Consider the following 72089-nt stretch of genomic DNA (forward strand, 5'->3'; position numbering starts at 1 on the left):
CTCCTCAAAATTCCATAACTCTGTTTGGATTGAAGAGGTGCCGCCGGAAGTTGAGTCTTTCATTGATGCTGATGTAATTGCCTCTATGGCGACTTGAGTTCTTTTTAATGAATTACCGAGTTTCAAAAAAAAAAAAACTAATCTCTCTTGTAAAATATTTATACCCATTTTAGTCATTACACACTCAAAAGCAATTATAATAAAAGATATCCAAACAAAATTCTCTTATTAGAATCACGTTCTTGTAACTGTATCCAAACATAAATCACGTCACTCAAATTCACGTTTACTAGATCTAATTCTGCCAGATCCAATTCTACTAACGCTGATCCAAACACACACTTCACAAGTCACGACCATATTGTCTATGTAAACTTCTATAATGAGAGCTATTTAGTGCTTGTTTGTATTTTCTGTCACGTTCACCTCAACGCCAACTCCACTCCATGGTTGCTTTCACGTTCATGGCCTAAGAAAGCCGCATCCCACATTCCAAAGCTGTTGAATCCACGTTTGGTGAGAAACCCAAACATAGCCTTAGACTGCATATACTTGGAGCATTAAACTTTGCCAAGTAGCATTTGCGATCTATAACCCGACAGATACCATTTTAAAATAGCAATTAAATTGGTAAATCATAAAAGCAGCTTTTCCCCTTTCATTGGATACATGATATGGCTTTGATTATAGTCCTAACAAGCCTTCTTTAAAACTTGAAATTTTATAACCTGATGCATCATCAACCATTTGTATTAGGCAAAGGAAACTATTTGGTTTTATAACTTGAATATTTGGGCAAGATTTGCTAAGTAATAACTGGAAAAATTAAACTATTTGGGACCAACTTTTCAGTTTTCAATAGCCAATTTTGCAAGGTGCCATTTTGGCCATCAGGCACCAAATTCTAATTTAGTAGTATACCATAGTTACTCTAGCATGTTAGCATGAAACAAGAGTGATCCAAATCCTCAACCTGATCAAGAGCTATACCTACCCTGTTTTGTGAACAATCCACCCCTAATTGTGGATCAAGTTGCACAAATGCTTTCATCAATTCTTCTTTCTACCCTGGACAGTGCATTTTGCTTCAACAATTGTTAATATGCAATTTCTTCAAGAAAAAAAATCAGAACTTGAGACCATAAAATTAGAAGAGAATTTGATTGAAAAATAGCAAGTCACTTACAATTTCATCTTTAAACTTGTTATAATGATAAGTATTTTCCATCAAACAATTACAATTTGTACATTCACACACACAACATACAAATTCCAAACCCTTCATAAGATTCATTTTATAAGTATATAAAATAACTATGAAGAAAACAAAAATTGAAACATAAAACAAAATGGAAACAAACAAGTAATAAGGAGATGAAAAAATTCTCAATGGAGTGGCATGTGGAATTGTTGTGACAAGGTGCGTATGTTAGCAACAATGGCCAAGCTGTTGCTAACGTACTCACTTGATTTCTTCATCATATTCTTCACCTCTTCAACCACCACAGACCCAACCTCCTCCAACCCATCAAGGCAAGTCTGCTGATCCGTCACCGCCGCGCTCACCCACGTCTGAATATCGCTGATCTTCGCATCCGTCAGCGTCACACCGCCGGGAACCACCGCCATCGCTGACAGCGAGTCGTTGAGTCGACTCAGCGCGTCGTCTACTTGGTCCTTGCAATCGGCAACCCCCTGGCCGTTAGAACTTGAGGCCTTGACTCCGAGCGAGGAGGCGACGGAGGCGAGCTCGTCCACGGAGGCGCGGAGGGAGAGGGTGAGGATGGATTGTGGGTCGGTGGGGTGGTCGTTGGAGGAGGAGACGGCGGCGATGCAGGAGTCCGGGAAGCGAGTGACGTTGCAGACGGTGCGGATGGAGTCGGCTGAGTTGAGAGGTTGTTGTTGTTTGTGCGGTGGCTTGGTGGTGGTGGTGGTGTGGTGGAGGAGGGTGGCGAGGGTGAAAGCCAAGGCGAGAGTGAAGAAGAGGATGGCGAGGATGGAGATTATGGCGGTGGAAGCTTTACGGTGGTGGTGTTGATTGCGTTGTTGTTGGTCTTCGAGGTTGTGGTGGTGGTGGTGGTGGTGGTTGTGTTTTTCTTCCTCCACTTTGCCATAACCTTTCAAAACCTTGACTGTGTCCATTTTTTTCTTCTTTGTCTCTTTGGGATTTTGTGGAGTTTCTTCTTATTTATTTCAACAAAATTGGGGGAGCCAATTGGGGGTTTCATATTCACATATTGTGTGTTTCAAAAAAAAATATATATATATATTCACATATTGCCCATAGGAAAAATAAGATGGTAACTCAACCATGTCAATAGTTCTTGAATTTTCTTTATGGTGTGATTGGTTCAACAATGGATAAACGAGGGGTAAGGAAGCAGGGATCCGTTTAACACGGGTAAGCAAAAATCTTACCCAAAGGTGGGTCACTTAATTTACTGGATTTTGTAGGTAATGTTTGATTTTACAATTAAAAATCTGAATATAAAATAAAAGGGGTAAGTATGGTATTTTGCATGGGTCGGTTGGATCCGGGTAGGTTTCCTTGAATTTAGCCTCTCTCTTCTCCATTATCATCCAAAGTAAAATGTTAGGGTTCATTTCAAACTGAGAGGCGACGTGATTTCGGGGGTCTCGTGATCGATCGAAAGGGAGAGACAGGTTGAGTAAGGGTTTGACCTACGAGATTAAAAGGAGAAAGAAGGGATCCAGAAAGAAGACCCAATTTTGTGGTAAGCATTTTCTGTTATGATACATGATTTGAGCGAAGTAGATCTTCCATCTTGTGTTTTTAGACATCAATTGATTCCTGACCTGCATGTTGTGTTTTAACTTAGTGAAGCTACCACTGTCCGGCGTCGCTTAAGAGAAATTAGGATGGCCATCATCGACGAAGTAGAAATAGAGGTATGTGGTGTCAATGGAATATACGGTGTCAGCGATATTGTTGCGGGCCAGATCCCCCGTTTGAGTAAGAAATAAATGTTGAAAGTTTGTTGATGGCAATTTTGCAGGGAGCTGGAATAGAAACAGACACACATGATCGAAGTTTTGATAATGGAGATTTTGACAATGGAGATTCAGATTCAGAGGAAGGTTTTGATGATGATGATCATGAGGGTGGGACTGATTCAGAACATGATGGGGATGACTCCGGTGAGTCAGAGGACAATGAATATGGTTCACAATCAGAGCATGATGATAATGATGGTCATGGTTCGAATGATGAGGAATCCCATACTTCAGTTGTGGATCCTGCTAATACAATTGGTATAGATGGACCGGAGGACATGGGTAATGTTGATTTCAGGAATCTGAGTAGGGAAGATTTAATGAAGTATCACTTTGTAGATCGTGAAGTTGCTTTCACATTTTACAATTGGTATGCAAGGTTGAGAGGATTTTCAGCTCGTAAAAGCAGGCTATTGTGTAATAAAAAAGGTGTTCCGATTCAGCAGACACTTGTTTGTTATAGGCAAGGGCTGAAGGAGAAGAGAACTGTGGATGTTAATAGACTGAGACGCCGATCAAGGAAGAACGTGAGGTGTGGGTGTCAGGCCTTATGTCGTGTTCACATTGATTAATACAGTGCTCGTTGGTATGTGATTTATATTAACGATTCTCACAATCACTCATTAGTCAATGATAAGCATGTCGGTTTATTACCTTGCCATAGGGGGATGGATGATGGAGATATTATGTAGATGAATAAAATGAGGAAAGCGGGTATTGGGAATTCTAAGATTTATGGTACATTTGCTACTGAAATGGGTGGATATGATCGAGTACCATTCTTCAAAGAGGATATGCATAATGAAGTACAAAGGGAGAGGCGCAAACGCCCTAGGGATGCAAAGGGTGTTCTTGCTCACTTTCGGCAGCTTAAAAAAAGTGATCCGTCTTTGTATTGGAAGCATCTTGCGAATGATGATGGTAGGTTGTTGCATTTGTTTTGGGCAGATGGCCACAGTCAAAGCGATTACTCAGTATTCGGGGATGTGCTCGCATTTGATGCAACCTACAAAAAGAACAAGTACAAATGTCCTTTTGTTGTCTTTTCTGGGGTGAATCACCATAATCAAATTATTATATTTGCTAGTGCTGATGTGTATAATGAGAAGGAAGACACATATGTATGACTGCTTCAACAATTATTAACTGCAATGAAGGTAAAATGCCATTATCTGTCATCACTGATGGTGACCCAGCCATGCGAAATGCAATAGGTAAGGTGTTACCAGCAGCTCACCACAGGCTATGTGGATGGCATCTATTACGGAATGTCACAAGCAATGTGCACAACCTGTTGTTTACTTCCTTGTTTGGAAAATGCACGTTTGGTGATTATGACATTGGTCAATTTCAGAGGAAGTGGGATGAAATGGTTGAAAAGTGTGGTGTTGAAGAACACATTTGGGTTAAAGATTTGTATGATAGGAGGCAAATGTGGGCAACAACACATATTCGTGGCAATTTCTTTGCTGGTTTTAGGACTACTTCTCCTGTAGAAGGGTTGCATGCTAATGTTGGAAGGTTCATAAACTTCAACAATAACCTTGTGGAATTCGTACAACATTATCAAAGGTGTATTGATTTGATGAGATTCAAGGAAGTTCGCGCAGACTTTGAGTCTTCACATGGTGAACATCCATTGGAAACACCTCTTAGATTAATAGAGAGGTCAGCTTCAAAGATATCCACAAATATCTTTTTCAAAGTTCGTACTGTGTTAAGAAAGGCATTAACTACTCGGGTGGTTGTTTTGAAACAGACATCAATGTGCACAATTTATTCTATCTCCAAGTATCGCTGTAGTGATTATCGTTGGCTTGTTGTTGTTAGTTCATCAATGAGTGAAATAAAGTGTTCTTGCTTGAGGATGGAGTCCAATGGTATTCCATGTGAACATTTACTTGCTGTGATTGCGTTTTTAGATATGGACGAAATACCCAAGTGTTTGGTATTGGATAGATGGACAAAAGATGCAAAAGTGTCACGTGAGGGTCTGCAAAATGGTGTTGTAGATTCATTGACTGCATGTCGATATGAGGCGTTAAGGGAAAGGTGCAGGCGCATGTGTAAGTTGGCAAGCAGGTCCTTAGCACAGTTTGAGGAGACCAATTCCCTTATAATGTCTCATTCGCATAAACTTGAATTACTTGACAATGGCGGGGTAAACCAGGATGAGAATAATGTTGATGAATGCCTTGATGGGGATGTCAGAGACCCTGAAATGGTGAGGAGTAAGGGTTTTCGAAGGATGCTTCACAAAGGGGTGGTAGAGCCAAGCGTGCTGTACACTGTGGTCGTTGTGGATGCGTAGACCACAACAGATTGACATGCGATTCAATGAGAGACAATGTAAGTTATTAGCTTACGATATTGTTGCAATTCATATTTGAATTTTAGCTTACGATATTTTTTCTATTTTTCTATGCAGACATTAACTAGGGATGACGAATGACAACATCTTGATGCAGACAAGAACACTTGATTTCGACTTGTTTGATTAGTTTCTGGTTCTATGGTTCCCATTCCCTTCCTTCATTTTTATTGAGTTGTAATAGATTTCGACTTGTTTGATTAGTGTGTGGTAGCATGATTTGTTTGTGGAATATTTGTGGTTCTGTGGTTGTAGTATGATTTGTTTGTGGAATGTTTATTTGTATGTGGAATGTTTGTGGTTGTAGCATGATTTGGGCCCAAGATTTGTTTGTGGAATGTTTCAGGTACTAGCATGATTGACTTGTAATTAAGTAATATAGCACAACATATTGATAGATCGTAGATCATAGGTCATATATAATGACCAAGTCATCCCAAGTCATGGATGTAGCCATATAATTACATATGGTTGATGTTCATAAAATTAAAAGTCATAGTAAAACCAAAAGGCCACAGCAGTCGACAATCTTCAAATTACTACAAAGTAATACATATTTCCTACACAAAACAAAACCCATAAAACACCATATGGATCACCTCAATATGCATGATTGTGGGCATAGTAATACCAAAAGGCCACAATCTTAAACTAACTACAACGAGGTTCCATGCACTACAACATGCTGACACATGTTTTAAGATATAGCAGCCAACATAGTCTCCCAGTGTTCACGTGTTTTTTTGTCAAGTGCTTCTTGCATTCCATTGTGTTCCCCAGCAATTAAGTCCACTGCCAGCTTCATCCGAGGAATGCTATCTTCATCCTTTTGCTGGAAACACAAAACAGACATGTTAACTACTGAGATAGTAAGTCAAACCCTAATCGCTAGCTTGAACCGGTGGAATGAGAAAGTAAGTCAAACCCTAATCGCTAGCTTGATACGGTGGAATGAGATAGTTAGTCAAACCCTAATCGCTAACTTGAACCGGTGGAATTAAAAAGTACGTCAAACCTTAATCCCTAGCTTGATACGGTGGAGCGAGAAACTAAGTCAAACCCTAATCGCTAGCTGCAACCGATGGAATGAGAAAGTAAGTCAAACCTTAATCGCTAGCTTGATACGGTGGAATGAGATAGTAAGTCAAACCCTAATCGCTAGCTTGAACCGGTGGAATGAGAAAGTAAGTCAAACCCTAATCGCTAGCTTGATACGGTGGAATGAGATAGTAAGTCAAACCCTAATCGCTAACTTGAACCGGTGGAATTAAAAAGTACGTCAAACCTTAATCCCTAGCTTGATACGGTGGAACGAGAAACTAAGTCAAACCCTAATCGCTAGCTTCAACCGGTGGAATGAGAAAGTAAGTCAAACCCTAATCGCTAGCTTGATACAGTGGAATGAGAAACTAAGTCAAACCTTAATCGCTAGCTTGATACGGTGAAATCAGATAGTAAATCAAACCCTAATCGCTAACTTCAACATGTGGAATGAGAAAGTAAGTCAAACCTTAATCGCTAGCTTGATACGGTGGAACGAGAAACTAAGTCTAACCCTAATCGCTAGCTTGAATCGGTGGAATGAGAAAGTAAGTCAAACCTTAATCGCTAGCTTGATACGGTGGAATCAGATAGTAAGTCAAACCCTAATCGCTAACTTGAACAGTTGGAATGAGAAAATAAGTCAAACCTTAATCGCTAGCTTCACACTGTGGAACAAGAAACTAAGTCAAACCCTAATCTCTAGCTTGAACCGGTGGAATGAAAAAGTAAGTCAAACCTTAATCGCAAGCTTGATACAGTGGAATCAGATAGTAAGTCATACCTTAATCGCTAGCTTGATACGGTGGAATCAGAAAGTGGAACGAAGACTTCACCTTAATCGCTAACTTAATCCGGTGGATTGAGAATGTCCAAATAGGTCAACCCTACGTTAGGTTATTTTTTGTGATACTTTTTTTAGGACCACAAAAATCAATTTTTTTTTTTAATGAAGGTCAATACAAACATGGATCCACATAAAATTTTCAAAAAATTAAAGGCCCAACCCAACAATTAACCCACTTCAAAATCACTATTCGCGGTTAATACTAAAACAACCCAGATCATGAACACCATCCAATTAAGGATCGGATCGGATCATCGAATCTAGCATCAAATCCACCAATAATGTCGCCTTCAACACGATCCAATTGTGGATCCGATCATCAAATCCACCAATAATGGCTTCTTTACCAATCAAATCTAGCATCAAATCCACCAATAATGTCGCCTTCAACACGGTTAAATGGTTCTCTGTTGCGGATTACATACAAACATTTCGACCCATCCCTATTATTGAATGCTTGCAAATTTAAAATCCTTTGCAGCTAATTCGACTACTCATTGCTGCTAAAGTCACAACAAAATCAAATAATTGGGGGTACCGAAAGACACCATCTAAACACTGATCCGACAATAAAACTCGACCTCCCTGTAAATGAACCCGCATCCGCTTATAAGAACATGACAAAAATACCCCTGGTCCAAACTTATCATCCCAAAAATATCTTTTCCATACAACTACTTGGTGTACTGATTACAAGTTACCTTTAAACACATATCCAAAGGCTGACGTCATGGTTCACAGGTAAAATACGTCATCAAACTAAGTGACCCACCTTTGGGTAAGATTTGTTCTTACCCGTGTTAAACGAATCTAGGAAGCAGAAATTTTAATTCTCAAAATCTTTAACTAAGAGGATGAAAATGAAAATTCCTCTTTCACCACGAAATTTTAAATCAAAAAATGAAAATTTGAAAAAAGGAAACGTGAAAGATGACATAAGCGCTTATTCATAAGCTATTTTAAAATATTTATTGAAATAAATCGAAAATAAGCTATATATAAGCATAAGCTCTTTTTCATAAGCTATCCTGAATAGCTTATGAAAATAAGCTCAAAACAGCTTATTTGCATAAGCTCTCCCTAACACTGAAATAAGAGCTTATGCTACCAGATAAGCTCAAATAAGCTCTTCCAAACAGGGCCTAAGATTAGTATGTTATCTATCAAAGTTTTTTATTTAGGCCTTATCTAATCATTTTATAAGTCTGATATAAACCTATTTCTTTTTAAGGTCGTGGAGGAGAGGTTGAGGCCTATTTCTAAACAGGTTAATTCCTAAACAGACCAACATATCGAAATAGGCTCAAACAAGTTAATGATAAATTATTAAAAAAAAGGTGGGGTCACAAATTTATCATCTTTTTTTTACATCGGAAAGATAAATTGTTCCCTTCAGGATCGATCCTTGACCAACCATCCTCAACATATATGTTCCCTAACTCTTACCATCCATTCTAAGAGCAAGCAAGCTATATTAATATTATATATTTTTTACTTAATACATAATATATTAAATTAATTAAAATTAAAATTTATATTACTAAGCAAATCGGCTTACCGGGCCTAATCGGATTTTAAAAAGGCCTAGACCCGATGTACTTAATTAAATAGGATGTTTGGAAATCCTTAACTTGTCAGTTTTATTAAATAAGTTAGGCAGACCATAAACTGGTCCGGCATAGGTCCCTGTCGGCAGCCTGATCTACTTTCATCCTTACTTACCAGAAAGAATGGTGAGAAGAAGGGGTGATGGTAGGGATGTCAAAATTATCAACACTCGCGAATACTCGTGAATAAAAACTTGTTATGGGTTACCCGCACTCAAGGATACACACATTTATTTAATGAATATTTACATTATCGATTTATTAATGGAGCTGGTACAGATATTGCGGTATCCTTACTCATGAATACTCACTCGATATTTAAAATACTAAAATGTCAATATATATAGCAAGAGATATACACGAAGTCTAATCTCTAATGACTTTGAACAATGATAATGGTAACAAGAAGTTCTTAGATCCAAAAAAGAGAAGAAAAGAAGTATTTGCCTTCACACATAGGCTGAGTCTAGAATTTAATTTTAATTTAATTTCTAATATTATTTTCATTTGAACAAATACTTGTGAGTCGACATATGTCTATGGGTATCCATAGATAGTCACATATCTTTTAAAATTCGTTTAAAACCTACTTAATTGATATCCATATGGGTATGAAGCAGATTCATGTGGCGGAGTGAGTGGTGAATATATACTACCCAAGTCCACCCGTTGATATCCCTAAGGTCGGAGAGGAGGAAAAGAACGAAAGAGGGAAAATGGGAAGATTAAATTTGAAGACAAATTTTATTGACTAAAACAAATGTGAAAAGTTGATGTAAAACCTACACAAACTGTTTCGGATAAAAAATTAACCACATAATATTACATCAAAGGTCCTTATTTACATCCAAAATAATTGTTAGTCTAAAAAGTACAAAAAAAATTATGGACCATTTTTGTAATTCTGGTTCTCGCACAGGACAGATGTTCTAGGCGATGCTGGGACAACCGGTTCGACAACTGACTAACAGTAACAAAACCAGCAAAATAATAAAGAAGAACACAGAGGATTGGTAACCCAGTTCGGTGAAACTTCAACTACGTCTGGAGGGTTTGCACCCAAAGAAAGGAAATCCAATATCTCAAGATTCAGGAATTACAGACACTCATGAACACCACAGTTCATAGTTCACTTCCTAATCTACCCAGTGTATTTCTACTTAGTATCTCAACCTAAGTATGAGAGTCCCTCTCCCTTTCTCTCAATCACTGCCACAGTGATTGGTAACAAACAATCAACAATCAGAGTTTGAAGAATCAAACAACACATAACACAACTTTGCTTTATAGAATCAGGGAGCAAAGTTTGTTCACAAGTAACAAGGACAAAGAACAATGAAACAATCCTAAAAGCACTTGATCTCTCTCTATTAGCTTCGGTGGTCTTCAAGCTTTAGGTCTTCATCCTTTTATACACTTCAGCAGCGGCAGCATGGGCTCTAGGGTTAGCATGGGCTGAAGTAACAGATTGCAACAACAACAATTCAAAACGCAATCATGATAGATCTTGTTATGTATTGCACAAGAAAAGCTAGAAACCAATCTTTTAACAAAGATTGTTTCAACAATTAACAATGCACAAATAAAATCCTTCTGGTACAGCTACTTGATCCTCAAGTAACTACAAAAACATATCTTCATAAAATCTTCAAGTGCCCACAACTAAAACTTAAGCTGAGGACTGATGCCCTAGCTTCGCAGAATCAGATGTCACGACATCTGCTTCGACAATCGGTTGTTTTGACAAAATGCAAGACAACATGTAACAACAATTTTAGATTCAAGTGTGTAAATTAGAGACTAAAATCATACTTAACTAGAAAATCTGACATTGTTGAATAATTTGGACTTTTCTTTCAACAATCCCTATGGTGAGGTTCCCACAGGAGGGGTCTTTAATAATGTCACTGCATTTTCACTCCTAGGAAATAAGGATGTGGGGGTGTTCCGTGCTAGAACATAGAGAGGGAAGGTAGTACCCAAAGTATGAGGAAGGTAATGAGAATGCTTAGAGAGAGAAGCTCTAACTGCTTAGAGAGAGAAAATGTAACTGAATTTCAATGCTCTTATTATTCCGAATGAGCTAAGAGTCCCTTACAATTGGTATTTCCCTCCTATTTATAGAGGTGGCGTTGCGCTTTGGCGCCTTTATCCTGCATAAATGGGCCAGTTGGGCCTCGGGAAGGGCGGCCCAATGTTATGGCGCATTCCCTGCTTAAGGTCAAGTCTCCTGGGCGAGGGACCCAGGGGTCTCGCCCAGTCCACAAGACACCGAGCTCGAAGCATGAGAGCTAAGTGTGTCTTTACGCAAGAAATCAAGGCGACGTCCCTAAGAATACTGATTAAGACCTAAAAAACCCTAAGAATCTGGAAGTGAAAAACAATGGCCAACATGGCCTGATAAATAAAGCCTTTACAATCAACACTTTGGATCTCCAGCCATGCCCTCCTCTTCCGGGCGATCCAAGTCCACAAGCAGGCTTGTGGCGAAGGCTTCTAGTCCGCCCACCTCAACATAGTTATGCACGTGCCTTGAATCGTGATACTCTGCTGCGTGTTGTGTCCATCCTACGCGTTAAGCCTTGAAGTGACGCCGGGGTTAGTGAATCCACAAAATCTCAACCGCTACCTTTGACATGTCCCTTCCAGTCACATCACTTCTTTGACAATTTGAATTTCAACCAATCGGCAGCAACCGTTGCAGCTTTTCATTTAATGCGTCTTTCTCACTCCCTAGAATTTCGGAACCGCAATCATGTCATTTCCTGACGTCATGGGGCACAACCTCTCTTTTTCCTCCACATCCCTCGGTAACCGTCCACAACTTCTTCCTACACGTTTCCTCCACACGTCGCTCCCCGCTTATAACAGCATTGTCCCACTCATTCCTTCTGTTCCTTTGCGACTTACGAATCTTTGCTCCTTTACTCTCGCGCGAACTTGTCCAGTGTCAGAATTACCTTTGTTCCTTGCAACCCCTATGCCATGACTTCGAAGCGTCAGACTAAAAATCCCAAACGTAATGTCGTCGCGGCCACCCCTCTACGGTGTGTTCCTCCCGTTCCCCCGCCCCCTCCAGGAGGCGTCCCTCTTGAAGAAAAAGAAGTCATTGCCTTCCGAACGAGGACTTGGGAATCTTTAAGTGCTCCCGCCGTGAGGGCCTTGCCCGCCGGGACAATACCTAACCAACGGTCAAGTTTGGAAAAGGAGTCGTCCATTTGGGAGATTTCCTCAGAATTCGGCGGACTTTGTCATGAGAAACCTCTTGACGAGCTTCTATGTGTCCGTGCCTGCTTACCCCTTGAACGCCCTTGGCTCCGCCCTCAAGACGCCTCCATGGGTGATCCTCACTTCTTTTATGTGTATGGGTATATGTTCACAAGTTTGAAGATTAAATTTCTTTTTTCCCCTTTTATCTGCTCTGTTCTTCACAATATCAATGTGGCTCATAGTCAACTTCATCCCAACAGTTGGGCCTTCCTCCGATGTTTCGAGATTCTCTGCGACGCGATTCACCAGGAACCTGAACCTTCGACCTTCTTTTATTGCTATCGCGTATCTGACCAGCCCTCCCCACAACGTAACTGGGTTTCCCTAGAAGCCAGACCTGATCGTCAGCGCTTCAACCCCATCTGGCCTAGTATCTCCATCGATTTAGCTCGGAAATTCTTCAGGGTTGTGGTGTCCCACGAATACCCTGAGGTTTTTACACACAACGTAACTGGGTTTCCTTTCTACTAGACTCAGGGCGCGCGCCAAATAGTTGACCCGTCTGAAGACTCCTTCACTCCTGAACACAAAGCTGTCATCGACTTTCTGGCTCGTCTTGCCGTTTCAGACTGTTCTCGAGTGATTGGTAAATCTTCCTCTTTTACCCTTCTCGCTCTTCCTATTTTCGGCCGACTTACCCCCCACTTTTTTTTGTATATTTTTAGGACAAACTCACCGCGCCGAAGGGGAGCTTTTGGCGGCTTTTAAGAAGAAGAATAACGTCTCCTTTCCCCCTCGAATAAATTTGAAAGGCGACAAGGCATCTCTGTTGAGAATTCAGGCGGGCGGCAAATGGCCCCTTGGCGAGGAGGATCTTCGCCCTTCCCCAAGATGATTAAACTCCGGCGAGCCTTCAGGGGCCATTCTAGCCCAACACGGTCTTGTCGATGGCTCACTTTCTCGTCCAACGATTATCTCGTCGCCGCTTGGTCCAAACCTGACGTCTTCCGCCAACGCCCCTCCTCTACCTGTTCATACTTCCACTCTCTCCTCAGGGTCTGTGAGTCGGGGATTCCCGTGTTCTCTAACTTTGACATCAGCTCAAATGGCGCGAATGGATGAAGTTGTTAAGCAGCGTGATTTGGATAATGTCTCTGAAGGGGCTGTGGCGGGAGTGCTCCACGCGATCCACTGCTATAGGCGCTCCGCCCAGGATGCTGACGAATTACGATCCGAAGTGGCGCGCCTCCGCGCTCTTAATTCTCAACTTGCTGAGGATCGCATAGTGCTTGCCGCTCAACTGACCGCCAAGGAAAACTCCTTTTCCAAAGAACTAGCCGAGCAATCCGCTCGCGCTGAAGTTAGCTTAGAGTTCCGCGACAGGAGGATTTCTGAATTGGAGAAAACTCTCGCAGAGTTGCGGCAGGAGGCGCAGCTAGAATCAAGCACGAAAAGCAGACCAAATAGCTTTGATGGAGGCCAACCTTGACAACCTTCGATCTGACCTGGCGAAGAAAGACGACCTTCTATCCTCCGCGAAGACTCAAGCTCATCTTGAGGCGAAGGCCTTAGAAGAAATATTGAGGTCAGAGGCTGCCGTTGCTGCTGTTTCCGAACGTGGCCGAGGCTTTTTCCTCCCTCTGATTGACCTCAGCCAGATGGGAGCATTCAAGAGGGTGACTCCCACAGGATTGGTCGGGCCCGACGATCCTCCAGGCTTCGTCGCCGAGTGCTTCTTGACAAAAGAACACGTGGAGCCAACTCCACCTGTTAGGAGTCCTTAGATTATCTTTGCCATCTTTGTACTAAGGGTCTCCCCTTTTTAAAACTGAATTTCCTTCTTTTTAATGAGAACCCCAAGTTTTTACTGCTTTTGCTATGAGTTTCAATTGTACGCCTCCCGCCAGGGAATGAACCATGCGAAACGTTCCCCTTGGGGAATTTCCAAACGTCTGCCCAAGTGCCCCTTTTCCACGTTCCAACGGTTTACCGTTGACCACCGGCCACGAACGTTCAAGCCTTTATTGAAAGTCGCTCTTTTCCTAAGAAAAACTCCTCGAGAAATTGCTCCAGCAATAACTCTCGGAGAATGAACTGGGCTTATAAACATGAACCAAAACGCAACAATCTTTACATTTCGTCTGCTTTCCAAAACATCAAGAAAATGGCTTCCCATACTGCTTGTCTGGAAGAGCTCAGGAAGAAAGCCTTTGACGAAGACCTCTTCATCAACGTCAAGCATCCGGAAGATCCCAACGTCTACGACCTGACCAACAAACTGTTGGGAATGGATCTGAGTCCTGAGATGGACGCTATCCTCCGGGATTTTCTCTGCTTCGTGGAGGAAATTCAAGAGCTCTGCCGGCGGGAGCTGGATCTGCTAGAGGAGAAAGGAACGGTGATAACAGCTCTGGAGACGGTGGAAGAAGGTCCTGAGCAGCAGGAGCTGAGCCGGAAACTCTGCAACTTAGAGTACAGGCAACACCGGTTGGAGCTTGAGAGGACAGAGCAGCGCAAAGAATGTAGGAAAACGAGGAGAGACCCCCCCTTTTAAATGTATTAAGCCAAGTATTTGACTAAAAGTTCTGTTTCCCGAATTGTTCTGACGTGCACTATTATGAACATATGAGCAAACAAATAATCGAGTTAGTAAATCGCCCCAATATAAACAAATGAATGACGGAATAAATGAATAATTAATATGAGCGAAGGATAGTTAAGCGGGCGAGGCGGGCGGCCCGCCACTTATCTTCGCCTTTGTTCGTCGCCGTTTAGCACGTGTTTTCAGTGCTAGCCTCCCAGTTTTGCGTGAGTAATTTTTCGAGAGTGTGCTACGTGTAACTAGGACTTTCGCTCGGTATTTTACCAAGGCTTTTGTTCGCACCAATATTTCCCGTAAGAGCAGATGCGGCCCCTCCAGCCTTATTAGGTGGGGACTTACAGTTTCTCGGGGCCCAATGGCCATATGAGTTTACCCGAGACTTTTGGCCTAGTTAAAAATGCTTCCCGCGTTTCGGGAAGACTCGACTCGCCCATATCTCAGGGAGGTTCTTTGGATGAAGAGCTTATTCGCGCACACCGCCAACGGGTAGCGGCGGGAAGCTCATCCGCACACGTCGCTTGCAGGGACTACGGTCAGCGTCGGACTTTTCGGAGCGATCCCTAGACATCAAGGTCGTATTGGGATCGCCACCATCAGGGAAATTTTCCCTCCAGACTGCCGTCTCATTTCGATAGTTAGGAGTATTGCTAAGAATATCCTTTTGTATTTGATTTGTTTAAATTTTACATCAAGGGATGCCTCGTTAAAAAACTCCCGTGTCAGAGAAAAAAAGTGCATCTTTATTTTGGTCCTTGCTTTTCAATCAAAGTATTACTCCTAGCATCCTGTCTTCCTCGCCCTCTTTGCCTTCCCTGCCGTGGCGAGGGATCTGTCCATGCCCTTCCTCGCGATTGGCGGGCCGAGCTGACTTCGTTGGTCTTCTGTCCCCATCTCTTTGTTGCTCGGCCTCCCTCTTGTTACCCCTTCCTTGTGCTCTTTCCTTTCCTTCATTCCTGGTCTGGCAATGAGTTTCTCCCTTTCCTGCCTTCCGAGGGGCCAAGCGAATGCAGGCGGCTCCCCACAAACAGTTCCTCTCTTCCCCCAATTGAAGAGGTCAACGTTCTCTTCTACGAGTTCACTCAAGCGTTGTTCTTGGTCCTTGGTGAGTCTGGGCTCGATTGCCAGTATTCCTCTACTGGTAGCGTTCATGTCCCCGTCTTCGTCATACCACTCATTACATTTTTTGAACGTAGAGCTTGCCTCCTCTTATCCTTTCATCGCCGTCGCTCTGGCTTTGCGCTCCCAAACGCTCCTGTTCGCCTTCGCCGCCTTCAGACGTCCCAATCTCGTGGCACCTGTGTCCATCGCCAGCTCCTTTTCTGCCATACAGGTTGAGGCAATGGCTATGGCACTTCCTCGCCCCTTTTGGTCTACTGCCAGTTTTCCTATCCTCCCGCAAAGTAGGGGATATTTTACCGCAAGGTGGGCCGTAGATATCACTGCATGGAGGCGATTTAAGGCACCTCGCCCTATGATGACGTTATAAGCTGCCGCAACTTGTAGGACCAGATATTTTACCCTCAAGAGCTCGGCGTCCTCGCCTACTCCGAAAACTGTATCCAACTCTACGTAGCCACGTACCTGAACTTGTTTCCCGGAGAAACCTACCAAACTTCCCGCGTATGGCCTTAAATCCTTGTCCGTCAACCCCATCTGTCTGAATGCGTCCTCATAGATTATATCCGCCGAGCTGCCCTGGTCTAAAAGCACCCTCTGTACATTGAAACCTCTTATTCTTATCATTACCACTACCGAATCGTCCGTATGGGGCTTGATTCCCTCGAAATCTCCGGTCGATATCACTATGTCTGGATGTAGGCACCCAAATGGTTCTGGATATACCTGTACTGATGTTGTCCCCCCCACTGTCTCCCGGCTCGCCGCCGATACGTCATTGCAAACTTCAAAACCTCCAGTGATTGTGTTCGTTTCTTCAACCGTTCCTTTGCCCTCGCCGTTGTCAGCTTCTTCAAATTTATGTCTCTTCGCCGCTTGCGGACGTCTCGCCCCGATCGACCGTCTGATTTGACCCTTCAGCATGAAACAGTCGGTGGTGTTATGGACCTCTAAGTTGTCTTATTCACACCCGCCTCACTTCTGGGGTCCTTTCTGCGCTCGCCGACTCTATTCATGTCTTCAATTTCTGCCTCGAGAAGTAACTTTGCTAGCTTCTTGTTTGAGCATCCTCGCGACCTCATTCACTGGCATACCTTCGCTTCTCGGCGCGAGCACCAGTGTGTCCTATTCCCCATTCTCGAGCGGAGTAATTTCCCTTTTTTCTTCTTTGTGAATCGGCCAGCTTGTCCGGACCCGTGCTCGCGACTCGTGTCCTTGTCCTGTACCTTTTCCCTTGCCAGAGTTACCTTTATTATTCGCTCGCCCTTCCTCTTGTGTGCTTCAATTTCCTCTTTTAAGATATAGTACTGCGCTCGGGCGCGGACTTCCATCATTGAGCATGCCAGCTCCCTACTCAGCTCGCAATAAAATTCTCCCCGGGCCAAACCGCCTTTGAAAGCGCACACGCACACGCGTGGCTGCAATTCCTCGAATCTCGCGGATATGGCACAATATCGTTTCACATATTGTTCCAAGTTTTCTTGTTCCTCCTGTAGAGTATCAAACAGATCCTCGACCGCCCTTGAAGAGAAATGGTCAAGGAATTCTGATTTGAAATCACGGAACTTAGCTATGGATCCTGGAGGCAGATTCGTGAACCATTCCTTTGCCGCGTCTCGAAACGTTGATGGAAACATCCTGCATTTCACAGCGTCGGAAACCGCGTACTACGCCATCTTCGCCTCAAAACTAGACAAATGATTCTTTGGACTGGTTTGTTCGTCGTACGCCTCCAACACGAGGCTCGTCATGTCGTCCGGTATAGTCACCTCTCGTACTGCCGCCGAGAAAGGCTTGGTACCGGCCGTAGCCGCAGCTTCCTTCTCCTCATGATTCCACTGTCGGAGGTGATAGTAACTCAACTGCTCCTGTAAACACTCATTTTGCATCTTCAAGTCGCCACTTAACGCTCGACGTGCTTCTGCACGGCGATGTCTATCCAACCTCGCGGTGTGCGGGGAAAAAATGTAACTTCGCTCTGGTTCCTTGCCTCGTCGTCGGCGAGAGGGCTCCATCAAGCTCTGTCACCGAACCGAGAATTCCACCACTTGCCTCTGAATCGCACTAGTTTTCACAGAGACTTGAACTTCTCGAAATCAAATTGCGAATTGCGCGGGAATCAGATCACGATCCATCAAGAAAAACTGGAGAGAAATCGCATAGAAAAACGAGCTTCACTCCACCAAATCACGATCCACGTGGTCCGGGAATCGAAATCTACCGGTCCCCACAGGCGGCGCCAAATGTTCCGTGCTAGAACATAGAGAGGGAAGGTAGTACCCAAAGTATGAGGAAGGTGATTAGAATGCTTAGAGAGAGAAGCTCTAACCGCTTAGAGAGATAAAATGTAACTGAATTTCAATGCTCTTATTATTCCGAATGAGCTAAGAGTCCCTTATAATTGGTATTTCCCTCCTATTTATAGAGGTGGCGTTGGGCTTTGGTGCCTTTATCCTGCAAAAATGAGCCAGTTAGGCCTCGGGAAAGGCGGCCCAATGTTATGGCGTGTTCCCTGCTTAAGGTCAAGTCTCCTGGGCGAGGGACCCAGAGGTCTCGCCCAGTCCAGGGGGGATACCTCAACTAAAGCTCCACACAAGAGGTATCTTAAAAAGAAAGTTACCCTCATCATTGTAAGTGGCGGGGTTTTGATGTTTTTCATTTTACTTATCAGTGTCTATCATCTCAAGAAAGCTCCCAAAAGGCAATCTTCTCTACCATCTCTTCGACATAGGTTCTTGAAGGTTTCTTATGGAGAGCTACATGAAGCAACCAATGGATTTTCTTCATCCAATTTATTAGGCACTGGAAGCTTAATTTGGTTCTATATACAAAGGATCTTTTCTCCATTTTGAAAGACCCGTTGCAATAAAGGTACTGAATCTCGAAACAACCAGTGCATCAAAGAGCTTCACGGAAGAATGCAAGTCTCTGGGAAAGCTGAAGCACTGGATTAATCTTCTCAATATCCTCACTTGTTGTTCAAGCACTGATTATAAAGGTGATGATTTCAAGGCTATTGTTTTTTAGTTCATGCCTAATGGGAGCCTAGAAAGCATGTTGCATGTTGGTCAATTCGCAAGTGTACGAATACCTCCGGGTTTTAAAATATCAAACCACAGGGATTGTGAGTGAGAATTGTTGATTTAAGCCTAAAGTTTGCAAGTTCTTAAAACAGTAAAATTCAGAAATTGGTTTTGGTTGATTGTGACAAAGGTTTTGCAAAAGAGCAATGTTGAAAATGATGTAAATAACAATTGATGGAAAATTGCTTTGGGTTGTTGATCATCTAATCCACTTTAGTTCACCTATCCTATGCATGTGAAACCTTGATTTATCTCTTGTTGTTATAGCCTATGTATTTACTAGTTGATTCCTCACAAAAGTAATTCTCTCAAACTGAAAGATAAGCCCAATTCCTTGTGTACTTAAACATTCATAAGAGGTAAATAAGCATGTATATTCAGGCCAACAAAACCCCACCCTTACTCTATGCCTAGAAGCAAGTATAGAAGGATCTACTTCAATTCATGTCCCTAAATCATAACAAACTTCCATTTGATTATAATCTAGCCTATAGCAAAGGTGCACCAAAGCTAAGCATGCAATAAGGAATTAAAATACAAGATTGAATCAAGAACTCATGCATAGAGATAGGATTTAACAAACTAAAATTTCATAGAATCTCTTAACCCAAAGCAAAAAAGGAAACTAGCCACTCATGGCTAGAGAATTCATGCAGAAAATGTAATGAAAACCTGAGAAAAATACAAGTTGGAAGCCTCCCTTGGCCCCAAAGTTCTCCTTAGCTCTCAAACTTGATCCAAAAATGAGTAACAATGTCTAACTCCCAAAGAAAATGGCTTAAAACCTTATTTATAGGCAAAATAAACGAGACTGGGCGCTCAGGCGCCAATTCAGAGCGCCTGAGCGTCAATTGCATGTTGAAAAACATGCTTCTGGACCTAATTGGCGCCTAGGCGCCAATTCCCAGCGCCTAGGCGCTCAAGCTCGCCTTGAGCAGCCTTTTCAGCTTCTGTAACTCCTCTTTAATCCCTCTTTTAAGTCTTCCTTCAATTCCATGCTTCTTGGCTTTCTTTCTTCTTCAGTTTTTGATCTGCATACTCAGCCACAAAGACAAGGAAAAATCTAGAAGCTCAAAGAGCTCATTAGCACAAGAGGTCCTTCATAAAACAAAAGAAAATCATGCAAGTCCTAAACTTAACTTAAAATGCAAGAAAACTCCCTATAAAACTACAAAATTACCAAAACAAAACAAAGACTCAAGAAAAGATAAAAATGCATGAGAATGCATGAAACACTACATGAGACTCAACAAAAAGACTCAAAACAAACAAAGAAATGACCCTAAAAACACTACAAAAATAGGGTCATCACACCACTATACTCAACGGCAGCTCGCCCTCGAGCGTAAATAACACTCGCTTGCCCTCAAGCGCAAGAAATGCTCCCCAAACAAGTGCTCACAACAAGGAATACTTCACAAACAAAACAGGGGACCAAGTAATCACAGTTGGTTCCAAGAGAAAGACCCGACAACCTACTTCATGCATCTTTTGAAAAGAGAAGAGTGTAGAGCCCATTCATGAGAAGCATATAGATCTAAAAATCCTAAGATGAGCTGTTTATTTAGTGCACTGAGCACACAAGCAAGTTCATAGGTCCTGAATGTCATTCACTCAATAGCAACAATGATCAAACATGCAAAAATTCAAAGAGACTTTCATAAGGGTTGAAACATTGGCTAGGTAAATCATGATGGTGGTTGGTCCCTAAGGAAAAACTAGGCTTCAAAGCACATTGAGTGTGGTCCTCCTCTAATAACCCCGGAGCTTTTCATAACAAACATTTTTCACAAGCCTCTTGCACCCCCTTTTTCAAACTTTTTTTTTCTCTTTTTTTTTTCAACTCCAACTTTTGTTTAGGAGTTCTTTTTCTTTCTTTTTTCATAACTTTAAATTTGGGGCAAGAGACTATTTCACAATTTTTCAGCTCCACTCAAATGAAACAAGGACCAACACTCCCCAATATTCCAACCAAACATCCGTCCCAAACTTTTGGCTACAAAAAGATTCTCCAATTAAGCTCAAATGGGACAACTAAAGGTAATGTTCAACCAACAAACTCAGAATCTCAAGAAATCCTACAAGTCTCAAGAATAAAGCAAGAATCACAAAGCATGCTATGAGTGAAAGTAATGCAGAACCAAGAATTGCAAGTGAGTCAGGATCCTCTAGAGAATTTTTATGGTGAAGGGTCAAAGATAGACCCTTAATGGACTCACCTCGACTCCTTTCTCAAGAAACACTCGGAAGACCGAAGTCTCCTCCTCTCTTCCCCAAACATGCAATCACTCATCCCCAAAAACAGCAACAAGTATTCACAAAAGCATTTTTAAAACAGCACAAGTAGGGAAGCAAAACTATAGCTAAAAGCATGTGAGTATAGGGAAGTAAAAGACCCAAAAACAAAAAGCTAATTAACAATGTATGATAAAAAGAAAAACAAAGTCTATAAATTGAAAAATATGCTAAAGATGCATGACCTAAACTAAGAGTAGGAATACCTCAACAAAGTCACTCCATGGGGTCATGGTCACCCCTTCCATCGCCATAATCCGGATGGACACCGGCATCATGCATTAAGCTCAAGTCTATCATCCCCTGCTCCAAGGTATTAAAATCCATGGGCCCATTGTACCTGGGGTCTGATGTGCTAACTCCTCTCCAATGGAGGTCAAGATCCCTGTGTAGGCGATCTTGCCTCAAAAACATTCGCCCGAAAGCGGCATCCATCCAAGCAGGAGAAGGGTCAGCACGTGGTGGAGTAACCACCTCATTTACCACCTCAACATTTTCTTCTTCCTCCTCTTCTTCTTCCTCTTCTTCTTCATCTTCTTCCGCTGGCTCCTCAGGATCCTCTTCCTCTTCCTCCTCTTGAGGCATTCTTGTCGTCCATTCTTTATAAAGTTGAGTGATCCTCTCCTTACTAAGTAGAGGTGCCACAGGCAACCTCTTCTCAATAACATGGACTGGCCTCCTAGCTCTGTCCCTCACTGCATGAATCAAAGAGCAAATCAAGTGAGGAAAGATGGGCCGATGCTTGTCTTTACTCCCGTTGTAGAGGGAATAAATCCGACCAGCAATGATGGTAGCCACATCCATAGGATGGCCTCTCACAATGTAGTAGATGGCAACCATTGTAACCTCTCTAACTTCAGATTTGTTAGAGCTAGGAATGAGGGAATCCTGCAAAAATTCAGCCCAAACTCTAGCCAGCGGTGTCATATCCTTCCTCCGCACAAAAATGATCTCATCATCAACTGCTTCCCAGTCCCGCCCAGGCCTAACAATCACTGCCTTCATGTCCTCCAAGATCTCCGGTGATTTATCCTCTAAGAGCTCATGATAGGTGGCCTTCTCGGGGAAAAGTTCCTTCTCTTAGTCCTCCGTGAGGAGACCAAGATGCCTGCGAATGACTGCTGGATTGTAGTCAATCACATCTCCCCTGAACCAAGATGAATTCACCGGTGGCCTAGACCTGTCCTCTTGATTGTCACAGTAGGTGTTCGCGTAGAACACCCTAACCATGACCTCACAAGCAAACGGAATGGGGTTGACCCAATTCTTCCACCTCCTAATCTCCATGGCTTCTTGCATGCCCAAGAGGTCCCTTCTTCCCTCCCGATAAAGAACTCCCCGCTCCTTCACACACTCCTTATGTGCTAGGTGAGATCGATAAAACTCCTCCTTTTTCAATGAAAGGAAGCGGGAGCGATCAAAGCTCTGGGAGGTGGAGGAAGAAGCTGCAGCTCTTGCGTTGGTTCTTGATCTTTTTGCAGGCATCTGCAAAGTTGTTAGCACATACACAAGCCACAGACGTTAGAAATGTTAGTTCGAAAATAAAAAGAAATGAAAGGAGAAACTTTGTACAAAAACAAGAATAAAACAACCTAAGAGCACCCAACAAGTCTCTTAGTGATTTTGGCAAAGCGAGAAAGATTACCACATAAGCACTTGCCAAAAATCGACTAAGAGAACCCATTGAGGCATTCTAACAAACACCTTATAAGCAAAAGCTAAACTAAACTAATCCACAAAATCCTAACTACCCATTCCTCACAAATTCACAACCCTTTTCTAATTAAGCACAAAACCAACCCATAATGAACAAATACAACCCAAACCCAACTTGCACTAGCATAAATCCACTCACCCATACCCAAAAGAAGCATGCATTGCAAAACTCATGAACTATGATGAAGGGAAGTGGAAAATGGAACTTACCTTGACTTGAGAGTGAGTGGGTGCAAGTGGAATAGACTTGATGCAATGCAGAACTTTGAAGCAAAAGGAAGAGCCAAAGTGTGTGCAAGTGAGAAATGAGAAGTAGAAATGGGGTTTGGAGAGAGTTGGGTGCGTTTATATGAGAGAAATAAGAGTTAAGAGTGGGAAAATGAAAGGTTGGGGTTTTAAAACCCAAAATGTGGGCAAAAATACGAACAGGAGCGCTCAGGCGCTCAAACCAGTTCCAGAGGCAGTGCCTCTGCCACTAATTGGCGCCTAGGCGCTCATGAATTGACGCCTAGGCACTCAGCCCAGTTTTTTCACAAAATTTTTTACTTTTTTACTTTTTTTTTTTTAATTAAACACCTAAAATACTACAAAATTAAAAGATAGAAAATAACAAAATTAAAAGAATGGGTTGTCTCCCATTTAGCCCTAGGTTATAGTCCTAGGTGGACTCTCCTTCCCATGGTGTTAGGAAGGAAATTCCTTTCCATTGATTAACTTACCACAAGTGCAAGGAAGAAACCTTGCACAAAACCTCTGGAGTAAATCCTCCCATGAGGCAATGTCCTCTTGCTCATCAAACCAAGCTCTAGCCTCCCTCGTCAAAGAATGAGGGAAGAGTTTAATCTTCACTTCATCACTTGAAACACCCTCAATCTTAGCAAGGGTGCTAGCTTGGGTAAACTTCACCATGTGAGCATGTAAGTTCTCGTACTTGGACCCCCCCATACTTGTTACCACTAACAAGCTTGATGAGAGCCGGATGGAACTCATCAATTTGGGCATTAACTTCGGGGGTCTCTTCTGAAACCTTTGACCTGCTTCTAATCACATCACAGACAAAGTCATTGTCATGGTTAGTCTCAATCATAGGATTAAAAACAGAAAACCGTACCTTTTCCTTACCAACACGGAGAATGAGGTGACCCTTGTCAACATCAATCTTAGCTCTACCAGTAGCTAAGAAAGGTCGACCAAGGATGAGAGGAATCTTCTCATCCTTCTCCATATCAAGCACAACAAAATCCACAGGGAACACATACTTGTCTACCCTCACCATGACATCCTCCACAATCCCATATGGAGTCTTGAGGGATCGATCCGCCATTTGCAAGGATAGCATGGTTGGGGTAACCTCTCCTAGGTTCAGCCTCTCAAACATGGTGAGCGGCATCAAATTGATACTCTCTCCAAGGTCGCACAAGGCTTCCACATCCGCCATGCCTTCAATTTCCACCGGAATAGTAAAACTTCCGGGGTCTCTTCTTTTCTTTGGCATCTTCCGCTGCAAAATGGCGCTACATTCCTCCGTCATTAACACCGTCTCATCTACTCCCTTCAACCTTCTTCTCTTATGCAAAATATCCTTCATAAACTTAGCATATATAGGCATTTTTTCCAAAGCATCGGCAAAAGGAATACTAATGTGGAGCTTCTTGAAAACATCAACAAATTTTAAAAACTTTTTATCTAAGCTCTTCTTAGCCAATGCTTTAGGGAACGGAACCTTGCTAGTTTCAGGACTAAGATCAACTTCCTCTCTCACCTTAATAGGAACAACTACTTCTCCTCCCACTATCTCCTCTCTCTTTTCTCCCTCTGTTTTTTTCTTCAATTCATTCATCACTCGCCCACTTCTAGTGGCTACAACAGAGGCATTTTCTTGCTTAGGATTGGGGATAGTGTCGGAGGGAAATTTACTTTGAGGTCTCTCGGCTATTTGCTTAGCCAGCTGGCCAAATTGATTCTCAAGATTCTTGATAGCCGCCTCTCGATTATTGTAATTATTCTCCGTCCGGTTGATGAAAGTTTCCACCAACTCTTCTAAGCTTTTCTTTGAACCACTACCTTCACCTTCTCCTCGCTCTTGAGGTTGTCTTGAGCTTTGGCCTTGGAAACCTTGGCTAGGAAATTGCCTTTGAAAACCATTTCCTTGCCCACTACCACCTTGCCTCCAAGAGAAATTAGGGTGATTTCTCCATCCTGGATTGTAAGTATTTGAAAATGGGTCATTCCGAGCTTGACCCATGGCCTTCACTTCCTCCTCCGGTCTAGTCTTTGTGCATTCTTCGCTGTCATGTGGCCCTCCACAAGTCACACACTCCAATTTGGCAACTCGACCACCAATCTTGGTAGTCTTCATTTGATTTTGAATCTCAATCGTTTGCTTGGAGAGTTGCTTGTTGGAGGCCATAAGTTGATCATAAGCTTGAACCTCAAGGACTCCTCTTCGGGCTTGGCGATCATTACTAGAGTTCATGGCTCTTATAGCCATTTTTTCAATCAACTCGTACCTCACTTGTGGAAGTAGGGCATCGAACTCACCGTTTGAAGCCGCATCCAAGCCAAACCTCGAAGAGTATTGGAGACCATCATAGAATTTTGCTACTTGTTCAGCTTGGGTGAGGTTGTGTTGAGGACACCTCCTCAAGAGATTTTTGAACCTTTCCCAAGCTTCATAAAGATTCTCATCGGTGGATTGAGCAAAAGTCATGATGTCATTCTTGAGCTTTCTCAAAAGGGCTCTTGGAACAAACCTTGTGGTGAACTTCTCAGCCAAGTCCTCCCAAGATGTAATGCTACCTTGGGGTTGTGAGTTCAGCCACTCCTCAGCAGTATCCCTCAATGAAAAGGGGAATAAACTCAAGCGGATGGTGTCCGCTGAAACATTCTGAACTCTGTAGGTGTTGCAATTGCGGATAAACCGCTCCATGTGTGCATGAGGATCTTCAAGAGCACCTCCACCATACTGATTTTGGCTCACCAAATTAATGAATGCCGGCCTCAGCTCAAAATTTCCCGTGCCATCGGGGGAAACTATGCTGCCCGGATAATCGTAGCTCATGGCAGCCGAGGTGAGGTCTCTAAGAGAACGATTGGCGTTCTCCAATTCTTGCTCTTGAAGTCTTTGAGCAATAGCCTCATTCACTCTTTCTTCAATGTGGGCTTGCATCTCCTCCTTCGTCATATGGGCAGCCATGGCGGCTATCTCAGCAGCTCTTTGTTGAGCTCGCCGACGACGGAGGGTGCGTTCTGGCTCCGGATCAAACAGCAGTGGATCTGAACCAAGTCTACTGTGCATAAACTGAAATCAAAAAAACAGAGAAAAGGTTAGTAACACCTATTCAATGCAATGCTTAGTAAAACAAACAAACAAACTCTTTAACTTAAACCGAAAACCACAAACAATCCCCGGCAACGGCACCAAAAACTTGTTGGTCAATTCGCAAGTGTACGAATACCTCCGGGTTTTAAAATATCAAACCACAGGGATTGTGAGTGAGAATTGTTGATTTAAGCCTAAAGTTTGCAAGTTCTTAAAACAGTAAAATTCAGAAATTGGTTTTGGTTGATTGTGACAAAGGTTTTGCAAAAGAGCAATGTTGAAAATGATGTAAATAACAATTGATGGAAAATTGCCTTGGGTTGTTGATCATCTAATCCACTTTAGTTCACCTATCCTATGCATGTGAAACCTTGATTTATCTCTTGTTGTTATAGCCTATGTATTTACTAGTTGATTCCTCACAAAAGTAATTCTCTCAAACTGAAAGATAAGCCCAATTCCTTGTGTACTTAAACATTCATAAGAGGTAAATAAGCATGTATATTCAGGCCAACAAAACCCCACTCTTACTCTATGCCTAGAAGCAAGTATAGAAGGATCTACTTCAATTCATGTCCCTAAATCATAACAAACTTCCATTTGATTATAATCTAGCCTATAGCAAAGGTGCACCAAAGCTAAGCATGCAATAAGGAATTGAAATACAAGATTGAATCAAGAACTCATGCATAGAGATAGGATTTAACAAACTAAAATTTCATAGAATCTCTTAACCCAAAGCAAAAAAGGAAACTAGCCACTCATGGCTAGAGAATTCATGCAGAAAATGTAATGAAAACCTGAGAAAAATACAAGTTGGAAGCCTCCCTTGGCCCCAAAGTTCTCCTCAGCTCTCAAACTTGATCCAAAAATGAGTAACAATGTCTAACTCCCAAAGAAAATGGCTTAAAACCTTATTTATAGGCAAAATAAACGAGACTGGGCGCTCAGGCGCCAATTCAGAGCGCCTGAGCGTCAATTGCATGTTGAAAAACATGCTTCTGGACCTAATTGGCGCCTAGGCGCCAATTCCCAGCGCCTAGGCGCTCAAGCTCGCCTTGAGCATCCTTTTCAGCTTCTGTAACTCCTCTTTAATCCCTCTTTTAAGTCTTCCTTCAATTCCATGCTTCTTGGCTTTCTTTCTTCTTCAGTTTTTGATCTGCATACTCAGCCACAAAGACAAGGAAAAATCTAGAAGCTCAAAGAGCTCATTAGCACAAGAGGTCCTTCATAAAACAAAAGAAAATCATGCAAGTCCTAAACTTAACTTAAAATGCAAGAAAACTCCCTATAAAACTACAAAATTACCAAAACAAAACAAAGACTCAAGAAAAGATAAAAATGCATGAGAATGCATGAAACACTACATGAGACTCAACAAAAAGAGTCAAAACAAACAAAGAAATGACCCTAAAAACACTACAAAAATAGGGTCATCATTGCACTTGCACAGCAATGAACAAGTGGAGTCTAGAAATCGAAGTCTCAACCTTACACAAATGTTGAACATTGCTCTTGATGTAGCTCATGCATTGGATTATCTTCACCATGATTCCGAGCTAGGTTTAGTACATGGTGACATAAAGCCAAGCAATGTGACAACAAATTAGCTGTGTTTATCTAGCTAGAAGATGGTTCTGTCTTGTGTCTGTCACTAGTTTTTTTTTTTTTTATTATTGATTCCTGCATAGTTATGTAACAATATCTATGGAATAATACACCAAACATGGATTTCTCTCCTCCGATCACCATATTTGTTTATCATGAACCTTAGCTTATCAATCATATTTATCAATTTGTCCCTCCATATTTCATAACAAATAGTAACAATGTTCACTTGATCAATTCTCTTTGAAAAACAGATTTCCTGTTAACAGAATTTTACTTGTTGATTTCCTGTTAACACTTAAATTCATAAAACAAACAATATGCCAATAAATGGTGAGGAATTTTCTAAAGCACATTTCTCATTAACTTTTTTTTTAAAGACAAATATTGTATTATAAACCATAGTACAAAGAGTACTCTAACCATAATACAAGAAACAACAGCAAATAAAAGATATCACGGCCCAAGCAGCGTACATCAAGCAAAACATATTGGATAGCTTGAACCACTTCCTTTGTGTCTGCACTAGAATCGAACTCATCTAAACTTTTCGAATTTATCCAGGAAAAAAAAACCTAAAGTCTGCACTCCCTTTGCAATCAATATTTCTCATCTTTGCACTTAAACAAAGAGGGTTTCTTATCTTCACCGTAATGGTTAATGTTCCCACTCATGGATCCAAACGAGTTTTCCTTAACTTGACCGTAATCCATAATGTCTGGATAATATTCCTCCTCATAAAGTCATAATCTCCACCATAATCCTCCTCCTCCTCCTCCTCCATGTCTTCATTGTATTGCCCCCAACCTCCACCGTAACCATAACCGTAATCATTAATGTCTGGATAATATTCCTCCTCATAATCTCCACCATATTCCTCCTCCTCCTCCATGTCTTCATTGTATTGCCCCCAACCTCCACCGTAACCATAACCGTAACCGCCACCGTAACCATAACCCGTCCACCCTTGAGTGTACGGCGTACTGTTCCCAATACTCACCGTAACCCCAGTATTCATTGGCTTTATCTCCATTGCCTTCTGCATTGTGTTCTTCATCTCCATCTTCATATTCATCTTCCATGCCTTCATGACTTGATCTTCATCTTCATCCTCCATGTCTTGAGGAAAGTATTTCCCCCAATCTACACCAAAACCGTCGTTTTTCACAACTTGATTGAACTCCTTCTTCTGGTCGTCGTCGTCGTCAGCAATCACAATAACCTCATTTTTCTTCACACTCGCCGGCGGCAGCGGCGGCTTCTTGTCAACATAACACTTATTGTCTTCATCATCATCAAGCACGATAACCTCGATTTTCTTCTTCCCGTGAGCATTCCTCGTCTCTGAAACCTTCATCTTCAAATTCAAATGTCACACACGTACAGCAATCTTTTTTTGGTCTCATACGTACAGCAATCTATGCAGGGTTTCCAAACATATAAGGGTTTGTTTTCGGGCTTGTTCATACATCCGGCCCATATCTCTCTAGCTTTCAATTAAATATCTTTTTTGTTGCTTTATAATATTTATTTAATTTTTTTTTAAAGTTATTACTCTAAAGTGAAGTATTTTAATGGTTAATTTCAAAATAATTAAAATTTCAAAAGCTTTACCAAGAGGCTAGAGGTACCGTGAATTGAAAAGGGATTAAAAGGAAGAAATTTTTTGAGATTTTTTTGAAATCAAATTCATGCTGATATTGATTTTTTAAAATTGGCAGAGATTTTGTATGGTCCGAGATTTTGAGAAATTTTTGGGAGAAATGAATTGAACCGGAATGAGGGAAATGAGCGATCACAGAAACAGATTGAATCAGAATGAGGGATCAGATTGAATTAGGGAAATTTAATGCAAAATAATTAAAAAATTAAAAATATTAACTTGCATGTGGCTTATTGAGAGAGTGAGATTTTGTGAGTGCCTCTTTGATGAGAATGAGGCCACTCTTTTATTAGATAACAAGGTGGATTCATAATAATTTCTTAAACTACTCTTTAAGAGGTTATTTTGGAAAAATTAAGCCATAGCTTTTAATAAGCTGTCATTTTTTTTTGGTGTGAAAAATTAGCTGTCAGCTGAGAAAGGAGAAAACCGTGTTTTGACTTTTGAGTGTCATGATTTCAAAATCTGGGGTCTGGGTCAAAGATTGTTTTATGATAAAAAACAATGAAAAAAAAAAATTAGACATCGTTCAATTTGCAATTACTGACCACCAGATCGATATGAGTTACAGATACCTGAACACTAGTAAGATCACATCCACACAAATCTTTAATTTTGTATTTTCCTCTACCGCAAGAAATATTTCATCAATAATAATATTTACTTTCTTTGCATCAAGAATTAGTACATGAATGGATGTTGGAAAAAAAAACTCACTAGTGACTAGTTAGCACTACACATCTCTCTTACTGCGATGAAAGATTAGTATCACGGTTGCAGAATGTGTGAAAGGGATATAAGGAATGTTGCTCTAGTATATGTAAACCAGCAACCTTTGAGGTCTTCTAGTACATGTTACTAGGGTAGAGAAAGTAGAATTAGGGGGAGTTGGAGAAAGTAAAACCTACAATTGAACAAAACACCTATTTCGCTACAATCAACAAAACCCGAGTAATCAATTGAATATTGTAATGAGCAACAAGTATTGTTATCTAATGTGTTAAGTATAATAGCTTGACACAATCCAACTAAAAATCAAATACCCAATTCATTTTATTTTGTTTTCCATTTCATCTCATGTCAACTATATTGAATTTCATTGCAGAAAATTAAATTACCAAAGATAACATAAAAGTATTGAACATGTTAGTCCTAATCTATCGCTGCGCAAAAAATGTTGATGCTAAAACATTGAAAACTTCAGTTGTACGGAACTTATTTACTGGATTCTCACCACACCTCTCTCAGAACCTGGACATAGTTGCCCAAAATTTCGAACAATACAATATGCACACTTCATAGAGTTCCCAGTTTCCTGTACTTCGAACCAAGCATCACAATTCTCAAGAAACCATCACAGAACACTAGCCAAATCTTTCTAGTTCTATGACTCTATCTCCACAAACAAAATTCTGATTCATTCATCTCCTATATGATGTCTTTTTTACCAAGGAAAAAAAGAAGCTCGAATACTACAAACTCACTACAAACTCGATTATAATATCTTAGGGCAAAGTATATTTTCTAACACAAGAAAAAGCTTGATACTTCAAATAACCAAGTTCAAAACAACATAATATCTTAGGGCAAAGTATATTTTCTAACACAAGAAGCAATGATTAAAAAACAGGTATAACAGTCAATAATAAGAGTGAGGACACCAAATAAAAGGCAGCACAAGATCTAGAAACACTAATAGTAAGCAACAAACAGTGATAGTTTAGTCCTCATCTTCCTCATCACCATCTCCACCAGAGGCCTTCTTAGCAGCAGCCTTTTGGTTCTTTCGCTTCACTCTTCCGGGGCGTCCACCACCAAGAGGACTGGTGAGTGAAAAGTCAATATGCTTCTGTGAGTCAACCCTCACCATGAAAGATGGAATGTTCACCACCTGCCTTCCAACCCTGCAAAGCCCAAAGCACACAAAAGTTCAACATCCCAAAACAACACAATGTATATATGAGACTTCATCTTTGAAGAACATAAAAGTTAAGAAAAAAAGAAAAAGGCACATCCTAAAGGCACATCCTAAATAATGTTAACTCAAAAGTTCAACTTCGCAAACAAAATATCATTCATACAAGACTTCATCTTGAATATCATAGAATATAAGAAAAAAGTAAAAAGGCACATCCTAAATGATGTTAGCTTTAAAGGACACTAATACTTCTGAGACTAATTTGCCAATCTAATAGTGTGCTTATTCTACAATAGATTGACAAAAAAAAAAGCACATGCAAGCACTCCAGTTTTTTTCAAAAAAACATGTCTTGCAATAAATTGAGAAGAAAACACTTTTCAGCGAATCTAACAAAAATCCAAACACACGTATTTGAAAGAAATGATCTTATTTAATAACATTGCTGCAAAATGTAAGTACTAATAGCAGATTCTTTTACAGTTACACAGGTACTCATTGTGAGCATAACTTATAGTTGCATAATCTATAGCTGCACATCACCAATTACAACTCTAACTTCATATTTCTCTCTCCCTTTCTCAGCAAAAGCCAAATTTATCTTTCACAATACACACACATTTCCAAAAGGGTATACACAGTAACAAAAAATAAGTGCAAAACACTCATCATTGATCATACTTGTGACCGATTGATTCGCCTATTAACTTGATCGAAACCGACACAAAACAATTGCTACAAGCATTTTAAACACAAATGAACAGCCCTAATAAAAAATCACATTTATTTAATGAAATACACTAATCCTATACACACAAACAGTTACCATCAAACAAAAGGTACAGAAACAAAAACTGAAAAGAGACAAAATGAAACCTGATATGCCTCTGTCTGATAAGAACCCTAGCATGATGAATCGACTTAGCCATCCCAGACTTAAACACAAGAGTCTGAAGCCTTCGCTCGAGAAAATTCTCAACAGTAAGAGCAAGAACATAATCAAGCTTGTTCTGAGTCTCATCAAGAAGCCCATAACGAAACATCCTCCTCAACAAAGCCTCACCCTCAAAGATCCGGCGAGGATTCTTCTCATCAAGCGTGAGCAGGTTCCTAGCGTTGTTGCGGATGCGGCTGAGCGCGTACTGCACCCTCCAGAGCTCGCGCTTGCACCGGAGACCGTATTCTCCGACGAGCTTCAGCTCCGCGTCCAGACGCTCCTTCTCGTACGGACGGCGGGGCTTCTTGAACGTCTTCCCATCTGAAAAAAAGAACTACCGTTAGAGTGAAGGGATACACAAAACGCCGCCCGCCGTGGGTTGATGGCGGAGATTGAGAGTGAGGGGCTTACAGTTGCGGTAAAATGAAACGTGCACCATCGTGAAATGCGGCGGTGCGGTGCGCTCACTCCTCCTCCGTTTTGCTTCTGCTGCTGCGACTGAGAGTGGATCTTTTGAGGCTTCGTTTTCTCCTTTTAAGAGATGGGAAACCCTAATTCTTCTCCGGGTGAAAGGTCAGGTATGAAAAGCCCACGTTGGTTTTAGTACAAAAATTGAGACATTGGCCCAAAACATTTTACACTTTGATTTTTGCAAAAAAATGTTAAGAAAAAAGTTTGTGTCATTTTTATTTTTTTATTTTAGTGAATCTAGAAGTAGAATATTTCAAGACAGGAGAAAATATCTCCACAATCACACACTCCACGTCGCACCTGCAATTTCGAAGAACAACGAGAGCCAGAAGACGAAGCCCTAGTCATGGTCGCGAAGTCGAGTTTCAGGGTGCAGAGAAGAAGGCCAAAAGAAGACGAAATTCACTAGATATGGAATCGAGCGTGAAGAACGGTGACTAAAGATGGATGAAGGGTGAATTGCAGTGAAATTGATAGCGAGGATGAAGGAACATAAAAACCCTAATTTGAAGCTCCAGGTTTTGCCATCTTTCTTCAGTGTTGAAGGAGAAGAAGAACGTAAGAGGAGAAGAGCCTGAGATGATTCTAATTTGGGGTTTTAAGTTAGTGTGATTTGGGATTAGATGGGTTAGGTTAGGTTAGGATAATTAGAGGATTGTTAGGGGTTAATTTAGTAAATTACTTGTTTTTAAATGAAAAAGAGTGACTCAGCCTCATTAATTGACGTGGAACAGGATGAAAGCCAGCTATTTTCATTATGTTCAAGGACCATTTTCGGCTTTTACCCTGGCAAGGGACGGAAACCAGCACTCAGTGAAAGTCCAGGGACAAAAAACATATTTAACCCCTTTTTTTATTACTCTTTATTAGCTGTTGCAACTAACGAATGGGGTTTTTCTACAAAACAGTTTTGATACACACTTAGAAAATTTGTTTTCGCCAAAAGATTTTTGAAACACAATTGAAACTCTATTCTTGTGTTTAAGTGTTTGTTCTCATTTGGCATCAGAGTTTGCATTTGGCTTGACCCTTTAACATGTGTAAAGGAGATCCAATGACGAACAACAATAACTCTCAGCTCGCTGATGTATCCACTCACAAGCCTACACTCTAATGGATCAAACCATACATGCTAGGAAGAGAAGATGCAACTTTTCATAGAATCCAAAAGCCATGCAGTATGGGGCATCATTGAGAATGGGAACTACATTCCAACTGTTAAAGGTTCTGAAGCACCAATTCTCAAGGCATAATGGACAACCGAACAAAAGATCAAAAATCAAAAGAGTGACAAAGTCAAGTTTTTTACTTGTTCTATGTGACATACAGAATATGAAAAGGTCAATAGCTGACCAACAACCAAACAAATCTAGGATGCCTTAAAGATAGCTCATGAAGGAACCTCCAACATAAAGCAGATCAAGATCAATATGCTGGTAACTCAATATGAAATGTTCAAAATGATGGAACATGAAAGCATTTATGAAATGATTGGGAAATTTCAAACTCTCATCAATGGTCTCAGAAATTAGGAAAGAACATATGACAATGTTGATCAAACCAACAAGATTCTCATATGCTTCCCAAGAAAATGGAGACCCAAAGTCACTGTCATCAAGGAAGGCATCTAAACACTCTAAAGTTGGATGAGTTGCTTGGATTCTTAAAGGTTCATGAGTTTAAGTCATAAATAGCATTGAACTATAGAAGCAAGTATCTCACTACACACATCTATTCTCCCCACAAGTTTCCAGTCTTATGAATCAGTTAACAAACATCAAGATCCATCGTCCTTGAGAAGGTTGAAGACCATGTACGTGGTTCACAGGAAAGCATACCGCTACAAGTGTTAGATACAGTAGTTTGATCCTTAATGTGTATAGAAAACAAAAGGAAGAATTGAAGTTGATAGGTGGCTTTGGTGCTAGGTGTTGGGTGGGATTTGCTTAGATTTTAGATGCTATATTGTTATGTTATCTATTGTTATTATGAGCCTACTATTTTAGTGTGTAATAATTCTAGTTTTCACCATGTTAAGTAATTCTCATTTGTAGTATGAATTTATAAATATTATTTTGTTTATTCAATATTATACTAGTGTTTTTTTACCCGTGCGATGCACGGGGAATACATATGTTGTATTTTATACGTAAATTAATACGTTGATTTTTTAAAATATAATAAACAAAGATGAAATATAAGAGTCTAAAATGCGATGTAAACGATTGATTAACTAATAAAAAGATTGGTTAACGAAATCTCAAATTCTACAAAACATATAAGGGGACGGATTTATCGTATTTGATACATCAATCAATACGTTTTTTTTATACGTGAGTCAATACGTTGATTATTTAAAATATATTAAACAACAGATGAAAATGAAGTGTCTGATACGCTGAGCATAGTGGCGGAAAAGTCTTAAATTGAATCACTAGTTTGAAATTCATGCGGGTGAATAAATAATAAACAAAGATGAAATAGAAGTGTCTGAAATGCGAAACAAATGACTGATTAACTAATAAGAAGATTGGTTAACAAAACCTCAAATTCTTCAAAACATATAAGGGGACAATTTTACGGTGTCTAATAAACAGTAGCCGAGTTACTCTGCAGTGAGCGCGATTACGCGCGTCAATTTCCGCTCACACGTTCTCAAAAACTTCTTTATAGACAACATTGCGCTTGGAGGTCGAAACCACCCCTTGCTCATCCACAATGAGCACCTTCAGTCCTTTTCTAGACTTCACCCTTGAGAGAGCGAGATACAGCTGTCCATGAGTAAACACAGGCCTCGGAAGGTACAAACCGACATGAGAAAGGGACTGGCCCTGACTCTTGTTTATAGTCATCGCGAAGCATAAAGTCACCGGAGATTGCCTTCGAGAGAACTTGAAGGGAAGACCAGAGTCAGAAGGCGTTAAGGTTATCCTCGGATTGTACTCGGTTTTACCCAGCCTGATTCCTGATAAAACAGTCGCAACAATTATATACTGAGTAAGATGAGTGACCCTCAACCGGGTCCCATTACACAGACCGCCCGCTTGGTCTATGTTTCGTAGAAGCATGATCGGAACACCTTCTTTAAATATCAGTCTGTGATTTGGAATTCCCGAGCACTGAACGTCGTTTAAAAACTCAGAGGTGAACCACTCCGCGTGAACCTCAGAATCCTCATCCGACCTACACGGGGTATCGTAGCTCAAGTACTCTCTCTCAACACCAGGAAGCTTTGACAGCACGTAGTTGTTGACCTGCTCGACGCTCTCGAGTGTAGGGGCGAGAATTGCCCTTTCCTGGAAGTAAGAATCGCTTTCCAAGTTCGGCACTAAGTCCGGATAAGCAAAATTGACCAACTCAAGAAGAGGATCAAGACCTTGTCCGATCAACAAATCCGACGGAATCTCAATTGTGGTATCATCCTCGTCGATGGTATATACTTTTTTTCCGATACATCAGAAATATAAATTAAACCCTCCAAGGATTGATTCTTGGGCCTTCTCTCCTAACCCATATAAAAAAGGAATAGGAGTATATAAGTGAGGCAGTTGATAGTAGTTAAAGTTAATTATAGTGAGACGGTAGTTCCATTCTTTAAATTTTCATATTTACGTTTCTTATCCTATTTCTCGGATACCCACAAATATAGCTTTTCTTTTTGAAAGCTTTTCATAAATAAATAAAAAAGTTGTAGCCCCAAAATTAGTGGAGGCCATTGGACGACATTAATGTTGAAATGTCAATTTGAGTTAGGGATTAATTCACGTGATAGTTGGCTTCAAACATTTACCAGTGCTTTGCACGGCGAAATTCGATATTGTATTAGAAATATCAACCAATTGATTGCTTATAAGAGAAAAAAAAATAGTTTGATAGAAAGTCATGAGATTGAGATAAAAAAGTGACATAATGAAACTCAAAGGATAATTTACATAAGCTTATTAAAGTTATTCGGCGGATTTTTTCCTTATTATTTAGGTATGTATCAAAAAACTTATTCATAACAAAATTGATATATTAAAATCAATATTTACTGAGTGCTAATTTCAACCGTCTCTCACTAATGGGTAGAAATCCATGTGGAAAATCTGTGACAGAACTTGACATTTTCATTAACTGAATATATGATACACATTGTTCTAATTATAGAACCGCCAATAACTTGTCATACGCTACAGCCCCAAAGTTACAAAAACAAAGGAAACCTAAGGGGGAGTAAACCACATAGCCCTCCCACTATGAAAAGCAACAATTTAGAGAGCAATTAATAGGGCCAACTTAGAGTAGTATGCCACGATAGAGAAAATGATGCAGCAAAGAATCCCAACAGAACTCCAAAACCTGCCGAGAGAAAAGGAGAAAATGAAGAGTTACTTAGAGAACAAATAAACCTACCAGAAGAAATAGGCTGAGAATGAAATAACATCCATTTAAACAAAGTCTGTTTCTTCCATTTTTAAGAGCATAGTTAAACACTATTTGTGCATTTCAGTAACTTAAATATAAAGATTAGCTAGTAAAGAAAACCATATTTAATGGGATGGGAACAATAAAATAAAGGTGAACCTCCGATGATTACAATGTTATAATGTGAACCTTCTCCTGGACCATGACTTCTTGAACTGCATAACATAACACAAAGGTTTTCAAGTCATTAAAATACAGCAAGAAAATAATACAACAGGAAAAAGAGATCACAAAGAATCAAATTCAGAGCACACAAAAAACCACTGCATATAGAAGAAGCCAGCAACAAAACATCATAAGAATAGCTAAGAATAGCTCAGATCAGCCACATAAAAGGAAATAAATTTCTTTTCTTCTTCCTTCTGAATATGAACTGATAATTTCTACCTCATTTCATTTTTTAGGTGATCTTAACTTGCTGTCAATGAATGTAAAGAATGTAGAGAGAATTCTAAGAAGGACCAAGGAGGTTCCAAAATTTCTCTGTGCAGCATAATCGAACTACTGATAGGCATCAGACTAAAAAAACATTAAGAGATATATATTAGTATGAATTCATGTTAAAACAAATGGGGGAGAACAAAAATTAGTTCATTAAACTAATGGAATGATGTACAACCCTTATGTCCAGTGTTTAACATGACCTATTTTAGTGCAGTGCCTTCTCCAATAGTGATTATTTCTTGGTCCTTCCTCTACATTAACACCTCATTCAGCAACCTAACCTATTTAGGTGCAGTGCACAGGGTGAAAAAAATGGAAGAAAGCATGAATGGAAATAGATTTAGGAGCCCTATTGCAAAATTTAGGACTCAATTAACAATGCTGAAGGTATCAACAATTCTTGAAGATGAGACACTTGCCTACCTGCCTGCAGCATATATATATAGAAGAAAAACAGAAAAGAAAGGTTGATTCCCTTCAACTTTGCAGTGTCACTGGCCTTTACTCATGTGCTCTTGGTCAAAGCTCAAAAACACTTGAAGCAATACAAATTTTACATGTTCAACTCACAATTGATCTACAACTCACACAGAAAAGTAAGCCAAAACATGACCAAAATAACTTGTGATGGATATGAGCAAGTCTAATTTGATTGTAATAAATGCCATATAATGAAAAGGTTGATTTTCTAGAGTTAATATAAGGTCAACATACAAAATAGAAATTGAAGAATTATAAAGTAAAATACTTATCTAGGATTCTTTCTCTGCACTCCAATATATAATAAAGCAAATTTAATATGGATTCTTCTGCATGACACAACGAAAATAGACAACCCACTACCTATTGTGATAAGAAAGCACATGAAGATGGAACTTCTAACCTTCAATTATAAATTTAATAAACCTGTAGAAGCTTACTTACTCAATCTCATTTTCAATTCACTTTTTTCAAATAGTGAGAATGGTAATAGTCAGTGGCATGAGTCAACTTAATAATGGGCATCCAACTGAAAATAGGATAAAAAACTTGTTCTCTAAACGCAACACCTTGTTGAGATGATAAGCTCATGTATCCCTTATTCTGCAAAGAGAAAGAATAAGTGAAGAGCCGCTAAACTTTTGTCTAACCATGCACATCAACAATAAAATCAACTTATGGTAGCAGGTGCAGCACTGGGTGTTACTGATGGTAAATCACCTGGACCCTAAATATTTCACTGGGAAAAGAAGTGTCAAACTTTCATTAACAACATTAGTGAACATATTTTTTGGTGCAGTAGATCCCAAGTTCAAATATTAAGAATATTTAAATTCATGAAAGAACTTACATCATCATCAAAGAATTTGCATGTAGCACAAAAGTACTTGCCCATGCATACTCCACAGTTTATGCAGTACTGCTGAACCTGCAGGTAGCATGAGAAACAATCAACACATCCGAAAATGCAAGTAGAGTCAACTGTTTGAATCCCCAGACACGTAAACCAAAAAAACCAAGAAAATGTGTCAACAAAAATTGCATTGCAGAGAGTAGAATTTCGACACATCATCATCATGATCATCATTTTTTCTCAAAAGGGCCAAGCCTATTATCACCCAGTCTTGAACTGTACGCAACCTTCTTGTACTCACTCCATGTGAACTCTTTGTACAAACTCTGTTCTCCTTTTGACATGAGTGGTTCCAGTGGTGCTATCTTTTCACTCAACGATGCTCCTCCAAAGTACATCATTGATAACCTCGACTTTGTAGTGTCAGCCATTACCCTGTGCTTCACACTTTTGAACCTCCCTTTAGTCATCACCTGCATCATCATTAATAACTCAACATTAACATTAACCAAGTTACAGTATTTCAATAATAACACCTTAAAATGCTCCATAATCAATTTTAATTAAGACTAATTATTCTTAGATTTTGAGTAAAGATGCTACAATAAAACATATCACCTGAGATATAAAAAGCATGTTTAGATACTCATTTGAAAATCACACTGAAATCAAAATCATGATGCACAGAAGCTAAATTAAGGAAAGTTGAATCTGTTTAATGTAATTTTGGTTTCACTTGCTTTTCAAATGAGTTTCGAATTTGAAACCATATATATATGTACCTCTTATGTAGCAAAATAAAATAACATTCAGAAACTTGCTCAGCACATTCCTCTGCTCAATCCCCACCCAACTCGGGATTCTCTATTGGTCCCATTCCTCTTGAACTTGAACCTGGTCCAGATCTTGATGATTGCTTGGAAGAGCCAGAAAACTTTAGCACCATGTCCTTCAATTGCATATGCAGAAAGAAAGAAATTAAAAAAATGAAATTAACACCATTTGCATGTATCTATCTATCAATCCAAATATCCATCGTCAACAACATTTTCACACAAATCAGAAAACATGGTTCAAAATAGGTAAGATAGGCATCAAAACAGAAAGCTCTTCACATCAATTAGTTTAAGCAAGATTTTAAAGATAGTTCCAAACCTTCACATAGTTACTTGTGTCAAGAGTGAACCGATGATAGATTCCAGCAGGTAAAATGATGAGATCATCGGCTTTGATCCAAATGCGAATCCATCGATCACCTTTGTCCCACACATCTAAGTAGCCACTTCCTGCCAAATGACTATTGATTTAAATGCTGTAATCCAAAACCCAATTATCTAAGCATAAAATTAATTTCAAAAGAGAAAGCCATAAATCAAACCAAACCAAACCGCCAGAAAGTGAATACCTGAGATGTCGCTGTTGCGCTATGGAGAGGATTGAGGCCGTCCATCAAAAGAAAACCCCTAAGTTGGTGAAAACCATAAACTGTAAATGAGAAGAGTTAGAAGAAAATTGAACCTTGACATTGCCTCCCTCTTCCTACGGTGTTGGTTCTTCTTCCTCTCTGATACCTTGATCGAATTTGCTGTCCTTTCCTGAATTCTTGCTTGCATGCAGATCCTCCAACGGTGGCGATCTGTTTTTGGTCTGGACGTCTGGATGATCTGGTGGCTGGTGGAGACGGAGTCATCGCATCCCTGTGTCGGAGCTGGACCGCAGAGCTGGATGACGAAGCTGGTGCGTGTGAGCGATGAAGTAGATAGAGATGAGGAGGGTGTGTTAGGGTTTGTTTGTGATTTGGGAGAGGTGATGAGCCGTGCAATTGAAAAGATAGGGTGAGTCGTGCAATTGGAAAAATGTTAAGGAGAAATAAGGTAAAGAAAAGTCAGGGCACATGTTGCAAGTAGGGCCAAGGTGGAAAAGCTGACGTGTACATTATTAAGGGAGAATTAATCTGGGAGCGACACGTCACTAACTTGGCCTGTGGGAGCGACACGTCATGCTAGAAGTTGTTCTTTTCTAATATATATTGATTTTTTATTTATAACGGTAACGTCGGTTAGACCACAATTCAATTGCGGTTGAACAAGTGAACCATGAACTAGTGTCCTCACCGGTTTGAACACCGTTTCAGTTCTAATAACCTTGGTTACCTCATTCGGACTATCTTTTGTTACTTGCATCAGTGACCACATGTTGTTTAAATTTCCCAGCAATGAAGAACACATAGTCGTTTATCATATTCTACATCAAAATAGTGTTGATGAGAGAGTAGAAAAATAAGTGATAGATATTATTGCTTCATAATTTTTCAGTTACTTAAAGAACTATTCTACGTATTTGGCATTGTTCAAAAGAAAGTAAATTGCATGTTGATCTCAAAGGAATTCTATGAATTGTGGACGTAAGAATATTCAGCAAATTTGACCATGATCGAATTAGCGAAATCCTTTTACGTCAACAAACAACTATTTGATCTTTAACTTGTGCTTTTGATACAAATTCAACTTCATTGTTTAGGATTCTAATGACAACTGTTATATGCCATCATTTGAATGTCATACAACTATTGTTGAAAGAAGAAGATAAAAGATGTTGACTATAATTTTGCATGTCAATGTTGGAAGATGATAGATACAACATGATCCAATATTTAAAAGTATGAATAACATTATTCATATTGATGAGTAGTTTTACATGTCAAAGAAGTCTAACAATTATTATTTGTTGCCACATGAGGAAGATCCATATTGTACATGTAAAAGAAAAAATTTCATTACAAAAGTAATGTTTTTAGCTTGTCCGAAATTTGATTCATAAGGAAATGAGTTTTCTCCGGAAAAATTGGTGTTTTTTTATTTGTTATCCAAGAACCAGCTAAAATGACAAGCTCCAACAGAGTTGCAGGAACCTTGGAGACAAAAGCAATGACTTAAGTTAAGAGAGACGTGATAAGATCATTTTTTATTAAGAAAGTCATTCCCGCAATAAAGGAAAAGCGGGCAAGAGTGGATGTCAAGAATCCAGGAATGGAACTATTAGTTGATAGAGTAGAGCTTTGGCTCCATCAAAGACATTTTCAAATTTTTTTTCATATACATGTAATATAATATATTATTTGAAACTAGTATTATATAATAAAGTTAGTATAAAAAGTGACATAAGAGTGTGACATAAGTAAGAAAATACAAGAAACTTGTTCAAGAAGCTTATCTAAATACAATTAAAAAATACTACTTTTAACTTTACTTTTTTCCCTTCAGAAACCTCAAACCCTCATCTTTTTAGCAAAATGCCAAGTGGGTGTTTTGGATTAGATGTTTTCATTATTAAAGGTTTTAGATGTTGGAGGAAAGTAAAAAATGGAAAGAAATGTGTCTTTCTCAAACACATTGGGAATGATCCTTGCTCACCACACAATAATGCATTTAAAGATCATAAAACTTCAATTGATACGGTTTGCTGTTTAACACTTCAAGCATGTGCCATTAGAGATCATAATGAAACTAGCGAATCATCAAACCAAGGTCATTTTCTTCAAATGATAAAACCCTTAGCATCACACAATGATAAAGTTGCAAAAGTTGTGTTGGAAAATGTTACGTATAGTTTCAAATATACTTTACCAAAAATTCAAAAGGAGATCTTGCATATTCTTGCTAGTAAAGTGAAAAACCATATTCGTGAGGAAATTGAGGATTCTAAAATTTTCATAATTGTTGATGAAGCTCGTGATGAATCAAAAAAGGAACAAATGACACTTGTTTGATAAAAATGGTTTCTTACAAGAGAGGTTTTTTTATATTGTGCATGTGGAAAACACTACAACATTAGCTCTTAAGGAAGAATTATGTGCTATAATTTCTCTGCATAATCTTAATTTTACCAACAATCGTGGTCAAGGTTTTGATGGTGCTAGTAATATGAGAGGAGACTGGAATGAAGTACAAGCATTATTTTTGAATGATTGTCCTTATGCATATTATGTTCATTGTTTTGCTCATCGATTACAACTTGTCTTCCTTGCTGCATCAAGAGAAGCTATTCAAATTCATCATTTTTTTTCAAAATTGACTTTCATTGTCAATATTGTTTGCTCTTCTAATAAGCGCTATGATGAGTTGCAAGCTGCTGTGTTAGATGAAATTGCACATTTATTAGAGTTTGATGAGCTTGAAACTAGTAAATGGGCAAATCAAGTTGGTACTTTGAAACGAGCTTCTGATACTCGTTGGATTTCATATTTCTCTTTTATTTGTAGTTTGATAAAAATTTATGGTGCAACTTGTTTTGTTCTTGAAAAAATTATTGTTGATGGATCAACTTATTCTCAACGTGGTGATGCTGAAAGTGCTCATAGTAACTTGACCTCATTTGAGTTGATATTGATCTTGCATTTGATGAAAGAGATTGTGGGGATAACTGATGTTAATGCTATGCATTTAGTGTGTTCCACAAAAGAACTCATTCAAAACTTGAGAGAAGATGGTTGGGATATGTTATTACAAAAAGTGACATCTTTTTGTGAAAGACATGACATTGATATTCCTCAATTGAATACCTCTTATGTAGCAAGACATGGATGTGCTCGTCACCAAAAAGATCACGTCACAATATGACATTATTTTAGAGAGGAGATATTTTTTTGTTGCAATTAATAAGAAATTACAAGAATTGAATAGTAGGTTTAGTGATCAAGCAATGAAGTTGTTAACTTTAAGCTCTGCTTTAGTTCCTAAGAATGGGTATAAAGCTTGGAACATTGATAATATTTGCACTCTTGTAGACAAATACTACCCTAATGATTTCAGTGAGCAAGAGAAGATTAATTTACAATTTCAACTTCAACATTTCATTGTTGATGCATGTTTGACAACCATAAAAAAGTCTGAAGTTTTCTACTTGATTGATAGATTGCTTCGCCTTATAATGACTCTTCCATTTTCTACAGCTACCACTGAAAGATCTATTTTAGCAATGAAAATAATCAAGACCAGGTTGAGAAATAAGATGGAAGGTGACTTTCTTGCTGATAGCATTGTAGTATACATTGAAAGGAAGATTGCATCAAGTTTTAAGTCTAATTATATTATTGATGCTTTCAAGTCAATGAAAGAACGCAGTGCAACACTTTAATTATAGGTAATTTCTAATCATCTTCTTCAATATTAATTTTAAGGTATATTTTTTCTTAATGTATGATATAATGCAAATTACATGTCTAATTTATGAATTTTAACCTAAAATTTTGGATATCCAGGTCTCTTATGACACAGTGTCTCAGATTTTATTAATAGACTATTTTGGATTAGTGGATTTAGTAGCGGTCAAGTGTGCAACTTATCTTGAGCTTTGTTATGGTATTTTGGATTAGTGGATTATGCAATTTAGTTATGTTTAGTTGTACTTTTATGTAATTTTAATTTAGTATATAATATTAGTATATAAAATACTTTATTAGTATACTATTTTGATTCTCCATGATATAATTTTTGTTGCTAAAAATTATTTTTAATTTTTATAATTTATGTTGGCCCTTCTAATATTTTTGTTGAAGTTTTGCTACTGCAAGAATTAGATTTGTATTCAACTAGTATAGTTACCCGTGCCATTGCACGGGGATAATTTTGAATAGAGGAAAATTTGTTTTTAATATATGAATTAATTTATTTTATATAAATGATAAATATATACAAATATAATTCTATGTTTGATTGATTTGATTATGATATAAAAATTGAAAAATTACATGATTTTTATTTTTATTTTATTTCATTTTTCCCAATGGGAGCCCTATATTTACAATTAAATTATAATGCTTATGTATATCTACTCTTAAATTATTTAAAAAGTATGGAAAAATACAAAAATCATAACAAAGCATTTTCTATTATTTTCAACTTGAAAGCATTTTCATGCAAAATGTTCTCCCTGTATGAGCTTTTTAATATGTAACTTAAACATAAATAAATATAAGCTATATATGTTCATTTATTCCCATTCCTGTCAAATTTTCATACTTTATATATAAAGGAAAGTTTTCTTCTAGAAAACTTGTGACACATGACACCCCAAAATCATCCATTTTCCCTCCAAGAAAAAAATCATCATTACAGTAGTAGAAGGTAATACGAAATTATTGTTAAAACTGAATGCATACTCATGAATTCAGAATTCTAAATTAACGGGAAATTTATATGTCAAGCATTTGAAACAAATATTAAAATGCCCTAAAAGTTTGCAATTTTCCATAAGAAATTATTAGAAAAATCTCCTTGTGACCTGATAGAATTTTTTTTGAATATAATTCTTAATTTGACATAATATTTAATTTGACTTGATACAATTATTCCACTAAATTTTCTCCACGTGATAACAATGTGCACAATGTTCCCACCAAGTTTTCTCCAATTCTCCCAAGCGTCCGACCGTATAATTTCTTTAATTTTATATTTGATTTGACTTGATATAATTTTTAATATTCTAACTAAGAAAATTATATAATTTTTTCGTGAAATTAACTCTTAAAAAATTATACGCTCCAATAACACATGACACGACAGGTGTTGTCAAGTGTAATTGAACCAAAACGTGAAATTAATAGATTAATTCAATGAAGTTTGTGATTGGACTGAGGAAATGGCACAAAGGTCAATTTTAATTTAGCCGACGGTGCATGTTTGGACCGATTTTAGTGTTCATGCCAATTTTAGGGGTTTTTGAACCAAATTTAGGGTTTTGGTAAATTTGACATGATATAATTTTTAATTTTCCCACTAAGCTTCACATTTTATTTTAAATTTAAATGGAATTCATATATTATTAACAAGTTTCAAATTAGCTAAAATTAGTAAATTTTTCAAAGGCTTATGTTTAACAATAATATATTTGCGGCCCAAACCCTAAGAATACCGACACAAAATTTTCAAAATACCCTAATTTCTCTGGGTAAAGTGAGGTACCAGAAAAAAAAAATGGCAGAGTTCAGTTCTAATTTAGCCGTTGGTATTGGATCAAACGCTTACCACTACGCCAAAAGCAATTGCTGTTAGTGAGGGTGCAACTTTATTTCCTTATAGCACAGAGTCCTCAAGGGGCTGCGATGTTAAGCGCCATGGGGTGGGATGTTAAGCCCATCGAATCCTAAGGGTGACGCTGGATTAATAAATCCAACAATCTCCCCCCCAGTGTTAGCCGGGGGATTCGAACCCATGACCTTGCTCTGATACCACTTATTGGATCAAACGCTTACCACTACGCCAAAAGCAATTGCTGTTAGTGAGGGTGCAACTTTATTTCCTTATAGCACAGAGTCCTCAAGGGGCTGCGATGTTAAGCGCCATGGGGTGGGATGTTAAGCCCATCGAATCCTAAGGGTGACGCTGGATTAATAAATCCAACAGTTGGTGCATGTTTATTTTTAGGGAAAGTTATTGGTTTGGGGCGGTATTCCGACTAAGTTATTGGTTTGGAGAAATCAATTTCGCAAGTCAAAATTAGGGTTAAGAGATTGGGGAATTCAATTTCGCCAAGGCAAACACAAAAAAAAAAAAAATTGGTCATCATACTCATTTTAAAAGCAATCTAATATGAATTATATTTCTACAAAAATTTAACATGTAAAATTAATGTAGGCTTTCCCCCTTTTATAGTTTGACATAATTTCGGTTAAGGATCCTTGATTTGCTAGAAAAATAATTAACGTGTTATTATTTTCTAGTGTATTTTGTTTTCAATATTAATGTTTCATGTGAAATTCAAATACAAATGCAAATCAATTTCACCAACACATTTATGGTGCTCTCGAGTACGCGTGTACCAAATGTACCATAGAAAGTTCTTAAGGTGTGGGCCTTCCTTGGCACTTGCGCGGATCTCCTTGGACAAAAAGTAATTAAATTTGGGCTGGCCCATTTAGAGTCAAGCTTATTCTACTATTTGGGTTGGAAAAAAATTAATAGATCTTGAGCATCAGATATCACTCATGACATTAAGGAAGCTTTTCTTATTAATTTGGGTTCTATGGGTATATGTCGATTCTTTTTATTTGTAGTGAGAGGATCCCCTAGCATCTCAACAATAATGTCCTGACCATAATAGCTGATTTACAATGATTAATCAATTGACATGTTGGTTATGGAAATTCAGTGCAATTTTTTAGGAAGCTCATCACTTGAATTGCTATATTTTTATTTAATTCCTAATTATTTGACATGTATGCTTTCTGTATTTATAAAATATGTTCACTGTTCTTTTCAAGCTTCCAATTGTTTCTACATCTATTAACATTGATCTCATAGCCTTTTCTGGTTACATATTGTGCTCATTTTCCTTCTACAATAATTGTTGTTTTGTACCACAAATATTGCAGGAATTGATCCGAATATTGCATTTGTATATCCAAACTAATGAGGTTCACCAAGGAGGCAGGTGGATGTGTACTGAATATGTAATGTCTTATTTTAGCAAGGTATATTGGGAATTTAGATATATTGGTTCTAATCTTTAGACATATATGTGTACTGAATATGTAATTACTTTTTTTTTACAATTGCATTGAAAGAGACCTCTTTAGTGTTTAGATTTTTATTTGCATGACCAATTTTATTTGACAAAGCACCTTCTTTTTTGCAGACTTACAAATCTTGTCCAACACAAGTAAGTTAATTTTTCTTTTGGTCGAAACAAGTAAGTTAATTTGAATGGAATCTCTTAATGCTTTCTTCTCCAAGGCATCACATCAGTGCGATAAAATCTTCACAACCAAAACTAGAAGACAAATTGCATATATATACTTTAATCTTTCATTTTTATGTAACAAATACCGTTGTCATATTTGTATACAATACTTTGGTCCTTGCAGGTGGCTTATTATATTTAAGTGCTTAGGATTGATTCACCTCTTGCTTATCATTCCCCTTGATTTTTTTCTTCTATAATTTTCTCTTCTTTATAAGCAAAGCAATTCTTTCCCAAATTTATGCAGGTATATATCATCCAAATTGGCTATACCGCCTAAACATAAAAACACATTGAACTTGCATCTCTTCACCGCACTCCCACTTCACAAATTCCAACCATCATAAGCACCCTGAACTAGCATCTCTTCACCTCACTCCCACTTCACGAATTCCAACCAACACCTCCAACCATCACCACTCATCAAACAAAATGATTAAACACCCGAAACTCACCCTCAAACCATCTTCTTCATGCCTCAACCTCTCTCTGACGCGACGTCACTCACCTTCACTGCACGCCGATCGCCGACCTCTCGTGCCTCTCGCCGTCTCTGACGCAGTGTTTCTCTACCTTGCCTTTGGTCGTCTCATAACTCTCCTCTTGGGTTTACATTTACCCTTTCCCTCAACCCTTGTCTCTCAGGTCAGAATCCAAACACTCAATTTGAAAACACTCTGCTATGTCAATGAACCACTTAAACTGTGTTCAAGGCCAATTAAGATTTGTTTTCTAGTTCATGTGATTAATTTCTTTTTAGGGTCTGAATTTTGTGACCTTGTGTTCTGCCCATGATTGCCATCAGCTCCATTTACCTTTAAACTTATGAAAGAAAAATTAAAATTATATTCAAATTTATTTTTTGTTATTTTCAACTTGGAAATATTATAATATAAATATTCTTCCCAGTGGAATCTCTATTATCACAATCAAATTAAGAGGGTTATGTATATCTACACTTAAAATTATTTAAAATTCTTGGAAAAAGTACTAAAACTATATAAAAATATTTTCTATTAGTTTCAACTTAAAAGGAATTTCATGCAAAATGTTCCTCATGTAAGAACTTTCTTCTATATAATTAATAAATATAGAGTAAATATGTTTATTTTTCTCTTATTCCACGTGGGAGCCCTATATTCTAAATTAAATTATAATGCTTCTATATATCTACTCTTAAATGATTTAAAAAGTATGGGAAAAGTACTAAAGTTATCACAAAATATTTTCTATTAGTTTCAACTTGAAAGTATTTTCATTCAAAATGTTCCTCCTCGTATGAGCTTATTAATATGTAACTTAAACATAAATAAATATGAGCTATATATGTTCATTTATTTCAATTCTCGTTAAAATTTCATATTTTTATATATATTTACCTTTAAACTTATGGCAAAAATTCTTAAATTATATTAAAATTTATTGTTTGTTATTTTGAACTTGGAAATGTATTAATATGAATGTTCTTCCTCGTGGAATAAAAAAGTAATGCGCTTCTTTATATCTACCATTAAATTATTTTAAATGTCTGAAAAATGTACAATTAATTTTACGCATGGGTATCAATAACATTAAATGAATTTAAGATTTTTCTAATGAAAAAAATATTCATTATAAATTGAATAGCCATTGAACAAACTTCTTATTGAATAGGTAATATAATAGTACTTTACACATATAGGAAAAATGTCACTTGAATAGATTTAGGATCAACCCAACATCACCCACATAACACAAAGAAATCATGCTTTCATATATGCACTCATATACATATCCAGTAACACTACTAAGACTGATGATATAATAACCATACACCTAAACCATGATTTTCCAAATATCCCATAGAGAAATTATAATGAAACAAAGCAAAAGCACTGGGGAACAAATAGAGATGACTGTCCTATTTATGAATCAATTAAACAAAGCTAAAATAGATTGCTTAAACTCCACCTTCAACAAAAAAATGCCCAACTTTCACAAGTTGTACAATTCAAAACCAGCAATGGACTGACTTGACCACCATAACCGAATAACCCTTGCAAAAATATTTCAATTATCTCTAATTGGATTGAGGCTGGAAATCTTATCATAAGCAGGGGGCATTACAAGAGGGAAAAGCAACAACTCAAAACGCAGATTTGTGGAGAAAGAAGAATTTATATTTTGAATCAAACTTCATGTGTTATTTATAGTTGAAGACTCATGAAATATATCAACATGGGCTGACAGAATTAAAAAATCAAAACAATCTGTGATAGAATCAAAGAGAATTAATGTCATTAGAATTCTTTTCAAGGCAATTATTAGGAACATGAATCAATATTCATCTTCAAATGTATTCAATTCTCCTATTTTCACTAGTTAGATAAGGAGGCAATATATTTTACTAATTATTAATCATCTGAAAATAGTAGGCAGAGAGTTTGAATTCGAATGGGACATAGAGAGGTTTCAAATAGGACTTAATGATGTTTAAATCTGATTGGTCATGAATGAGGTAGTTTTTATTATAGCTAAAATCATAGTTGAAATTGTTTATCAGAATAAATATGATTGGTCAATAAATTGGTAGTGAGAGACAAATTTTAATTAGTCATTAGTATAAGGTATAAAACTGATTAAAAAAATCGAAATATTAATAAATTAGGTGGACTGTTACATGGTTACCCTCAACTAAAATTGCAAATTTCAACTGAGCCACTTTCAAGTTTCTAAAAGAAGAATTCTCGAAAAATTGGGTGAAATGTACCCCAGTGATTTCCAAGTGTCCAAATTTTTCTTCTTTCAACCTCTCTTTTATATTGTACTTAGATAAGACAATGTTAGAACATATATAGTCACGATGATGAGTATCTTAAATAAGCTACACAAGATGAGTGTGATATTAATTTGATGTGCCGGCATGCAAATTCTCCCGATTTAAATGTCTTAGATCTTATATTTTTCAATTCTATACAGTTATTGCAACACAAGGAATCATCTAAAAATATTGATGAACTTGTCAGTGCAATTGCGAATTCATTTGAAACCTTTTCCATTATCAATTATAATTTCATCTATGTAACATTACAATAATGCATGATTGAGATCATGAAAGCCAGATGTTCTATTCATTATAAAATCCTACATTTGAAGAAACAAAGGCTGCAAAGGGAACAAGGATTTCTCAATTAATTGCAAGTGTAATCTAGAATTTGTACAAGAAGTTCTCAACTAAGCACTAAATCTTGATGTTGTGAGATTAGATTGTAATAATGGACTAGATTTTTGCATTGCTTATTGTGACTAGGTTGTAGTCACATTCGTGCAATATTTGTTATGGTTCTCGCCATTAAATATTGTTTTATTTTTATTTTTTATATCTAAACTCAAAGTATCATGAATAGTCTGAAAAAGATATTGATGGAAATTAAACCAATTGAACCTAAAAATCAGAAACTTAGCAACGAGCTACATATGTGAAAACTGATGTAAAAAGCTAGAAAATTTAAAAATAACTAAAATAAAAAATATTTTCCAAATGAATTCACAAAATAAGTTGTTATGGTAAACTCATGAATTTTACGTGCACTTTTGTCATGAAGAATTAGGTGAAAATGAAGAGTAACTTAGGTGACTATATATGTTGATGAAACACACTATATATGTTATGGTAACTTAGGTGAAAATGAAGTATTTTTTCGTGCACTTTTGTCAATTCATTTTTCTTCCTTTTGTTCTTCGGATCCTACTCAAATTATATAGTCTAAGAGTTATTTTTCAAAAAATAAAAGAAGAAAAATGAAATGAACACTACATAGATTTAATAAAAATTTAGGTTGATAATTTCTTAACATCATTGAAACCACTTCTTGAATCACTATTTCTGGAAATGCTTCTTCTCCTTCTTCAGAAAATTTATTCAAACCAAACTCATAATTTACAGGTGCAATATTTAAGTCAAAACCTTAACTTCCTTGTCATTCCTCATGAAGTTTATTTAGATAAAATTAATAATTTGCAAGTGCAATATTAAATCAAAACCTTTGGCTACTTCTTTAAGATCTTCATCATTTTCCAACTTCAACCACATCATTTTATGTACTATTGAGAGAGTCTACAACCACTTCACCTTGTGTAATATTGAGAGAATCTCCAACCCCTTCTAGTGTAGTTTCATGGATGTAATCGTTCTCCCACTTTGCACCCATTTAATTTCTCCTCTGTCTGATGTATAAATGATGTTGATTTCAAAGTATGTTTTCATTTTATATTCATGTAACTTAATTATAATATCTACCTTTGTGGTTTGTCAATATTGGAATTAGTTGAATAATAACTGCACTATTATTGGAACCAACAATAGTTACAATCAGGGACGGATCCAGACCTTATATATTAGTGTGGCTAAATATAAGAGAAATTGTAGACTAAAATATATTGAAAATATAATGAAGTGTATTTACAATGAAAATCGTCTATTATCCATCTTTTGAAAATGAGCTAAAATAACATCATTGTCAATTGTTCCAAGAACATCTCTTTCTATAAAAGTTACAAGACGAGATACTACCAGCCCAATCCCATCCCAAACCAGTGAGATACTAATCAGTTAGTATCTAGAGGCTGGGGAAGGAGAAGAAATCTGTAAGACCCAAGTTTTTAAGCTTAGAATAAGTGGAAGAGATTTCCATTTACGATTAGGGTTGATGTAATGTGAAGGGAAACCTGAACGAAAGTTTATTAAATGAAATATAATATATGAAGGAGAAAGTTCAGGAAAAGTCTGAGGATTGTATCGAAGTCGATTTAAGTTATAGCACGACTAATATTCGCATTTAAAACCTAGGACAAGAACCTTAGGAAACAAAACTATGTTCCAGCTTTGGAACACTATAGGAATATAATTTCCAACAAACTTCCAGCTTTGGAACACTGTAGGAATTTAGTCCAAAAATCTTTAGAGAAATATTAGAACTTCTCTTTTTCCATATATCACAATCATTTCGAGGCGAAACTCTAGGATCTACGAACGTCCGATTCCAATCATCGGAAGTTTGCCGAAACCGAATCCCTGGTTTTTCAAAACCCTAGAATCAACCGTCAATGAAGACTTTTTCTATTCAGAGCTTCAAATGAAGATTCTACACGCGTATACCCATTTCTCTTGATGATTTCAATCTTTCTACAGAAGGAAGTTTTCCATTCCGACATTCGATGCAAAAAGTAACTTATCGGGTAAAATAGTTTTACACCGACTTTGCATTAGTCACCTAAAATATAAGGAGACCTCATTTTAGTTTTGGAATTCTTTCGCCAAAACCTATCTTAGAATTCATGGAGAATGAAGCCGGAAAAATCAGATTCGCGAAACTTTCATTTTACCGCGTTTTGCCAACCTCTATATATAGCCAAGAAATGAGAAAATATCACAAATTTCCACCATTTCTCTCCAAAACCTGCGAATTTGCTAAGAGGAAGAAGGAAGAAGAGCTTTTGTTCATTTCTTGCTTGATCGTCGATCAATCAGTTGCTACTTCAAGGCTTCGAGGTATAGTCGCTAATCCTTACCTCTGATCGCTTTTTCCATAGCTTTTCTGTAGAGTTTTCTGAGTGGATAGTTTATGGGTTTTTGCAAAACTATCCTGAATCTTTCATTTCTGATTCTAAACCTCTTCTATATGTGCCCAAGATCACTTCTGCCGGGTTAGATTTTCCGTTATGTCGCCGGAATTCCGCCGGAATCAATTTGAACCTAAAATACCCATTTTTGGAGTTTTTGGTGTAAAGCTTCAACCTTTAGGCTGAAAACTATCGCCTTAGCTTAGTGCTAGTAGGATTAGTTGTCATAAACGTCGTTGGTGACGTCCCTGCAAAATTTTATTTTTGGGATTTCAGTTTTGAAATTTCTAAGTTAAAAATCATGACCAAAATACCCCTACGACAGTTTTTGATCCGATAATTTTTCCGAGTTCAGAATACCCTTAGTTACGGCTAATGAAAGCATAGGAACCAAGTTTGATCGAAGAAAAATCGAGCCCCACAATTGTGAAAAGTGGCCGAGCCCTATAGGGGAGGAAGGGGAAAATTTCCTTTTCCGAAAACTTGTCTTTTCGCGCTAGATTATCGTACCTTAGAGTATAGATTACTTCGAGTAACCTTAGTAAGTATCGATAACTTAGTTTTCGATAGATTCTGATAGTATTTCTGTGATTTTGTTTTAAAGGAACTTTTGAGGAATTTCCTGAGGAGCAACACTTTGAGTGTGAGGAAGCGTTTGACGCTCATACTGGAGAACTTTCAAGTGAGGGCTTCTCACTGAATCTCTAGTTAATGCTTAGGGTCGATGTTTCGACATTGTTTACTGTTTATGCACTGGAATTGTGTGTGATTGGAAAATGTTTTCTGAGGCTTCGGCTGACAATGTAGATGATTCATCTACGGAATGTTTTTGAGATTGTCTTACATGCTATGTGCTATGTGGGTAATCTAGGATGTGTTGTGCATGCTTTATATGCTAAGTGCTAAGTGTTTATGATGCGATTTATTGATATATGACATGTTGTTGATTGTGATGATTTAAATATGCTCTGTACTGGAATCTGAAATATTGAATGGTGAGAATAGCGGGCAGGTCATGCCGATTTTATTTTGAGAGTTTTGAGAAAGTTTGATAGGACGAACGAGGTTCGGGCCTTAATTTTGTTTAGTGGATCGAGACATCCTCTGGAAGCGACTTGGGATTGGGAGATCCTGAAAATGTATAAGACTTGCGATAAGACAAAATGGAATCTATTTTATAAAGAAAATTCATAAGACCTTAAATAACCTCAAAATCTTTAAGTAATGATAACAACCTCGAAGGAAGGCATTGGAAGTCAAATCATAGTTTTGGAAAAACGAGGAGTGTCGTCGGATCCAAGTGTAGCGTTTGTTGTCGTGCTGTTGGGGCAGCGTTTGTTGTCGTGCTGTTGGGGCAGCGTTTGTTGTTGTGCTGTTGGAGCAGCGTTTGTTGTTGTGCTGTTGGAGCAGCGTTTGTTGTTGTGCTGTTGGAGCAGCGTTGGTTGTGGTGCTGTTGGAGCAGCTATGTGTCGTTATGAAGTGTGTCTTTTGGTCGCAGAATCGACTTTACCTTAGGGTAAGCTTTTAGAGACTTTAACTTCCCTAGAACACGTAGCGACGTGTCGAGTGAGGGCGGAGACGTTGTTTGACTAATCATTTTGCATACATGCAACATTAATGGGGTATTAACACAGGACGTACTCTAGACCTCGTCGGTTTCCAAAATGGTCATAAGACCCGGAATGCCGTGAAAGAGCGTTTATAGACGTCTCTTGTAGCAGACCGAAATGGCAGACCTACGGGTTTACTGCTGATCTGGCTACCTTTGTGTGGTGTAAGAGGCACGCGGGCCGAAATGGTTCCACCGTGGCTGGTGTTAGGGCTGATCCGTTTGATGTCCATCCCTTTCCGGAATGCATGTGGTTAACTGGGTTAACCTGCATATCATTTCATGCAACATGCATACTGACTTAGTGATGAGTGTGTTTGATACTTGTTAATTCTATTTGAGGCATGTTATCTGTGATTTATAGTCGTTTATATTCATCATGAGATATGCAACCCTAGGATGTTATCCCTAGCTAAAAGCCTTAGTGGCTATCCTATTATCTGTATCTATCCTTGCTATTATTTACATAATTCTTTGGAGTTGACCCTCGCGTCTTCTGTGTGTGCTTTGGCGAACAAACGCCCTTTGTCAGATGTCTTTGGCGGACTAGTTCACGACGGTTCACCCTTCGGGGGAAACTAGAGTTGGGATGCTGGAACAGGAGCGCATCGCGATAGCGAGCGGAGGACGGAGGATGTACCTAGACTTAGTCGTTCTGGATTCAGATTCGGACGACGATCACGCTAGCATGTAGGATTGAGTGTTAGTGTGAGCTCCTCGAGATGGGATTAGTGTAGGAGTAGAGTCTTAGCTCTGAACATCATTTGTTTCATTCGGGACAGGGTAGTTTCCCACCTATAGCTTTTTGTGTGGTTTCGTTACGGGAATCACAGAGAGTTGGTTGGACTTAGGAAGTCTTGTTTCAGGCCGATGGGCCAGCTTATTCTCATTTTGAGGGATAGTGTTGCGGACACTTAACCTTTTCTTTTGGTTTGTACTTTTGCCTACGGGCGCTACTCTTCTATTACCCGTCACTGGAGGTTCACTCGTGACGAGGTTGCTACTTACAGCGGGGGCTGTTTATATATTGTATATTAGTTTTATTACTTTTCGCACTTGGGTTTTATTTATTTCAGTCTTGTCTTAGTTATAATCAAAAAAAAAATATATTCACGTTTTTCCGCATTAAGTTTACTTTTGGTTACTAAAGTGACGCCACCGAAATCGGGGTGTTACAAAATCCAATCCCAAACCAATGAGATACTACCAGCCATAAATAAAAGTGTCCCTTTAACTGATATCTAACTATCCCTTATACAAACTCTATTCATTTCTTCAAATGCTGCTCGACACCTACATAAGCCAGAGTTCAAAAAACGCAGTAGGGGAAGGGGAACAATAACAAAACAGCAGCTATAACTCAACAGGATGACAACTTTGGTTGCTGCTGCTTTCCTTTTGGGCTTTCTCCCTCTCTCAGTCTCAATTTTTGGGTTTGAGTATTGGTGTGATGAGAAATTGAATTCACAGGAACAATCTGATAGTTAGAGTCACTTGTATATTTTTCATACTAAAGATATTGTATAATTTCCTTTCAAAAAAAGATAGATGTCAATTTCAATTTCCACATATCAATTTCAATTTCCTCATCAACATTCCTTCTAAGTTCTACTTCTATCAAACCCTAGATAGAACTCAAACCCTTTTCCAGAATCAAAAAATCCAATACAAAATTCATGGAGAGAAACTGAGAAGTGAGAAAGCATTACCTTTTGAGTGATTGAGAATCAGAAAACTCAAACGCCCAAACCCTCGTCGCGTGCGTGCAGATTGCAAAGAGACTGAGAGAGGCAGAGAGCTTTGATGGAGAGGAGAGGCACCATGGAGAGGAGAGGCACGACTGAGAAGTGAGAACAGAGAGAGCTTCGAAGTTCGAATTGAAGGAGAGGCGAGAGAGAGCTGTAGAGAACGTGCGTGCGTGAGAGTAAACAGAGAGGTAGAGAGCTGTTGTGAGAAAACAGGGAAAACAGAGAGGAGAGGCAGAGCGTGAAAACTGAAAACTATTGAGGGTTTATTTTTTTTAAGCATATAATTTTTTTTTTTAAAAAAATAAAAAACTGTTGTGGCTAAAGCCACACCCAGCCTTCAAGTGGGTCCGTCCCTTGTTACAATGAGTTACATTCTTGGAAAATTGTGTGGAGTAATTAAGAAAAGTTTTAACTGAAGGGCGAAATTGGTAAAAAAAATAATGTACTCTTGAACTTTGCAAAGTGATAGATAAATAGGAACAAAATTCATCTTAAAATAGGGACAATTATATATGAAAGAAAGATCAGTCTTTTCACACATGGATTCAAATTTCATTCTCTGATGTTTCGTTCTTTTGAAAATGTTGTACAACGATGTTTGTGGATGGAGAAACAAGTGGAGTAATGAAATGTGTTCAACTTGGAGCGTGTTTATCTCATCAAACTTATATAGATCAAAGAACTACAAAACATATGGTAGCATGCCTTAAAAAAAGGATACATGAGGCAAGAGAATTTGAAAGTTTTGAGAGCAATTACTTGAATAGAAATTAATCAGAATTGTATGATTATGAAAACCTATTTGCTGTAGAAGATATGAGCTCAACCAAGAAAAGAAAATAAATGATTTTGATAACAAATAATTGTTGGATCCATCTTCCACAAAGAAAGCTAGAGTAGTTTGGTCTGAAGATCTTCATCACAAATTTTTTAAGGCAGTGAATCATTTTATTCTATAAATTTTGGTGTTAAAGTAGTGATTAAGTATGGTTGCATAGTCATCATCATATCTTTGATGCATAATTCTTATTCTCACAAATGATTTTTGTTTTTTTGAATTGAGTTCCAAAAAATACTAGATTTGAAGAACGTTCCATGATAGACCAGAGAGAAGGTTGCTAGCCACTTGGTGGTGATGCATAATATCTTTCATTTTGATTTGAAACAAAAAGAATGATTTTGAAATTTCTTATTAAAAACGTGACTCTAGCTCATGTATATGTTGTTATTGGCAGATATAGAACCACAACAAAATTGACTTCATTAGAGCCCCTAGTCAATGATCTTGTACAAATGTTTCTTGGAAATATTACAATTTAGATGGAAATCTACTTCTATATTCATTAAAACAAAACAATAGGAATGAAAATAATATAGATTCTTATTATGTTTCATAAGTTTGAAGTTTGAAACTCAGGTTCCTGATGGGAAAACTTTCATTTTGCAAAAATACTAACTTTACTTGAGTAGGCTATAGAAAGAAAATGAACACAAATGTTCCTCTAATAGAATGAAGAATTTTGGCTTACCTGAAAAAGTAGGAAGTTTTGGTCTTCAGAACTTAATAACAAAGCAATAAAATGATGTTTCAAATTGATAGCTACAATTATTAATATGAAACATTGAAACTTCATAATGTGGAAACCCAAATTCATGAAGGAAATCATATAATGTTTGATTCTTACATGGAAACACAATAATCTTGGATTGACGCTCCACAAATGCAACTCAAAGTACATATCCAAGTTAATCAATCACAACCTGCATCAACTAGTTCTGCACCCTGTATTACAATAGAGAAAGAGGTTGCAACTTTCAATGAGAACTTAGTTTTCTTTTCTACTACGAGACGAAGATATGAACTTCAATCGGGAGATCTTAGGGATGTCGGAGTATATAGAAGCTCCAGACCACATATATGATTCCACATATTATTCAGTTGTAGGTCAAGGTTTATTTCCTTCATCTTCAACACAAGTCAAAATTTGACTTCTTTTAGTTTGGATTTTTCAATTTGTTATGTGTTATCATGTTATTTTGGTCTCATTATAGAAGAATTTATTGCAAATAGAATGATAACTTAGACTATGATAAATGCTCTTATACTAGAGTTCTTACCGTTCATACAAAGCTAATTGATGTGTCATTCCTTCAAATGTTTTCCATAAGATGCTCTAAGGAGATAGTAATTTATTAACGATTCAATGATGATACTTATTTTTTTTGGTACATCGGAAAGATAAATTACACCCACCAGGAATATATCCCTGGACCTCCCCCTACCCAACCCATATGTCCCCCCAGCTCTTACCACTTGAGCTATCCTATGAGGGCCAATTGTGATACTTCTAGTATAGTGGTTACATTGTAACATTATAAATTTTGTTTAATTTTTTGTTGGCAAAGCTTTCAAGCAATTTTATCGAGAATTTATATCTCATAATTGATAAAGACAAAAGTGATTTTTTTTGGTGAGTCTAATGGAAATTCAAATAGACACTATAATCACCTAAAAAAACGTGTGGCTACAATCACTTGAAAACTTACAAAATTAGAGAGCAATTCAATGCATGTTAGCATGTGTGGCAACAATCACATTGGTATGTTGACACACTTGTGGGACACGCAAAATTATTGCTCATGCCCATTACATAGATTTAGTTCATGAATTTCCAATTTTTCTTGCTTGTCTATGATGTAGTTATTGCATGCTGAGTAAACACAATTTCTACACAGAGAATCCTTTAGTACCCTATAGTTCACATTTTGTTAAGTTATGATAAGAGGATACCAAATTATTACCCTATTTTCTTGTCTTCAAAAGCTCATATGAATTAATCATTTTTTATCTTTATGGATAAGAAATATGAAAAAAAGACAATGGAGCATTTCTGGCTACTGCTGCAAATTTTTTTATTTATTTTTTATGTTTCTTTTTTAATATTGAAGTATCGTCCTTAGTCCATGTAAGGTTGAAATTATCTGTATACAACCATAGAGAACGACGAAGGTAATGTTATCCAAGCAAAATAACGCAACTAAAGAATATACATATATTTATTATTTACCTTAGATAAATATAACATAAATCTAGTTACAAACTTAATCTTCTAACTTTAATATAATCCTAGGTCAAAACTTATTGAAACCTAATCAATCAAATAGAAAAATGGCTGCAAAAGTTTCCTTCAAAATGGCAGCGCGTTCTTCAAAGACAGTGTTAGGTGCCCCTTTTTCATGTTCTCAGTTCTAAATATTTGGTGAACCATTTCTTGTGTGGTATTTGGTGAAGTTGCCGAAGCATTTGCTTTGGTAATACATTTGGAACAATTGATGTAGATGAGAGGCTTCCATGAACTTCCTATGGTTTTGTCCTACATTGTGCTAGAACTTGCTTTCCCCGTATATGTTTTGGTGGCTCATGCATTGTAAGTGAGACCTGGAACAAAATTCAAAGGTTAAAATAGAAGAACATCTCCCAAAATTAAAGAAAAACAACTAGGATTAAACAATCATTTCCATAATAAACTAACATGAAATTAATATTGGTATATGCACTAGTAGCTTAATATTTATATTTAAATATTACAACCTTAATATGTAAGAGATACCTATAGGGTCACACGCATAGAATTAGCCCACTAGAAAATATGTCTTATTGGACCAGCCCATTGGATAAGCCCAATAAGCTCCGTTAAGAATTAGGGTTAGCCTCCTTGTGGATGCTTATAAATAGAGCATAAGATGCTCAAACCTTAGATTAAAAAATTACACACTCTTGCCTCTGCTAGTACAAGGAGCCGCAAGAGAGATCTAGTGGGAGAGTTCGCGTGGACTTCTGTAGAGACGAGGCTACCAGTGTCTTGTTTGTCCAAACTGTCTTCAAGAGGTAATTCTTATTACCCTTTTATGTGTTTGATTGCAACATGAACTTTGAAACATGCATTTTGCAAGATCTTCTCATATAGGGAATTTTATTCCGCTGCGGTAATCAATCGCATGATTCCCTTCAATTAATGTTTGACAAATTATGTGGATGAGGGAACTGAGAAGGTATTGAATCAACACAAGGTAATTTATGGTGAATGTCATATCTCATCTAGTCAATGGTGTCATTTTCAAAACCAAATGTGTTAAGTATACTTTTCTAATTTGTTTGGTGATTGTGTTCCACTAGACTCGTTCTCATTTAGTTTGAATTTAGAGCCACAACTATGTTGTAGCTTCTTGTGATCATGTCTTTCTTTCCACTGCATGGAAATCAAACTAAAGATGTTAAATCACCTTATTATCAAACTATACAAAGGAATTAAAAATGAGTTATGAAGCCATATCTTGGCCAACTCTTTCATCAGGGGGCATTAAAACAAACACAATTGAACATACATACAGACATTAGTATTACTCCTTATATATCATACTAAGGTGAAAGATTCCACCCTTCCAACCTTTTTTTGACCAGTTATTGGTTTCATGATCCACTAATAGTTTTGCCTACAAATAAGGTACGTCAGTGGATTGGATTTGAGTTTAATTTGTCTATTATTTCTAGGTTTGAGGGTCACATTTTTATGTGTTTTTGAAAAGCAAGGTGAAGATGATGAACACTGTGGGGTGGGAATAAGCCTGACGGCCTATCAGGGGCCTACGACCTGGCCTGCTAAAAGCATGGTCTGGCCCTTAGTAAATAGATGAGCTTAGACTTTTAAAAAAGCATGTTTAGTTAAATAAGCTAGGCCAAGGCTATTAAAAAAACATGTTTGGTGTAAGACCCTACTTTGATGAAAAAAATTATTTATTATAGAATAAATGATGGAATGTGGTTTGCTTATGTTATTGTGAATTTCCCTTGATGCTTTGAGTGTATAGTATTATCAATATTGAAGTGATAATACTCGAGGGCTAAGAAATAATTATTTATAAGGTCAAGGACTTTAAGATGAGTGAGTTTGGGTTGCTTGGAGGCCAAGAATTAGGGTTATGGCCGAGTATGTGATGGGAGGTGGAGTGGAGATTGATTGTTTGACTAGTTTGCATGAGTTAAGGGAAAATAATGAGGGTTTATGGCTCATGATCAAGGCTGATCAGTTTTTAGACAAGAGGTTATTGTGGAATAAAGAGCCATAAATGCTATGTCTCCATTCAAACTTTTGAAGTGTGCAAAACCCTAGTTGGGCTTGCTTGGGCCGCGAATTGGAGGGCAAAATAGGGAGGATTGTGCAGCTTTTGAGAGACCAAATAAGGCTAAGTTAGAAACCTAACCTCACATCCTCAATTCCCACACACATTCAGAAGAGAAAAGAAAAGAAATCAAGAGCAAGAGAGTGAGAGAGGGTGGCGGCTAGAGAGAAAGAAAGAAGAAGAAGAAGAAGAAGAAGAAGAAGAAAAGCAAGAGAGGTCAAGAGTGAAGGGAGGAGATCAAGTCTAGGCTGAAGGTGCATCAAGGAGAAGGCTCTTTCAATCATCTCTTCCATCACCATTCCTTCATCTTTTCTAACCCAACAACTAAGGTAAGGGGTGGATCTAGTGGGTAGTGTCTAGGATCCTCCTTTATGTTGAAGGTTTTATTGAATAGCATGTCCATGATCAGAACCTGGTTAGATTGATACTGTATGAGGGTTGAGGGTAGAAAGCATGCTTAGGGTGTTTGATATGTGCAGCCACAAACATGATCAAAGCTTGATGTCATGCTTGTTTGCCATAGTTGCCAAAACTTGACTATGTTGCCATGTTTTTGCCTAGAACAAATTATGTGTCGTATTGTATGCTTAGGGCTAATTATGATGTTGAATAGCATGATCTCTTGCTGCTGTAAAATGGCCTAGAGGATGGCCAAAATGTTTTTCAAAAAAAAAAAGGAGAGAACCCTAGAGCAATGGTGCTCTCGGCCGTGCCCAATTCTTTGGTTTTGGTGGATTTAGCTTTTTGATATATTTATTGTTTCTGATTTCTACTGGAATTTTTACCATATTAGTGATGCTTGTATGATGACAAGATCAGTATGTTGATGCTTGGTAATTGACCCTATATCTTATGTATGAAAACCATGAATTTATGCTAAATTTGACTAGGATTTCATATGATTTTAACATGAAAATTGTGACATGATCAGTTCTGGATTTTTGGAGAGTATATGCTTATTGTTGTTGGCTGGACATTGACTTGTGAAGTTGAAATGGAAGGAAGGAAGAGTTTTAGAAAACCCTGGACCCCTTTAGGGTTCGGCTAAGCCACTTTTGTGGTCGTTGGAAAGTTTTCTTCCTTCCGATTCATGCACAAGTTTATGTGATGGCTTGATTGATGAGGTTGCCATGACTTAAGTGTTGATATGCAGGAGAATATGACTATGTGCTTGATATAGCTTAAATGATGCCTGATTTTGATATTGCCAAAAGGTCGCTCATCCAGCTGTAATTCCTTTTGGTGCTGCGATTATTACTGTCATTTAAGTTGCATTATCCGCTGTAGAAAAAGGTAAGACTCTAGGTTAATACCAGGAAGTGTTTGTGCATACCACTTCAAACCAGATAATTAGACAACACATTACAATCCCTTCCCCTGTGCGTGCTCAACCAATGCCTGCGACGCCACCACAGATTCAACAAATCACGTGTTCTCCTGGCTGTGAACTTCCAACGATTTCTGGAATAATGGGGTTGGAAAAAACGCCAAATACAAATTCCTCACAAAAAAGTTCACAGCGTGGTTGACCAAAAGGAAGCAAGAATAAGCCAATACCATTGCCAGTTGATTTTTTAGAGCCTGTCCAGGGAGAAGATGGAGTGACGACAAGGGCTTAGAGAACTTGGTTACTTGGAAAGTAGTTGGGTTTGAGACCGAGAGGCTCAGAGGCGTTGATGCTCCGTGGCTTAGAAGCTCAAATTCGCAAAAACCATCCCCATCTTAATTGACATGTCAGGCCCGTGGTTCTCTTGGAATGTCCGCGACTTATGCAGATAAACTAAGAGGGAAGTTGTGAAGAAACAAGTCTTACAATTGAAAACAGAAATTTTGTTGTTGCAAGAAACAAATATGAATGAGCAGCGACAGCGTACAATTGATTCTTGGACTCAGAGTCTGCAAATAAGGTATGTTCAGGTTCAATCTGTGGGTTTAGTAGGAGGATTGATGTGTCTGTGGCGGGAAAATTCATTACAGGTTCAAATAGTGGCTTTGGAAACATGGTTAATTTTATTGAATGTGAAAATTCCCATTGTTGATAATACCGTTCTAGTGGGAAACGTTTATGGTCCTCACACGCTGCAGGAGCGCCGAATTTGTTTTGAAGCGTTGAAATCACATGTTCTGAGACATGGTGGCCTGGTGTTTCTAGGTGGTGTTTTTAATGCGGTTTTGTTGGGTTCATAACGATCATCTGGAGGTACTTTGGTTACGGGCGATAGAATTTTTCAGCAGTTTGTGCAGGATAGCAGCTTGTTGGATTTACTATTAAATAATGGTGAATTTACTTGGTACTCAAGTCGCCAAGATGGCATGTGGAGTCGACTGGATCGCTGGTTGGTATCTGATGAGGATGTCTAGAGTGGTAGGTGTTGCTGTTGAATCCATTTTTTGTTGTTGTTGTTGTATTTGCTGTCTCGTTGTTGCTGCTGATGCGTTAGATATTGTTGCTGTTTTGCTGACGTTGTTGTTGCTGTTGCTGTTTTGCTGTTGCTGTTGTGCTGTTACTAATTGCTGTTGTTGCTGATTTTATTGTGATGTTGCTGGTGTTGTTGTCACTGCTGCGAAAATGGTTGTTGTTGTTGGTGTTGTTGTCACTGCTGCGAAAAAGGTCGTTGTTGCTGTAGTTTGCTTATTGTTGTTGCTGCTGGTGCCCATGTCTGTTGCTGCTACTTTTCATAAACCTTCTTGGGCCTGCTGTTGCTACTGATTTCCGTGGATTGTGTTATAAAATTAAATAGAATTGTGATGTAAAGGTCCTTGTTTTGAGCTAGTGTTACACTTGTGACTTAAAGTTTGTAGTGCTTATTTGTACTTGTGCAGAATGACTCTTCCAGGTTTGGGGGTACTCTTTTTCCTTGCTTGGTTTTTATCCCATTGGGTTTTTCCAAGTAAGGTTTTACTGAGGCTCCTTCCTGGGATTTCGCCTAAGTCATTATGTGGGTTGGTGGTGGGTTTTTAGCATAGCTCAGGTCTCTTCGTTTGCTTCTACTTCTATCAGTTCAGATTGTACTTGGTTCTTGCCTAGAGTGTTTTACTCAGACTATTTATAATAATATTCATTCCATTTTCAAAAACAAAACTCTAGGTTGAACTAATAGAGCCCTAACAAAGAGAAATGAGAACTTAATCGCTTGCAAGTAAAATGTGATGTAATTGGAACATAGGTCTAGTGATGACTATGGACCATGAGAACGATGGTACCGTTAGAGACAAACGGTTACTTGCACGCGAGGGTGTTTATGGGTTGTATTGTGTGTCCCCACGTGATGAGGTTGACTACGGTCTCCTTGATATTTATGGGTTGTACTGTGTGTCCCCATGTGACTTGGGTTGTACTGTGTGTCCCCTTGTGATTGTTCATCTGCGGATGATCGTGATTTGGCCATGGTGTTGAGGTGGTTGTGCGAATGGTGAGGTCGTTAGTCTAACTGAACTTAGGTGACTAACTGTGATATAACTTAAAGATTTTTCCTTATTAAATCTTGTTATTTATGAGAATTACATGAATATGTGAATGTTTATATGAGAACATGAGATATGGCCCTGTTATGTGTTTATGTGTTATTCTGGGGGGGGGGGGGCAGATGGTGAAGACCAAGAGTGATGTGACCTCTTGGACGATCAACTTGCATGATCAGCACAAGGACAATGCCTGGCAGACCGACTCTGCCCAGACACGTCGCCTTTATGTCGGCAGTGCTACGATCACGGGACGCGACCGGCACGGGAACGTCATTGAGACTCAGAGAATGGAATGGGGCAAGGTAAAGATGCCCTTTGCACCATGCCGCTTTCTGCACCCAGGAGATGAGGGTTCCTGCTCGAACTCTCCACAGTTGGCTGCAGCAGAGGAGGGTCCTTCACGGGCACTCGAGGTACCAGACTGGTGGACACATATTGGCGACCTTCCAGTCCCGCCTCTAGAGTCCCTTCCAGATGTTGTTGCCTCGCTGCCCATTGCTGTAGTTGTTGCACCAGTGGAGGCTGAGATGGAGGGCAACAGAGCTGCACCAGAAGCCAAGGCTCCAGTGAAGAAGCGTCAGAGACAGTGTGGTTGGCTCGATGAGTGATTGATGTTGTCTTGTTGGGGGTCGAGTGACTCGTAGTGCTGAACTATCATTTATCAGTTTTTTTTCCAGGGTTTTTGATGTACTTTTGATGTAGGGCTCTAGCCTGAGGTTTCAATTTATGTACTTTGATTATGGTGGTATCTTTTAATTAAAAAGTCATTTTATTCAGAAATACATGTCTTGTTTATTCCGCAAATTTATAACGTAAAGTTTTCAAGAGTTTCACAATAAATGAACATTTGTCGTTAATTAAAGATTAATAATTGAACGACGAAAATTCTTTACGAAAATGGTGACGTTTGGTTTACTGTGTGACACTCGAGAAATCGGGGCGTTACATTTGGCCTGATAGGCCAGCCTGTTTATACAAACCTTAAGTTCAAAAAAAAAAATCTAATGGGCTGCGCACTCTTTCGCACAAAAAAAATAAAAAATAACCACACTTACCCACCTTAACTAATACAAACCCTAACTCACCCTTCTGTTCTTTTGTTTCTGCAAACAACGTTTACACACACTAGTTCAGTGAGTGAGAGATCATGAGAGGAAATAGAGATCGAAGATCAAGTGCGGCTTTCGCGATATGATCATGGAGGTTCAGCGATGTGGCGGAGGATAGAGGTGTGTTCATCTTGATCTGGTTGTGCGGATTTGGGGGTTCAATTGCAGAACTTTAGGTTCATCTTGATCTAGATCTGACACTAGTGTTGGAAGTACTGTGTGTTACCTTTCTATTGATCGTGTTACCCAACAGAGCCCTTGGAATTTTTCAAGGGCCACTCCTTTTTTTGAGTTTATTTTTGTTGTTTCTCTACCCAATCCCTTTATTATATTAGCATTGTGTATATGTAAAAGTGCTCTTTGCTAAACTTGTAAAAATATAATATATTTTGTATATGTTTAGTGTTTATAGTTCTGGTTTCGTTCCTTTTGCTATGGTTCTTTTCTAACTTAACTACAAATGCTAACAACAAATCCATAAAGCTTTTGTGCTCAAAACTCATATTCGTTGGCTTTTATCAAATGCTTCTGGAATGATAATTCTTTTGCTTGTTTTTTTAGTTTTCTTTCTTCTCTAAATGAGTATTTCATTAATTTCTTTTGGTTACTGGTGACCTCCTTCATCAATAGAACTTTGTAAATTACCAATGTATACTTATAAGTTTTTTATTTGAAATAGGCTTGTAAATAGGTTTGCAGACCAGGTTAGGCCGTGTAAAAGGCCAGACCAAGCCTTAAAATTTGGCCTATAACAGGCTACATGCCAGGCTTGGACCGAAAGAACATAATGCAGGCCAGGCCTAGGCAGCGCAAAGCCTGGCCTAACCTGACCTATTTCCACCCCTAGTTAAGATGAAGATGATTGAGGATCAAGATGTTAAGTGTATGATAATTTTTTTTGTCCATCTATTATTCCACGTGAGTATTTTAGAAAATACAAATAAGATGTGCAGAACAACTAGAATACAAACCCAAATCCTCGACACACGATGGGAGTTTAAAACAATAGCTAAAAATGAATAAAATAATCAAGTGATGGTGTGTTATGAGCAGTGGTTTGGTCTTTATATAGGCTACCAACAATGTAGACCATTGGTAACATTTACCGATGACTTATTTCGTTTACTGAATTTATAAACATGACTATTGCCGACTTCAAACGTCCACATTACCTATTGTTTCAAGTCATTGGTAATTCCTCGGGAAATTACCGTATAGCTTTACTAACAGCTTAGGTGTTGCAAATTGGCAGCAAAACAGTCTGTCCAAAAAATTCAGATATACTCATATTTCTGATGGTAACCGTCGGAAACTTCATCTTCTCTATTCCCGCAAAAAACCTTGTTTGAAGCCATGTTATAGACAGTAAAATTCGTTGGTAAATTTACATGCCAAAATTTACGTCCAAAACACCACATTACTAACGGCTAAGACAATCTATAATCATACTCGCGACATAGGCGCAACAAACTGTCAATAAGCTATCGTTAATTTCGCTTTTTACCGACAGTTTCCTGGTTTTCGGTTAAATATAGTATTCTTGATGATCCCACACTCTTCCCTAAGCCAAGCAACAAACCTCTCTTAGCCTCAAGGTCCAACAAGTCACATGCTTCAAGTGCTGCAGCAAAACAAAGAGCCTTAACCTGTAAGAAATTTTCTCCTCTTACCTTTGAAGGATAGAGAACTTCATTAAAGTCACACACAACTAATCATGGTCTATTGATGATGAATCTAAGGTAATTAAGAGAGATGCTCGCACAATACTTCTCACTGAGCTAGAACCGGGCTATGATGAAGGAATTTTTACCACTCTACTTCTTATTCTCTCAAGACTCATTTGTAGCAAACATTTTTTATTGTCCTCAAAGAGTTGGAAACACAACATCGTTCTTTAGTAAAAATACTTAAGCAATGAGTTCAACAAGGATATAGACATTGGAGTTACTAAAATTTCAATCAACAATACCTATTTCATTCCCAATTAAAATCCAAGAACCCAAATTTTCCAAAAACCCTCATAATCATTCAACCAACATTGCAGCAATACAAAAGGGGTGGGTTGAATAATTTAAAACCATAAATTCGCACCCCATTTTCCTCTAGATTTCGATCAATAGTGATTGAAAAAAACCCCCAAATTTTGAACCCCTAATTGCAAAAATCCCAAATTGAATTGAGAGGAGAAGGAAAGAAACTTACCTACAACCACTTGAAGAGAAGAAAAAAAAACATACATTATATGAGAGAAGAGGGACGGATTTTAATATGGAATGGGACAAGGACGTATAACCCTACTGTCGACGCTAAGAACAACGTGTGCGATGATAGTGAAGAGCGTGTGTGATTGTGAAAGTGTGAACTGTGTTTTATATTTTAAACTCTCTTGACTCTTAAGCCCAACAAAATTATGCTTAAGCCCCTTTGACAATTAAAAGAAAACAGACATGTTATGTTTTGTGTCAAAATTGAGCTTAAGCAAAGAATAAATGTGCTTAAGCCATTAAGACAAACTTTTTTTCCAACTTAGGATCATGAGAATTTGGCTTAAGCCTAAGTTTTCCAACAAATGGTCAAGCACATTCAGTTTTTCTTTTTCTTTAAATAGCTTAAGCCAAAAGATTTTAGGCTTAAGCATAAAACTTATATGCTGAATTTTGACAGAATCAATAAGAGAAACTTGTCAATTTTCACAAGTGACATGTTCAAAATTTGTAATTCTTACTTCCCTTGCTTTTCACTATTTATGAAGCATTCAAACCTTCAATTTGGACCTCTGCAACACTTGAATTGACATGTTAATCACATAAATTACCAAGTTTAAATTGACATTCATTTGACAGAATCAATAAGAGAAACTTGTCAATTTTCACAAGTGACATGTTCAAAATTTGTAATTCTTACTTCCCTTGCTTTTCACTATTTATGAAGCATTCAAACCTTCAATTTGGACCTCTGCAACACTTGAATTGACATGTTAATCACATAAATTACCAAGTTTAAATTGACATTCATTATAACAGCATAGATACTCAAATCTCACATGTCAACACCTCATTTTTTGATTCAATCTTTGTGAATGTCATCAAATCATTTAGATCACATACTTATATCATAGGAAGCTTGTGAGAAGACAAAGATCATGAAAAGAACCATGGTTCACATCAGATTCACATCTCATACACAGTGTTTACTTCACAAGAAACTTTCACACAACTCACTACCTCAAAACTTACATTCCTCACTCTCCTTTCAAGTTAGGCCTTAAAAATAGTTATAAGCATCATTTGAAACTTGTTGAGAGCCCTAAGATGCACCTTTGCGTAGTATTGTCCCAAATCACATTTCAAGATCATGGAAATTACCAACTCAAGAACCGACACACCATATGACATTAAAATACACTAAGTTCAACATGAAATTGTTCTATCACATAAAGATCGACATCAAATTGCATAATTGAGCTTATTCAAAGGATTGAGATGCAAATTATAAAGTTAATACAGAAACTAGCCCAAAATGACTAGTTTTTCACTTGAAACTCAAAACCTAACACTCCAATTTTTTCAAAACACTTAACTTATGCAAACCAATCATCCACATACCTTCTAAATTAGATTTTACACTTGTTATAACTCTCAGTTGCAGATTTTTCTCAAGAAAACACAAGGATCAAAATTCAATCAAAATTGCAGGTAAAACACAAGTCACAACCCTATTTTTGTAATTTCATCAACTCATTGATCTCTAAGCCTTTGAACATACTCAATATGGTGATCAAAAAATGGGAAGCATATGAAAGCACAACAAAAAGTGAAACTTCTCAAAATTATGATATCACTTACTAAAATAACTCGAAAGCTGGAAAATCTAACTAAACACTGGGTTGCCTCCTAGGAAATGCTTGTTTAACATCATTAGCTTGATGCAAACACTATCATGGTGACCACAAACAAGGGTTATAGTATTACCCATTCTGCTTCTTTGGCCTTTTGACATGGTTTTCATCAAATGTTCTATCAAAACCTTTCCAAGCTATCCAAAACTCATTCTTTTTCTTTCTCTTTTCAATCCACCCCAACTCACATTTATTTTGCTAAGAAAACACATTTGATTCACATTTTAAGCTACATACATACATATGAATGAATGCACAGTTAAAGTTCTTTGAAGTATTCAATGCAATATTTTTGTCGAACCTATCACCAAATACAAAACCTATATGTTCAATAATAGAAATCGTATCATTGCATTGGTAATGCTGAAAATCATCAAAAACTTCAAAGCTTACCTCAACTTCTTCATGTTTTACCTTTGGAGAACTTGGAGGTGAGTTGTGAATTGGTGGATCACTTTCTTCATTTTTTTTCTTTTACTTATTCTTCCTCATTATCTTTCTCGATTTATTTTGCTTCTACAACAACCTTACCGAATTCAACTATTTATTATGGTAGCTGCCCCACTTGATTTTCTAGGCTCTTGATGGAAGCCTCGATGTTCTTTTGGTTAACTATTGAAATATGCACAAATTGGACCAAGATACCCTCAAGCTTAGAAATCCTATCATGTTCTAGGAAATAATATGACTGATATGGTAGTGGTGATACATGTACTTCCTGAAAAGAACAATAACTCCCGCAGTTAGTGTTAAAACAAATATCACACCACATTACTTGATCTCTTATGGATGATTGTTTCATTATTGGAAGTTAGTGACTCAGAAGCTTCTTGCTACTCTTTTCTATTTGGCTAGCCGATTGAATGAAAACGAAAAAACAAGCTAACACAAGAGATTAATAACAAGAAGAAAAATTGAACTGAAAACAAAATTTATACACAATATTCACAATTACTCAAGTTAACCAAACTAAAGCAATTCTTTTGTATTGACGCAATTCCCAAACAACGACGCCATTTTTTCGTACCCACAAGGAATTGGTAATACAAATGTCGTTCTCTAGTAAAGTTACTCAAGCAATATATTCAACAAAGGTATGAGTTGATTGTTTGACGATATGTTGTGAAATTAAAAGAAGCGGTAATAAAAACAGATTGTGAACGAGTTGGGGAAACCAATTGGAATCAGAGTTCACCAGTTAACCTCTCAATATTCTATGATCACACATATAAACCATGCTCTACGTTTGATTCCATCACACCATGTCTTAACTTCTTCATAGTTCCCTCATGAAAAAGATCATCAACTCACTAACTAATCATCAATTCCTTGAATAATTAAGAAAGTGAGTAGCTTTAAACTTAGGTGTTATTTGACTATTGAACTAACCATATTCCTAGACCTTAGATTCAATAGATGAAATTGTCTATTTCAGATTAAAGCAATTAGTTCCCACCAATTTATCAAATCCAAGATCAATTTCTAGTTGATCAATCTAAAACTAGCATTAAGAACAAGATAACCCATTGAAATTATCACATAGAACATGAATTTATACATGAAAATCAAGATGAATACATAGATGTTAAAAGATTGCATCCAATCCCAGCAAGGAAAGCTTACAAGAAGAAATAGAGAAGAAGATGATGATCCGTGTCGTCGGCGTGTCCCCA

At 38.0% G+C, this 72089-nt stretch overlaps 5 protein-coding genes, 1 non-coding gene and 1 pseudogene across 6 annotated transcripts; 4 read left to right on the top strand and 3 right to left on the bottom strand.

The window, feature by feature from the left end:
* Positions 1-1158: 1158 nt before the first annotated feature.
* LOC130740085 (pectinesterase 3) lies at positions 1159-2198 on the bottom strand. The gene has a single exon (XM_057592619.1). The coding sequence runs from the start codon at positions 2140-2142 to the stop codon at positions 1387-1389; it is 756 nt and encodes a 251-aa protein (XP_057448602.1). The 5' UTR covers positions 2143-2198; the 3' UTR covers positions 1159-1386.
* A 682-nt stretch (positions 2199-2880) lies between these two features.
* LOC130737317 (uncharacterized) lies at positions 2881-3587 on the top strand. The gene is made up of 2 exons (XM_057589069.1): positions 2881-2910; positions 3018-3587. The coding sequence occupies exons 1-2, from the start codon at positions 2881-2883 to the stop codon at positions 3585-3587; spliced, it is 600 nt and encodes a 199-aa protein (XP_057445052.1).
* A 551-nt stretch (positions 3588-4138) lies between these two features.
* LOC130737328 (protein FAR1-RELATED SEQUENCE 5-like) lies at positions 4139-5326 on the top strand. Its single transcript, XM_057589078.1, has one exon. It carries the CDS (start codon positions 4139-4141, stop codon positions 5324-5326), a length of 1188 nt encoding a protein of 395 aa, XP_057445061.1.
* A 20198-nt stretch (positions 5327-25524) lies between these two features.
* LOC130734857 (small nucleolar RNA R71) lies at positions 25525-25631 on the top strand. The gene has a single exon (XR_009018195.1). It is a non-coding gene; the product is annotated as a small nucleolar RNA R71 (small nucleolar RNA).
* A 5385-nt stretch (positions 25632-31016) lies between these two features.
* On the bottom strand, positions 31017-32923 carry LOC130740170 (40S ribosomal protein S9-2). Its single transcript, XM_057592716.1, has 3 exons — positions 32763-32923; positions 32291-32672; positions 31017-31400 (listed from the first exon to the last, which is right to left on the bottom strand). The coding sequence occupies exons 1-3, from the start codon at positions 32788-32790 to the stop codon at positions 31217-31219; spliced, it is 594 nt and encodes a 197-aa protein (XP_057448699.1). The 5' UTR covers positions 32791-32923; the 3' UTR covers positions 31017-31216.
* Positions 32924-35467: 2544 nt separating this feature from the next.
* On the bottom strand, positions 35468-41294 carry LOC130737336 (uncharacterized). The gene is made up of 6 exons (XM_057589085.1): positions 41162-41294; positions 40222-40352; positions 39354-39539; positions 39064-39141; positions 38157-38160; positions 35468-36150 (listed from the first exon to the last, which is right to left on the bottom strand). Exons 1-6 carry the CDS (start codon positions 41292-41294, stop codon positions 35468-35470), a joined length of 1215 nt encoding a protein of 404 aa, XP_057445068.1.
* Positions 41295-42358: 1064 nt separating this feature from the next.
* LOC130737346 (uncharacterized) lies at positions 42359-44202 on the top strand (annotated as a pseudogene).
* Positions 44203-72089: the final 27887 nt, after the last annotated feature.

This window comes from Lotus japonicus, chromosome 1 (genome assembly GCF_012489685.1).
Source record: "Lotus japonicus ecotype B-129 chromosome 1, LjGifu_v1.2".
Classification (NCBI taxonomy): Eukaryota; Viridiplantae; Streptophyta; class Magnoliopsida; order Fabales; family Fabaceae; genus Lotus; species Lotus japonicus.

Excerpts from the sequence above, each read along its gene's own strand:
- LOC130740085 (XM_057592619.1), bottom strand. The coding sequence starts at position 2,142 with ATGGACACAGTCAAGGTTTTGAAAGGTTATGGCAAAGTGGAGGAAGAA.
- LOC130737317 (XM_057589069.1), top strand. The coding sequence starts at position 2,881 with ATGGCCATCATCGACGAAGTAGAAATAGAG. Across the intron at positions 2,911-3,017 it reads TCGACGAAGTAGAAATAGAG|GGAGCTGGAATAGAAACAGA; the intron begins GTATGTGGTGTC and ends GCAATTTTGCAG.
- LOC130737328 (XM_057589078.1), top strand. The coding sequence starts at position 4,139 with ATGACTGCTTCAACAATTATTAACTGCAATGAAGGTAAAATGCCATTA.
- LOC130740170 (XM_057592716.1), bottom strand. The coding sequence starts at position 32,790 with ATGGTGCACGTTTCATTTTACCGCAACT. Across the intron at positions 32,673-32,762 it reads CGTTTCATTTTACCGCAACT|ATGGGAAGACGTTCAAGAAG; the intron begins GTAAGCCCCTCA and ends TCTTTTTTTCAG. Across the intron at positions 31,401-32,290 it reads ATCAGACAGAGGCATATCAG|GGTTGGAAGGCAGGTGGTGA; the intron begins GTTTCATTTTGT and ends TGGGCTTTGCAG.
- LOC130737336 (XM_057589085.1), bottom strand. The coding sequence starts at position 41,294 with ATGTGTTCTTCATTGCTGGGAAATTTAAACAACATGTGGTCACTGATG. Across the intron at positions 39,540-40,221 it reads ACACAAGTAACTATGTGAAG|GTGATGACTAAAGGGAGGTT; the intron begins GTTTGGAACTAT and ends ATGATGATGCAG. Across the intron at positions 39,142-39,353 it reads CATGGAGTGAGTACAAGAAG|GTTCAGCAGTACTGCATAAA; the intron begins GTTGCGTACAGT and ends TGCTACCTGCAG.